Here is a 72,089-nt window from a genome sequence, read left to right as displayed (position 1 = left end):
ATCCATGAAAAAGAAAAATGAAATAAACAAAAGACAGCTAAAGTTCTGAGCAAGAAATTACTAAAAAATTGTAAAAAAAAAAGAAAAAAACATTAGGTGGTATTAAAATAATAATAATGATAAATATGATCATAAAAGAGTATTCACAGGTAATAAAGAGTGAGAAAATTTCTATATTAGAATATTGAAATATTTGTGGATTGTCTCATACGAAAATCGAAAATTTGGACCCAGACCTCCTCAGTCGCGCTCAATTGCCCCCCTTAAAAATCAAATTGCCCCCCTGTGGGGCGTACGCCCCACGTTGGGAACCACTGCTCTAAATCTATCCTATCTATGTACCTGTCCAATGTCTCTTAAATGTTGTTATAGAAACAGCATTAACTACCACCCATGGCAGCTCGTTCCATGTGCCCCCTACCCTCTGTGTAGAAACTTTACCCCTCAGGTTCCTATTAGATGTTTCCCCTCTCACCTTTAACCTGAGTCCTCTGTTTCTTCATTCCTCTATTTTTGGAAAAAGATATTGTGCACTTACCCTATCTATTCCTCTCATGATCCTATACACCTCTATAAGATCATCCTTCATCCTCCTGCACTCCAAGGAATAAAGTCCTACCCTGATCAACCTCTCCCCATAGCTCAGGCCCTCGCGAACTGGCAACATCCTCGTGAATCTTTTCTCTGCCGTTTCCAGCTTAACAACATTTTTTCTAGAACAGGGTGACCAAAGGGTGTTCGCAAAAGCACCTGGAAGAAAGTGTAACTTCCACTTTGGCAAGCTATAAGAATATTTGGCAATGACCACTCAAATTGTGAAGCCTTTGAGTGTGCATTGAGAAGCTTGCACCCCGACACAGAGGGCACAATCAAGCCCAGCATAAGCGGCGCAAGGAAAGCATCACCTACTTTCATCACTCATTTACCTCCCACCAACCAACCTGTGGTTGTCCAGCATTGACCGCCAGAGTCCGGAAAGCTGGAGTGGTGACTAGCCATCCTTAATTTTAGTTTAGTTGATACAGGGCGGAAATAGGCCCTTCGGGTCCGCACCGACCAGCGATCCCCGCACATTAACACTATCCTACCCACACTAGGGACAATTTACATTTATACCAATTTATATCAACCTAAAAACCTGTATGTCTTTGGAGTGTGGGAGGAAACCGAAGATCTTGGAGAAAACCCACGCCGGTCTCGGGGAGAACGTTCAAACTCCGTACAGATAAGCTCCCGTAGCTGGGATTGAATCCGGCTCTCTGGCGCTGTAAGCCAGCAACACTACCGCTGCGCCATCGTGTCGCCCTTCCAAGGAACTTTCTGAGGAGAAGTAGAAGACAGAGTCTTTGTAGAAAACGGATGATGGGTTAATGTTTAAAGTGGGGATCCTTCTTCAGTGGCTAATGTTTGTTATGCTTTCCCAACATGTTCTATTTTTGTATCAGACATCCATCATTCACTGCATTTGTTTTTTGTTCACCCGTTCAATTGAACTTTCAATGGGATTATTTATTTTTAGCTCATGCATAATATATTTTTTTAAATTCCTCTAGAAGTTTGGATATTTTGCCAACCAATTAGCGATATCTTCGTTACGCCAATGGCAAGTGGAAACATCTGAGAGCACAGCTTTACACATCAGTGGAATTTATATACATCATCTGCGCTAATACTGGAATAACTTTTCCTCTAAGTTCTAATCTTTCAAAAATTAAATTTTAACTTCTAGTTATATTTATAGTCATAGTCGTACAGCATGGAAACAGGCCCTTTGGTCCAATTCGTCCATGCTGATGAAGATGCCCCATCTAAGCTAGTTCCAAGATATTTTGCTCGCATACACCTCTAAACCTTTCCTATCCATGTATCTATCCAAATATCTCTTAAATGTAGCAATAGTGCCTGCTCGTTCCATGTACCTACCACCACTGAAGGACACTTAACTTAAAACCTATGTCCTCAGGTTTTTCATTTGCTACCCTTGGTAAAAGATTCAGTGCATTCATCCTATCAATTCCCTCATGATTTTAAATAGACAATAGACAATCGGTGCAGGAGCAGGCCATTTGGCCCTTCGAGCCAGCACCGCCATTCAATGTGATCATGGCTGATCATCCCCAAACACCTCTTTAAAATCGCCGTTTACGTCCTGAACACGGATGAATAAAGTCACTCTCTAGAGCTCAGGCCATTGACTCCTGGCAATTACATCCTCAAAAAAATATTTTCCTCAAATTCTTACTACAGTACTTATTCTTAATACAGTATTCTTAATGCAGTACTCTAGTACACAGTCAAAAAGGCAGAAACAGAGGATGGACTTCCTGCAGCAGCTGAGGAAGCACAATGTACCACAGGCAATGATGGTCCAATTCTAAACAGCCATCGTAGAGTCTGTCCTCACTTTCTCCATCATGGTCTGGATTGGCTCAGCCACCAAGCACAACATCCGGAGGCTGCAGCGAATCATCCGATTAGCTGAGAAGGTTATTGGCTGCAACCTTTCCTCCATTGACGAACTGTACACTGCAAGGGCCAGGAAGCGAGTGGGTAAGATCATCTCTGACCCCACTCACCCTGGCCACAAACTCTTTGAATCAATTCCCTCTGGAAGGCGACTCCGGACTGTCAAAGCTGCCACAGCCAGACATAAAAACAGTTTTTTCCCACAAGTCTTGCTCTACTCAATAACCAAAAATCAGTAGCCTTCTTTTGCTCTGGTATTTTATTTAATTCACATGTTGAATCGATAATGTTTTATTATTAATGTTTAATGTTTTATGTATCATTCTTAACTGTCACTGTATGTAATGTCACTTGCGAGCGGAGCACCAAGGCAAATTCCTTGTATGTGAATACTTAGCCAATAAACTTATTCATTCATTCATTATCAATGAACTGCTTCTTCATCTCTGTTCTCAGGCTTGTGAATGGTTGTTCCAAACTCTAGTGTACTGTCCAACTTATCCCTATCCCAATGGGGACATTGACTTTGTCTATGGAACTGAGCACTACAATGCTCCACAACGCTGAGAATTAGATTCTGCACTCTGTAACTTTCCCTTTAGATCTGCCTATTCTCCTTGAGTTTGACTTTATTGCGTTTATGTATGGTATATACGATCTGTTTTTTGATAGCATGCAAAACAAAACATTTCATTCAAGCTCAATACACGTGACAATAATACATCTAAACCTAAACCAATGTTTTAAAACTTTAATTGCCAAATTCATGTTTTCAACACGATCAAAGCTGTAGTCCAAACCTCTCTCCCAGGTTGAAATGTTCAACACTAGAGGGCATAGCTATAAGTTGAGAGGAGGAAAGTTTAAATGAGATGTGTCATAGAGTCATAGAGTGTCCAACTTGCCCACACCACCAGCATATCCCAGCTACACTAGTCCCACATGTCCATGTTTGGTCCATATCCCTCCAAACACGTCCTATCCATGTACCGGCCTAACTGTTTCTTAAATGTTGGGATAGTCCCAGCCTCCTCTGGCAGCTTGTTCCATGCATCCACCACCCTTAGTGTGTAAAAGTTACCTCTCAGATTCCTATTAAATCTTTATTGTGGGGCAAGCTTTTTTACAGAGCATAGTGGAGACCTGAACCACACTGCCAGTGGTAGCAGTGTAGGCAGATAAGGTAGTGGCATTTAACAGGCTTTTGGATAGAAACATGGAGACACAGGGAATAGAGGGATATGGATCATGTGCAGACAGATGAGATCAATTCAGCAAGCAACATGTTTGGCAAAAACATTGAGGGCTGAAGGGCCTGCTCCTGTGCTGTAATGTTCTATGTTCTATGTTGCATGCTTTCAGAGATATGCTCATCATCTTTAGTTACAGGTGAGGTTGTGGAAGATTGGAGAATCGCAAGTGTTGAACCATTATTTAAGAAGGACAGCAAGGACAAGCAAGTGAGCATAATGTTGTTGCTGCATTTAATATGCTGTAAAGTGCCTAAAGTTGCAGCAAGTGAGAATTTCAAAGATCTGTTTCATATCTGGTGCATGATAAATAAATGCTCTTGACCCCTGGGGTCAGAAATGAAAACAGTAAATGGAGGAAATGCCCAAAATATCAGGCAGCATCATTGACCTGTAATGCAAATGTTCTTGCGGCATTGTTAAAAATGATCAACTTTATGTGGACTGTTAGCATGGAGGAATTAATTTAATGTTTCGTCATCACATATTTATATCACAAGGCATGCCTAAAAAATTAAAAAACAAAAACCAAACAAACAGGAATCAATGGAACAAAACATGAATAAAAGCACATTCATCAGAAAAAAATTGATATTTTTCCATCTCACTTCTTTTTGAAAAGAGCTATGTAACGCTGAAAGATGTGCTGTTGCAGTGGACTTGATTATCAAGAACTAAGTGTTAATTACTGAGGTCTTCAATTGCAGTTTGCTCATCAAGGTTGGGGTTATCTGGCCCAGTGGATCTGAAAACATAAATTAAAACATAAAACTTTATTTACCACTGTGAACTGTCACAGAATCCCATGGAGAAAATATTTATAATAGGCACTTACATTGAAACATTCCATACTTTCAAACATCAGGCCTTGGACAATTGGATGGCACTAATGTAATCATGTATTGTCTTTCCACTGACTGGTTAGCACGCAACAAAAGCTTTTCACTGTACATCAGTACACGTGACAGTAAACTAAACTCAAACTCAATTCAATTTATTTTATATTTGGATTACTACAATTAATTTCTGGTGTACAATTGGAATTGGATTTTTTTTTTCTTTCACTTAAACCGATTATTTTCCTTATATTTTTGCAATGTAATAAAAATGTGTTTTTTTTTTCTATTTTCTGCCGTGGACTTAAATGTCACATTGCTATGGTTGGTTAGTCCTTCTTTCAAGACTGCACACCTCAGCAGATTGAACAGAGGATCCTGACGTTGATTGATTCTTTCCGTAACGTTTGAACACCAGCTCAAAGCGTTTCTAAGCAACCAGGCAAGACACAAGTGTATGGATAGTTGGGTGATTGAACAATATCTCCCCAAGCAAAGAAAGAGGAAAGCAAGCTAAAACTGTATCGAGCAAAACTGAGGTAACAATTTAAAAAATGTAGTGGTGTGGGCATAAAACTAACCTTGGACCTTGCATTTTGGATGGGAAGGGAATTTGAAATATTTTACACAAACTAAAAAATAGGTCTTGTGGTAACGCTAGGTAGAAGTACACGGAGAACATTGACTATGACAAGTGCGGACGTCAGTCTTCATGTAAAACCATTCTGGAGCTCAGTGCACCACCTGAAAACATTCCTTAAACATCCCCATGGATGTAAACTGATTCTGCTGCTGGGTGCAAACCCCCTGCATCATGACTCCCATCACACACGCGAAAAATCTATTCACTGTACCTCCATACACCTGACAATAAACTTCTTATCGAGTCCACATGACAAGATTAGAAATCGTCCAGCCAGAGCTGAACACACTTCTCGGCATCCGTATACAATGGCGTTGTGTGCTTCATGTGCTTCTTGTACGTGGTGGTGGAAAGATTGGTGGAAACAGGGCCGCAACGAGAACGCTCTTCCCTTGACCCCGACAATAAACTAAACTAAGCTGATGACTGAAAGGCACCAGCAGGTAATTTCAAGGTAGTTGCTGAGTGATTTCACCTGGGTGCCCTTGAATTCCAAGCAGTCCTGAGCTGCCTCATTGGAGACCTTCGGACTATCTTTGATCGGACTTTACTGGACTTTACCTTGCACTAAATGTTATTCATGTTATTTCCTTTGCCACATATCTGTACACTGTGGATGATTGTAATCATGTATAGTCTTTCTGTCAGGATAGAGCACGGGCCTCTGGCACTGTGAGGCAGCCACTGTGCTACCTCAGGGAGCTTGGTCCTTAGAGTAGATTATATAAGGTCACGGTTATGTTTTGTAGTTGTGAGGTCCAAATAAAAAGAAAAAATGAAGACAGCACTTTGTGTCGCAGGTCACATGTAATAACTTCCAAATTATTCCAATTATGTCGCAACAACATAGTTTCAAAAAATGGCAATAGAACAGTCACTCATCTTGTAAACCATAGGTAGGAATCTGTCAACTTAAAAATGATCCATTTATACTCACTCACAATTTTCCATGGTTTATCCAAACCTTGATCCATGCTAATATTTTTCTTCCAAATTTGAGCCCTTATTTTATGCAATAATCTTCTGTGTGTAACATTTTGTAAATCTTTGATTGTGAATATTCAACAACCATGGGTGCCCCGGCATCCTTCCCCCTATCAGTATCCTTATCAGATTTCAAAAAAATGCCATTGAAACCTTCAGGATGTGGGAGATTGCAACCTTCACGTGCTCCACCCTGTTTCAACGAATGCAATCAACCTGGCGTGCACAAACAGAAGATCAAACAGAACAAGTTGTCTTACAACTTTACGCTGTGCACGCCATCCGCAAGAAGAAGAAGAACAAACCTTCAGCGTAGATTAAATAATGGTGCTTTGACAGAGGAGTAGATTTTGACTTTCATCTTGTTGATATTACATCTACTGTCTGAAGAAGGGCCTCGACCCGAAACGTTGCCTATTTCCTTCGCTCCATAGATGCTGCCTCACCCGTTGAGTTGCTCCAGCATTTACTGTAGCAATATTTGACAACCATCTTCACTATCAACAATACCACGGTCCACTTTTGTGTCATGGCTCCATTGTAATCCTGTTTGGTCTTTCCGCTGTCTGGTTAGCATGCAACAAAAGCTTTTCACTGTACTTTGGTACACCTGACAATGAACTGAGTTCAAACTCATTTGTCGCTCTTCAGGTTAGGGATATGGGTTGGAGTAGAGGTTTTCTTTGCACAAATCTGTGGCTTTGAGCATTGGGTGAAGATAGCATTGGGTGACGATACATTCACTCAGCCCACAGATGAATTGCTCTGTCACTTAATTTTGCCGGCAAAACCCAACCCACGGAGACGACATTCCTCTTCCAACTTCCTCCTCTTCCAGAGGCAGCAGTAGAGTTGCTGCCTCACAGCATCAGAGATGCAGGTTCGATCCTGACTATAGGGAGGTTTCACGGCAGTCGGGTCACGACCCATGACCCGTACTGTTGCTACGCTACTCCAAATGGAGTACACGCGATGAGCTGCAGGTAGGCACTGACCATTGTTTCCAGCGTAGCGGGCCCGTTAAAACCCGCTGAAATTGTCAATTTTTGCGCTGTAAATAATTATGGAAATCGGGATAAGCGTGTGAGACATTTAGCATACTTCAGAATTCCAAAAGTGAGGAGAAATGACGGTAGATAGAAGTGAGAGCTGAAGAGACAACAACAGACAGAGTGCTTAGCGAACATTGGCCGTTTGCTCACTGCATTTCATCAAATAAGGCATTATTTGTGTTTTTTCTTGTATCCTTTGGCATCTAAAAAGTTTCAGAAGAGATAAATCTGGTTGTAATTTTTTTAAATCGCCCATGGTTCTCAAGTGGGTATTTACATACAAAATAAAAACGCATCTGAAGAAAACTTTACAGCCAGAATGATCACTTCTGAGACTTTTTAGATACCAAAGGAATCACGAAAAAACGCAAATAATGCCTTACTGTTGATGAAATGCAGTGAGCAAAGGCGATAATTCCCAATATTTTTAATTCCGATATCTGCACAGCCAATGTTTACCAAGCACTTTAGCTGCTGTTGTCCCTTTAGCTCTTGCTTCTCTTTACCTACATTTCACTTCACTTTTGGAATTCTAAAGTTGGGGACATGTCTCTCACGCTTACCCCCCGACTTCCACAATTTTTTTCAGCGCAAAAGTTGAACATTTTGGCGGTTTTTAACAGGTAGGAAAGTGCGCGTTTCTTGCATTAATAACATATACCGGAAGTTACGGATGTCCTCCAGATGGATTCAGCGGCTCCGTGCGTCAAGCCCCATATGACCCAGTGACCTTACGGGTGCAGTCTGTATGAAGTTTGTACATTCTCCCCGCGTCCGCGTGGGCTTTGTCCGATTTCGTCCCACACATATAAAGGTTTGTAGGTTAATTGGTTGCAGTAAAAATTGTAAAATTGTATCGAGTGTGTAGGAAGGCGCAGACTCGATGGGCCGAAGGGCCTGTTTCTGCTCTGTATCTCCAAACAAAACTAAACGGAATAAAGTGTATCCACTGCTCTGCTCTTTGAGTCGTCCATCATGTCTTTACTTGTGGCAACACTAACAATGTTAAATGGTCTGAGTTCCCTGGCAGTGATAATGGAGTAGGCGTCTGGTCTGCTGTTTTGGGGGCAGTCCACAAAATTGCTGGCATTCTAGAAACGGAACTTTGTGTTAAAGACTGGAAGATGCCCCGGGTGATTTAATTTAACTGTCACCACAGGGGCACGGTCTGGTGGGGGAAGGGAGATGATGCAGCACTTTGTGTTTACGAAGGAACTGCAGATGCTGGAAAATCGAAGGTACACAAAAATGCTGGAGAAACTCAGCGGGTGCAGCAGCATCTATGGAGCGAAGGAAATAGGCAACGTTTCGTCCCGAAACGTTGCCCATTTCCTTCGCTCCATAGATGCTGCTGCACCCGCTGAGTTTCTCCAGCATTTTTGATGCAGCACATTGTTCTTTGAGTCGGTAAGTGAGGGAGCATGAAGGGAGATCCTGGGAGGCCGGGATGAAACGAGGCAGGAAAGGTGCAGCAGGAATGGGGCTAGCAGAAAGCTAGAGGGAGAGTGGTGCCTGGGGCAGGGAAGGAGGCAGCCAAGCCACAGGATGCAAGAGAGGGCGTGGTGGATGTGGAGGTCCGTGGTAAACTGACAGGATGTCATGCGGTGGGTCAGGAGATACTGAAAATAAGGCGATCCAGAGACTGGAAGGAACAGGGAAAGCAATGGTATCTCAAAAGTGACAGGAGCACAATTAGGTCATTTGGCCCATCAATTCTACTCTGCCGTTCAATCATGGCTGATCTATTACTCCTTCTCAACCCAATTCTCCTGCCTTCTCCCCATAACCACCCCCCCCCCGACACCCGCACTAATCAAAAATCTATCTATCTATCTCTGCCTTAACAATATCCATTGACTTGGCCTCCACGGCCTTATGTGCATCTCCATGCTATTCTATATGCCGTCTGGTCACCACAGTATGGGAAGGATGTGATAACACTAACAGCTGCTGAAGCACTATCTCCTCCTCCGCATGCATCAGTCAATGCATAAAAGCCGAACGACTCCTTTGAGCAAGCTTGGCATTGATACTCAAGCAGCAGTTTGGATCATCAGTGATCTTGGACCCTCTTGCACCAAGATCATGGCCTCGCCTCACCAATCCAAGACTGCATGCTATTAGTTTTACCAGCCATATTCTGATCCCTCACCTTTCCATGAGATGTCATTGAAGTCTGGAAACCCGCCTGCAGTTGTTTCTCCCTGCCTTATTTGAGTCAACTTGCAATTGCATTCAATGAGCCCGAGTCAAATTGAAAGTATCAGATCTGCACAGATTTACCCTAGAGAGTTTTGTTGACTGCAAGCTCACAAATTTCGACAATCCGCACACACAAACCACTCTTACATAACGTACATACTACTCATATTTTTCAACTCCTGTGTTGGTACAAATCACCATTTGTTTGAAAAAAATTGCCAAAGCAATAGAAAACATTCCAAACACCAACAGTAATTAGCTTGGAACTTTTGAGGATATAAGGCATCCAGTCTGCCTTCCAATTACTTCCCTGCTGAAGTCAATCATTAGATTTAATTGTATTTAATTGTATTGTCCACTGTGTTAAATAACGTTTGAGTTGGGGGACATTTTAGTGATGAAGTCAATCTCAGATCACATGTCAATTAGACAGCTGCCATAATATCTCATTCATAGAACATAGAATATCATAAGTTCATAAGGGATAGGAATAGAATTAGGCCATTCGGCCCATCAAGTCTACGCCATTCAATCATGGCTGATCGAGCTCTCCCTCCTAACCCCATTCTCCTGACTTCTCCCCATAACCTCTGCCACCTGTACTAAACAAGAATCTATCTATCTCTGCCTTGAAAATATCCACTGAAAATATAGACCAGTACAACACAAAAACACACAGGGAGAACATACAGACAGCACCCGTAGTCAGGATTGAACCCGGGTCTTTGGCGCTGTAAGGCATCAACTCTACCCCTGTGCTACAGTGCCACCCATACTGAAATGAATTTATAATGACTGAACAAAGATCGTGCCTAGGCTATGTCTTTATTTGTTTTTGTGAACATTTTTTTGTATGTGAACAAATAACATGCATTTTAACATTGAATCAATAACATGATCAGAACACACTCACACTCCTATAACTCACGTGGGGTATTGAGACTAAGTTACACCACCAAGATTCTCTTTGGGCAAGTTGTCTACAGATGCCATGCGTACATGTGAGTTGACAACTAACTCCTGACTATCCTCAGGCGTTTAGGACTGGGCAAGCACAGGACCACCAGTCTTAGATTTAATATTGACTTCATCACAATTAGTTATTTTATTTGTCCCAAATCAATTTGAAGGCTCTATTAGTTCACAATGCAACTCATTGTCTTTCTAGCAAGTATATTCTAAATAGCCAGATGGCCTCTAGTCATAAGATCATACACCCAAAAAGTGAAAACATTCGTAAAAGGCAAAGGTATTGAAATCATCGAAATACCATGTGACCACAAACACTAAACCGTACCCAAAGAAAAATACTTTGGATGATGAAAATCGGAAATATAAACAGATGGTGGAAAGTCAGGTGGCATCTGCGGAAAGAGAGACCGGGCAAGTGTATCTGGTGTTGATCAGGATTGAGAAAAGTTTGAAATGAAACAGGCTTTATGTTGCAGTTAAAGAAGGCAGGGAAGGTAGGAAGTAGAATTTAAGACACCACAGATGCTGGATTGCACAAATGGAAACAAAACACTGGAGTAACTCAGCGGGTCAGCCAGTAAAGGACACACAGTGCCGGACAGCTACTGACCAGCTGAGTTACTCTAGCACTTTGTGCCCTTTTGTGTAAACCGGCACCTGCACTTCCTTGCTTCAACACAAGGGAAGCTACGCGAGGGGTGAGGCCGGGAGAGACTGACTGACGCAGGTAGTGCTGGCGCTGGCTGGAAGAGTTTGAAGCTCCGTCTCTGGAGGAGATGAATGAAATCTCCTGTGTCGATATCGAACGCTCACAGTTCTCCACATTCTTCAGCTTTGTAGTTCTCCCAGCTATACATGGCCCACTTCCACCTCCTTCTCAAGATCCACAAGCAGCATTGCCATTGTAGACCATTGTTTCAGAGGTTTCAAAAAGTACTTCTTCCTACTTGACAGTATTCTCTCCTGCGGTGTTCACTTAGAATGATAGAAATGTTGACTAGAGATACACGACCTTTTGGCACATCGCATATAATAATAATAATAATAATAATAATAATAATAATAATAATAATAATAATAATAATTTTTTATTGTCATTGCACATAAGTGCAACGAGATTTGGGTATGCAGCTTCCATCCGATGTCATAACTTAAATAACTAATAAAATTTAGAATTAGATACCCCGAGAAACATGGTTTGTAAAAAGAACATTACAACAGTAAAATAGTTCAAGCAGATTAAAGTGCAGATGTGTCTGTGCGACGTGACCATCCGAGGGAGACAGTCCAGGGGGGGGGGGGGGGGATGGGGGGCACTCAGCAGGGCCGGTTCAGAGCCGCTATAGCTCTGGGAATGAAGCTGTTCCTGAGACTGGAGGTTCGGGCGTAGAAGGCCTTGTAACGTATGCCGGAGGGAAGTAGTTCGAACAGTCCATTAGGTGTAAGGAGTCTTTATTAGGTGTGAGAAGTCTTTATGGATGCTGATGGCCTTCCTGAGGCACCGTGTGTGGTAGATGCCCTCCAAGGCTGGTAGCGGTGTCCCAATGATCTCAATATGGTTGTGATACCTTCCTACACCAATCCCACTTGTCCACATCCTCCACGCATTTCCTATCCAAGTACCCGATCAAGTACTTCCCACTTCCTTACTTGATACTTCTGACAAGCTTAACTATTTGATAGTTCTGCAGTGTTTTGGTCTACTGGGTCATATGGACATCAAATCCCTCTGCTTTAAAAGCAGAGATGATAGCAACAGTGATGAGGCATTTGAACTATCGCATAAACAGGCAGGGAATGGAATGATATGGACCATGTACAGGCTGATGAGATTAGTGTGAATTGGCAGCATGGTGGCCACGTACTTTGTGTTCCAAAACGGGCTGTTCTTGTGCTGCATTGTTCTGTGTTGTATGGCACACCAGGATAGTGAGAGAATCGTTTACTTACAATGTAGAACATCGAACAATACTGCTCAAGAACAGACCATTCGGCCCACAATGTCATTCATTATATGTGGCCCAAGCAGCCCTCTTCCAACACCATGCATCTTTGCCAACATAACTCTCATTTTGAATTAGTAAACATGCACCCGACCCCCTCCCTTCCTGCAGTGTAATTAACATTCAGAAGTTCCAGCATTCCAGGCATGCTTAAAGCAACATTTCCAAAACATTGCCTTTAAAATATTTGGTCACCCTTAATAAGATTTGCTATGGAATATTGAAAATGATTACTCATTGCTAAAATGTTCATATTCCCAAAACATGCCAAGTTCCTGATCATTTTAGAATAGCACACAAACCATAAGCTTTCAACTGCTTCCATTAACATATGGCTTCTCCCAATCAGAGATATTCCCAAGTTCTATCTGCCCCTCCTCCTGCTTCTCTCAGATAATGTTGTTCTCTCTTTCTCAGTTCTGATGGGTCCAGGACTAGCAACGGAGTCATAGATTTGTGCAGCAGGGAAGCAGGCTCTTTGGCCCAACTCGCCCATATTATCCAAGATGCTCCCCCTATTTGCCCATGTTTGGCCCATAGCTCGCTAAATCGTTCCCATCCATATATCTGCCCAATGTCCCTTTAAATGCTGTTATAGTACCTGCCTCAACTACCTCTTCTGGCATGTCATTCCACATTCTCTCCACTCTCTGACTGAAAAAGAGTTCCGTCGCAAACCATCACCTATTCTTTTTCTACAGAGATGCTGCCTGACCCGTTGAGTTGCTCCAGCATTTTGTGTCTTTCTTCGGTAAAAGAAATTCCCATCAGATGCCTATTAAAAGCCCTGTCCCACGGTACCAAGAGCTCTCCCGAGTTTACAAAAAATCAAACTCGTGGTAAGCACGGAGAATGAATGTAGCGGGTACGGCGGGGCTCGGGGACGTCTCTTAGCGCTAACGGCAGGTACTTGGGAAGACTCGCTAACGGCAGGTAAGCACGGGAAGACTCGTGAAGATTTTTCAACATGATGAAAAATGTCCACGAGAGCCCCGAGTACCGACGAGTGGCCATTACCGTAAATCTCCGAGTTCAAATCAGGGCAAACCCGGGAGAGCTCTTGGAATGAACTCATACCGTGGGACAGGGCTTTAAATCTTTCAAAACGATTCTCCTTTGATTCTTGATTTGTCTATCTTGGGAAAAAGACTGAGCATTCATCTATCAATGTTTTCATACGCCCATTAACTGTTTCCCACTCCACAGACACTGCCTGACCTGTTGAGTATTTATAACACTTTTTTTTGTTTTCTTGATGTAAAATAGTTGTGTTGTAGCAACTGCTCTTTGTCCATTTTTCTCAGTTATGAACACATTAATTCATGATCGTTAGCTACAGGGCATTAACATTCACATTCACACTAACACCATTCACTTCAACTTTTCTTGCTAGTAAATCAGCAATAATAATTGTGCTTTAGAATGCCGATGACTGTGATAAAATTCCACACTCATTGGAGAGCTTTCAAATAATCTCTTAACTTATTTTCTAAAGCTTGAAACCGCCCGGGGGATAATTTAAAATATTGGCAAATGTTCTCCACAGTTGATCCTTAGACCCTACAAAGAAAGGAACTGAGAAACCTAAAATGTTTTGCCAACCATCTCTTGTCAACCATCCACCCCAGAGTACACAGAACACAGAAAACTGTTGCGCAAGTCCAAAGAGTCATTTGCCTTCCTAACTGCTGGGTGGACAGAAGCGTGTTTGAGATTCACCTCTGAACCACTCAATTGCATTCTCTCATCATTCAGATAATGATCCACCCTGCTTCCAATGTGCATGGCCTCCTTTTATATAGATAACTAGAAGTCAGTGTACAGATTCTGTAAACAATTAGAAAGATGAGCTGAATTTTGGCCTCTACAACATCTGGAAAGTATTTACCAGTCCAATCGGTCCACCTAAAGAAGAATAATCTTGCGATAGAAATGCAGCTAACGTCGACACATTGAAGCATGGGATGGCACAATTTATAGATGAAGAGACTTTACGCTGACCAGGCCTGTACCTCAAATGTCGGAAGGAACTGCAGATGCTGGTTTACCACCAAAGATAGATGTCGGAGTAACTCAGCAGGTCAGGCAGCATCTCTGAAGAAAATAAATAGGTGATGTTTTGGGCTGAAGAAGGGTATCAACCCCAAACATCACCTATTCCTTTGCTCCAGAGATGCTGCCTGACCTGCTGAGTTACTCCCAGCATTTTATATTTATCCAGGTCTGTACCTTCTTGAGTTTAGAAGAATGAAGAGTGATCATTGAAATATACAAAACCGTTAAAGGGCTTGTGGATTTGATGTTTTCTCTGCTTGTGGTGTGTAACAGTAGGGGTCGCAGTCCCAAAAGATTAGTCAGCCATTCAAGAGAAATATAAAAATAAATGTCTGCACCCGGAGACAGGAGAAGCTTCTGAATTGACAACTTGTGTGAGCTGTGGAGATTTGGTGGCTGAGCATAGTGGGTTCCCACTGGATGCTCCAGTTTCCCCGCACGTCACAAATTTTGTGTGAGTTGGAAGGATAATTAGCCAATGTAAATTGTCTCTAGTGGTAAAATCAAAGGGAGTTGATGGTAAAAATTGGAGAGAAATAAAAACATGGGGTTAATGTAAATGTGGCTGGTTGGCCAAAGGACTTGGTTCCATGTCAGATACATTCAATGCAGAGATACTTGAGGAACTTGAGGAACTATGAAATCTGGGACCGGAGCAACAAAATGGTACTGAGCTAAATGAACATCCATTATCTGACTGAGGCAGCAGGAAATAAGCCATGACAATCAGCGACCATAATCAGCCCAGTCATTCTCTCTACTCCACTCTCACAAAGGGTAGAAGATATAAAAAGCTTGAAAGCACATACCACCAAATTCAGGGACAGCTTCACCCCTGCTGTTATCAGACTAAGGTATAGTCCTGATCTTCAAACCTCATAGTTGACCTTGGATTTTATTTCAGAGGTAGACAAAAATGCTAGAGAAACTCAGCGGGTGAGGCAGCATCTATGGAGCGAAGGAATAGGTGACGTTTCGGGTTGAGACACTTCTTCAGTTTGGATATTATTTCTGTAACTTTAACGCTTGGATACTGTAATACTATATTCTGTAATCTATATTCTTGCACTAGTGTATGGCTTGATTGTATTCTATATAAAATGATTTGATTTCTCTGTTTAGTTTAGAGATACAGCGCGGAAACAGACCCTTTGGCCCACTGAGTCCACACCGACCAGTGATCCCCGCACATTAACACTATCCTACACACACTGGGGACAATTTACACGTACCGTGCCAACCATCGATCACCCATTCTCACTAGTTCTATATTATCCCACTTCAGCATCCACTCTCTACACACTGGGGGCAATTTACAGCAGACAATTACCCTACAAACCTGCACGTTTTTGGGATGTGGGAGGAAACTCATGCGGTCACAGGGAGAACATGCAAACTCCACACAATTAGCGCCCGAGGTCATAATTGAATGCGAGTCTCTGACACTGTGAAGCTGTAACTCTACCAGCTGCACCACTGTGCTGCCAGTTAACAGATGCACCAATGCATGGAAGACCCAAGGTATCTGTATTAGTATTCAGCATTGCGAACAGCTTAATTTGGGATATTTAATAACCCAGAATATGTGTTACTTCACATGGTGCCCAGGCCATGAATACACAGTTACCCCAATGCCCTCTGACCCTGCCCCGGAAAGCCTAAATTAAGACCTGACTAAGTGGTTCTAATGAAAAATCTGAGGCTTGAAGTGTTAACTGTTTCTCTTATCATAGACACGACTTGACCTGCTGGCTGAACCCTGCATTTTCTATATTTATCTTAGATTTCTAGCATCTGCAGATTGCTTTGATTTCCTTTCACTGCCCGATCAGGTCCCAGCCTGGTCACCCTTTGCAACCAACCCCTTTCTGTCAACTCCATCACCAACCCCTGAAGATGCCTGAAGCAAGTTTCAGGCAGACATGTGTACAAGTCCAGGACTTACAAGGATGAACACTGGCAGCTCTATTCAGAACAGCTGGCCTGGCGAGCAGAATCCAGCCCAATTAGTTAATTGGTCCACAATGAATATGATCAAAGCACTGGAGCTCATTTCTAAAGCTCTGGTTATGCTACCAGTGCCAGAGACCCGGGTTGAATCCTGACCTCGGGTGCTGTCTATGTGAAGTTTGCACATTCTCCCTGTGACATCGCGGATTTCTTCTGGGTGCTGCGGTTTCCTCTAAGATCCCAAAGACGTGCGTGTTCGCAGGTTAATTTGCCTCTGTAGATTGCCACGAGTGTGTAGGGAGTGGATAAGAAAGTGGGATAACATAGAACTAGAGAGAACTGGCAATCCCTGGTTGGCATGGACTGTGGGCAAAAGGGTCTGCTTCCTTACTGTATCTCTGGACAAAAATGGTTCCATCTCGTGCCTACAAAGTTCATTTAGTGTCAGTCATTGTTTGTGCACTGAATTTGTTCTGCATGCTGTCAGTTGATAAACACTTCAGCCAACTAAACATCATTGACATGAATCGATCCACACATGTTGCCAGAACAGAATTTTCTCTTTTGTTTTGGATTTCCATCAGTTGCAACACATTGCTTTTTTTTTTGAACCTGTGATGCTGTCAAAACTAAAAAGCAAGATTTTAATGTTTTAAAATATAATATTGAATATTCCAAAGGGGGGGGGGGGGACAGCAGTAAAATTGTTTCCTTACAGCACCAGGGACCCGGGTTCCTGTTTATACGGAGTTTGTACGTTCTCTCCATGAGCACGTAGGTTTTCTCTGGGTGCTCCGGTTTCTTCCCAGACTCCAAAGACATACAGGTTTGTAGGTTAATTGGCTTGAGGTTGTCCCTAGTGTGTAGGATAGAACTAGGATACGGGTGGTCAGTGCAGACTCGATGGGCTATTCACAAATCTCCCAAACTAAAACGACATTGAATATTCCAAAATTTGCAGTTCTCAACGCTGAATACCATTTGAGATCTGGATGAGTGGGAGACAGAATACCTTGAATTTCAGATAACCTACACCCTGATCCACCATGATCCTCCCACACATACCATTCATTCCCACCGCACACCACCCACTCTCACCCAGACCATTGGCTCATCGCCCACACCCTCCCCTCACCAAGCCACTTTTCTGACCACCCGACTTCCCTTATTTTGCTACAACCCTCCAATTTCAATTTCCATCAGATTCCACCATCCTCAACCCCTCAATGATTCAGCCTCCGTTGTTTTCCCCAACCCTATCCCCTCTACGTGACTCCTTCCACCAATCCACGCTCCCTCACCAAGATCTCCTGATCACCTGCTCTGTCTTGCTCCAATCACGCCCCCCCCCCCCCCCCCCCCCCTTCCACGCCCCCCCCCTTTTAATTGTTTTATCCTCTCCACTCTTCCAATCCAAAGGTAGGATCTTGGCCTGAAACACCAACTATCCATGTCCTACCAAAGATACTGTGGATACAAGGAGCTGCAGATGCGGGTTTACAAGAAGAGAGACAAAGTGCTGGAGTAACTCAGCGGGTCAGGTAGCATCCCTGGTGAGCATGGATTGGTGGGTGATGTTTCAGGTCAGGACCTTTCTTCAGACAGTCTGCCATAAAGGTCTATCTTTCAGGTCCCCAACCCATATTCTGCAGTGATGCTGATTGACATGCTGAGCTACTCCAGCACGTTCTGCCTATTTTCTTTCCAAATATACAGGTAGCACGTTGGCACAAGAGTAGAGTTGCTGCCTTTCAGCGCCAGAGACCCAGGTTCGATCACGACTATGGGTGCTGCCTGTACGGAGTTTGTACATTCTCCCCGTGACCGCGTGGGTTTTCTCCGAGATCTTCGGTTTCCTCGCACACTCCAAAGGTTTGTAAGTTAATTGGCTTGGTATAGATGTAAATAGCCCCCAGTGTGTGTAGGATAATGTTGGCGTGTGGTGATCGGTTGGGCCTGTTTTGCCCTGCATCTCCAAACTAAACTAAAAACTAAATATACTGCCTGACCCGCTGTGTTGCTCCAGCACTTGTATTTTTTCTTCCAAAGATAGTGCCTGACCTGCTGAGCCTCCAATTCATTTGTCTTGCAAGATTCCAGCTTCTGTAGTCCCTCGAGTCTCTACATTCCATGTGATAACTGATTAGATTGATTAATTTCACTTAATTATGGTTCTAGCTGTAACGAACTTGGGCCTCTAGCTGTGTCTAACCTTCTGCTTTTAGACATTGTTTTTAATATTATCCGTGTGTTTTGATACTTAACCTCTCTATGAGTTGGGCCAGCAGTATAAAATAGAAGTTAAAACTGAATTTAGGCAACTTGTATTTTTTCTCCCAAAGATAGTGCCTGACCTGCTGAGCCTCCAATTCATTTGTCTTGCAAGATTCCAGCTTCTGTAGTCCCTCGAGTCTCTACATTCCATGTGATAACTGATTAGATTGATTAATTTCACTTAATTATGGTTCTTGCTGTAACGAACTTGGGCCTCTAGCTGTGTCTAACCTTCTGCTTTTAGACGTTGTTTTTAATTTTGGAGTGTGGGAGGAAACCAAAGATCTTGGAGAAAACTCATGTGGTCACAGGGAGAAGGTACAAACTCCATACACCCAAGGTCGGGATCGAACCCGGGTCTCTGGCGCTGTAAGGCAGCAACACTATTGCTGTGTCATGTGCCACCTTTTGTATACTGTTTCCATGTTCTATTGCTATACACTTAACTAAAATTGAACTTATGCATGGTATTATTTTTATTGAACGGTATGCAAAACAGGAATTTCACTATGTCTCAGTACTCGTGTACTCAGTACATTGAACCATTGGGCTCCGGTCAACTGTTGCTTTGGCAACTCCCCTGCCAAAGACCACAAGATATTGCAGAGAGTTATGAATGCAGCCCAGTCCATCACAAAACCAACTTTATCATTGTATCTCGGTACAAGCGACAATAATAAGCCAATACTGTACCAGAGTAAATATCTCTGCAAATGAGTTGAATTAAAAATGTTAATTTTTTTATTTTCACACAGAGAACATAAATCACAGGGGCAAGAGTGGACGTGGTGCACAGAAGGAAAAATACATTAGAAATATCCATGTAGGTAATTTTGAATGCAAGAATCTAACTAGTTTTAAGCTATTTTATCTCAGCTAATTGGTTAATTTGATAATCCTCGACGATCAATTGTCAATGATTACTTCAACACATCTGAATTTGCTTTATTCTCGTTCTCCAATTTTGATTAATTGAAAGATACAGCGTGGAAACAGGCCCTACATGTCGACCATCTGTCACCCATGCACACTCGTTCTATGTTACCCCACTTTCACAGACATGCACACACACACTCCCCACATATTAGGGGTAATTCACAGAGGCCAATTAATCTACAAACCGACACGTCTTTGGAAGCTGGAACACCCAGAGGAAACTCAGAATTTCACAGTTCTGGTTCAAATCCAGTCCAAATGACAAATAAAATGCATTGATTCTTATTAAATTATAAATTTAGTATTAAAACTATATTAATAGTCTTGAAAATATGTTTTTTTGGAGTCATGAACCAACAATGCATGACATTATCATTTCTGTTAGTAGAAGACCACGAGATCCCTTAATTGATTCCACACAGTGTGGCTTCGGAGAAGGACACAGGGTTCAGCAGTGACCACACTGGCACGCACAGTAGAGTTAGAGTGCTACAGTGTGGAACCAGGCCCTTCAGCCCAACCTTCCCAAACCGGCCAACATGCCCCAGCTACAAGAGTCCACCCTGCCAGCATTTGGTCCATATCCCTCCAAACCTGTTCTACCCATGTACCTGACTAACTGCTTCTTAAATGTTGGGATAGTCTCTGCCTCAACTACCTCCTCTAGCAGCTCGTTCCATACTCCCACCATCATTTGCGTGAAAAAGTCACCTCCCAGATTTCGATAAATCTTTTTCCCTTCACCTTAAACCTATGTCCTCTGGTCCTCAATTCACCTACTCTGGGCAAGAGACTCTATGCACCTAAGTATGTGAGGTGGGGTGAACTTACATGATAGATTTTATTTATAGAGATAAGAAAGTCCAGAACTGGCCAGGGGTTCAGTTCTCGCCACCAGTGCATGTGCGATGACCCTGGTGACCCCAGGTGTGTGTGTGTGTGTCTGTGTGTGTGTCTGTGTGTCCGTCTGTGTGTCCGTGGTGTGTGTGTGTCTCTATGTCTGTGGGTGGGTGGAAGTTCTGGCATCTCAGGCTTGCCCCAGCCACTCAGTCTTAGCCTCAGGTAGAGGCGCTGGCTGTGTAGAGTTTCTTACCTTGCAGTACAGTCTTGACCACACGGTGGCGGTGGTGGTCTCGGGTTTGTCCCAATGGCCCAATCTTCTTTGAACAAGCAACAGCGGAAACACAACTAGCAGGGAAACACTCCCCCTTCCTACTCCCTCTCACTTTCCCTTTCATCTCTCACCCCTTCCTTCTCTCTCTCCCTCCCCCCCCCTCCCCCCCTTCCTTCTTCCCTCTAGCTCGAATACCTGGGTTTTAAAGGTAACAGGCTGACAACATTCAAGTGGCCTAGCAATATCATCTAACTGAACCCAACTTTTACTAATGATGCTGGGGATTTGCTTCTGCTGGCCTGTCAAGGGATAGAAACATAGAACATTTTTTTTAAAATGGATGCAAGAGTAGGCCATTCGGCCCTTTGAGCCAGCACCGCCATTCAATATGATCATGGCTAATCATCTGAAATTAGTATCCCGTTCCTGCTTTTTCCCCATATCCCTTGATTCCTTTTACCTAAGAGCTAAATCTAACTCTCTCTTGAAAACATCCAGTGAATTGACCTCCACAGACTTCTGTGGCAAAGAATTCCACAGATTCACAATTCTCTGGGCGAAGAGGTTGTTCCTCATCTCAGTCCTAAATGGCCTATCCCTTATTCTTAAACTGTGACCCCTGGTTCTGGAAACCTCCTAACAATGGGAACATTTTTCCTGCATCTATCCTGTCCAATCCTTTAATAATTGTATATGTTTCTATAAGATCCCTTCTCATCATTCTAAATTCCAGTGAATACAAGCCCAGTCAACCCATTCCTGCATCGTATGTCAGGGTGACATTCAAGTCAGAGGACACTATCACAACATACACACATACATTTAAAGGCAGTGCGAGCAGCAGAAAATGTAAAAAGCAATGAACCAGTATAAGACTTATTAAGTTGAAAATGAGAGTAGTACGAATCAATTAATTGACTAGGAACTCGATGAGCAGAACTGAAGCTTATTAGAGGCAGATTCCAGTATTGTAGGAATAAACATCTTACAGACTGGGGTAAGACTCCAGGGCCACTTGATAGGTTGGTGCTGTGAGGTTGTTTTCCATTTTGAGGGAATTTAGAACTAAATTAGATTGCTAATTTGAAACAGAGACGAAGAGAAAATTGTTTTCTCGGCAGTTGTCGAAAGTTTGTAATTTTGACCAAGGAAACCATGGAGACTTAGTCACCTAATACATTCAAAATCATAATAGATTTTTGGGGCTCTAATGAAGGTGTATGGAGATCGAGCTAGGAAAGCGAAGTTAAGACTCAAATCAAGGAAGCCATCACCTTACTGAGTAATGACAGTCTTTGGTGGGGGGGGGGGCACTTAACTAATTCCTGCCCTTATCTAATTTAGTTAGGTTAGAGATAGAGCGCAGAAACAGGCCCTTCGGCCCACCGAGTCCGTGCTGACCAGCGATCCCCGTACACTATCACTGTTTTACACACACCAGGGACAGTTTACAAATTTACCAAGCCATTTAACCTACAAATCTGTCCATCTTTGGAGTGTGGGAGGAAACCAGAGCACCTGGAAGAAAACCCACACAGGTCACGGGGAGAACACACAAACACCGGACAGACAGCACTTGAGGTCAGGATCGAACCCGGGTCTCTGGAGCTGTAAGGTAACAACTCTCTGGTGTGCCATCATGCCCCTAATGTTGGTTCAGTTGTACCATGCAACATTTAGACAGGGGTGTGCTACTGCCCATATGTGAACATACTTTAAGAGTATGTGTAGAGCCAAGAAGACCAGCGACTTAACAATGTAGGTGAGTAAATAAGCAAATATGACATTGTTAGAAAATCAGGCAATAATTTCTGTCTAATTCCACTAGGGTGGAAGGAGATTGTGAAATTAATTTTGTGCGGAAGTGAAAAATTGCAAAATGTATTTCGTCATGAAAAATGGGGGCGATGTTGAATGTGTTTAGCTTGTATTTCTTTGAGGAGAAGTATCATCAATATCTTTAACATGAAAACCAGAAACAACAAGATTAAAACAAGAACTCCGTCCTCAAGAGAAAATCATAGAAACATAGAAATTAGGTGCAGGAGTAGGCCATTCGGCCCTTCGAGCCTGCACCGCCATTCAATATGATCATGGCTGATCATCCAACTCAGTATCCCGTACCTGCCTCCTCTCTCCATACCCTCTGATCCCCTTGGCCACAAGGGCCACATCTAACTCCCTCTTAAATATAGCCAATGAACTGGCCTCAACTACCCTCTGTGGCAGAGAGTTCCAGAGATTCACCACTCTCTGTGTGAAATAAGTTCTCCTCATCTCGGTTTTAAATCATAGGCAAGAGAGTGCAATTGAGTGACAACAATTGTTAAGGAATGAAATCATTAATCATCCTTTTATATGAAGGACAATGGACATTTTCCCCATAGGTCTGTGTACATTGGATCAAATTACATTTTCAAAGATTATATAAACAGGTTGCATCGAGTTTGATTTAAGATGCGAAGCAGAAGAGTACAGATTTGGTCATCTAATTGGTCTCCAGGATTGGGTTAATGGGCTGAATGGCCAATTCTTTGTCTATATTCTGGATGCTATTATAGTAATTGTGGTGCTTCAATTATGAGTTGGGGTGGAAAATTGCAACCTTCACGTGGTCCGCCCTGTTTCGACGAATGCAATCAACCCAGCGTGCACAATCAAATAAGATCAAATAGAACAAGTTGTCCTACAACTTTAGGCAGTGCACGCCATATGCACGAAGAAGATTTATTTGTTTTTGTGAACATTCCTCATCTCTCCTTTACATAAAGCTATCAATGACAAAATGGTAATTCTTACGTAATTTTTAAAATAAATTCTTGGTTTAGATATAAAACTCTCACCAACAGCTGGTAATATTTAACGAGATGTTAAAGGCACAACATTTTAAACCTATTGGGGCATCTCCCACAGCGTCCTTCATGTTAAGACGGAGGAGTATTGCATTCCAAATGACACACCAACTATTGACTGAAAGTTTCTGGCCATCTTAAAGCAAATCAGTTGACACAAAAAGCTGGAGTAACCCGAAAAGCATCTCTGGAAAAAAGGAATAGGTGACGTATTGGGTCGTGACCCTTCTTCAGTCTCTCCCCGAAACGTCACCCATTCCTTCTCTCCAGAGATGCTGTCTGACCCGCTGAGTTACTCCAGCATTTTGTGTCTATTAAACCAGCATCGGCAGTTCCTTCCTACACTTAAAGTAAATCAGCATTGCAATGTTGTGAAAAACTCAACAAAGGGGTTTCTTTTTTTCTCAGCTTCCCCTGGCAAGTTCCGTCTCTTTCTGCCCTCAATGTGTTTGGCTCATGGTTATGACCCCAGGAGTGAAAGCAGTAAAATTATACTTGTGTTGGTGATTTTCCTTTGGATACACAGTGGCTTTCTAAATATAACTTAGTTTGAAAAATAACTTTGTTACTTTAGAGATATAGCGTGGAAGCAGGCCCTTTGGCCCATTGGGTCCGTGCCAACTAAAACTGTTAAAAAAGTTGGATCCATTTAAAATTAACGCATGATTTTCCGTTACATAGGCCCCTGATACAGTTCAAGAACATGTGTGTTGAAGCGGTGATGTGTGCGGTACGCAGATCAATTCTGAACAGAGCTTGATGAAGATCCCCACACTAATACAGATGATGTGTAGTCAGTTGTATATAGACTCAGTTAGCTTAAGCTATGATCAAGTAATTATACATAAAATGCACAATAGGTACAAATTAACTTGTGAAGCACAACCTTGCTCAGACAAGGCCAGAGTTCTAGTAAGGGCCTGTCCCACTTACGCGACCATTACAGGCGACTGCCGGCACCCGTCTTAGGTCGCCAAAATTTTCAACATGTTGAAAATTCAGCGGTGACCAGAAAGACACAACGACTCTTTGGAAACCTCTCACGACCATACAGGCGACCCCTGGCCACATGTCGCGGGTGACCTTTCACGACCCTACAGCCTGTATGGTCGTGGGAGGTCTCCTATGGTTGTGAGAGGTCTCCAAAGAGTCGTAGCGTCTTTCTGGTCGTCACTTAATTTTCAACATGTTGAAAATTTCGGCGACCTATGGCGGTTGCCGGCAGTCGCCTTTAAACACCGCGTAAGTGGGACAGGCCCTTAAGTCAAATCAGCAGAGGTAATTGATAATTGATTTGTCCTTGATTGGTATGTGTATAATAATACAACTGCCAGCAGCATGCTGCTACGATGATCAATGGCGGTTGCCAGAGCAAGGAATGTATTGATTAGAGAAAGTATTTATTACCTTTTATACACACCGTGCTGCTATGATGATCAATAGCTGTGGGAACACACAGAAGGTGGCATATTCAGTTCCGGACACCCAGCAGAGGTTCATGTAGGGACAGGACTCTTTGATGTTACAATGAAGCTAAGAAAATAGGAAGAGGAGCTTCCTATGATAAGACACAAATTGCTGGAGTAACTCAGCAGGTCAGGCAGCATCTCTGGATAAAATGGATAGGTTGCGTTTCAGGTCAAAACCCTTCTACCTTCCTCAGACTGGGGGGGGGGGGGGGGGGGGGGGGGGGGGGGGGGGGAGCGTGAAATAAACTGGTGGCGAGAAAAAGCCAGAAGAAATCAGGGCTGGTAACAGATGACCCAAAACATCACCTATTCCTTCTCTCCAGAGAAGCTGCCTGATCCGCTGAGTTTACTCCATCATTTTATGTCTATCTTCTGATCTCTACAGTATCTCTGCTAGTCCTTGCCTGCCACCCCCTGTTTCCTGTCAATCAACCAATTCTCAATCCAAGCCAGTATACTATCACCGATCAAATGTGCTATAATTTTGCACATTAACTTCTTTCGTGGAACCTTATCAAAAAGTCTCTGAAAGTCCATATATCTACTGGATCCCCTTATCAATTCTACTCATTGCACTCTAACATCACACTGCAACTGTGCAACATCCCAAGTGCCAGCCACCTGATCTACCATAGATACATGGACAATAGGTGCAGGGGTAGGCCATTTGGCCCTTCGAGCCAGCACCGCCATTCAGTGTGATCATGGCTGATCATCCACAATCAGTACCCCATTCCTGCCTTCTCCCCATAGATTCAGCTAGCCCCAAGAGCTCTATCTAACTCTCTTTTCAATGCATCCAGTGAATCGGCCTCCACTGCCTTCTGAGGCAGAGAATTCCACAAATTCACAACTGTGTGAAATAGCTTTTCCTCATCTCAGTTCTAAATGGCTTACCCCTTATTCTTAAACTCTGGCCCCTGGTCCTGGACTCCCCTAACATCGGGAACATATTTCCTGCATCCAGAGTGTCCAATCCCTTAATAATTTCATATATTGCATCAGCGCATGGGCGGAAATCCTGGGGGGTGGAGGGTGGGGACGTGGGACCTGCTCCCCCCCCCCCCCCCCCATGTTTTGAGAGGTGGGGGACAATCCCCACCATGTTTTGTGAACCATGTTGCAGCAAAAGCGAAGCCTCCGAAGTCGAGTCGCAGCCGCAAACCCACCTCAGCCTCCATCAGCCAGCTCCGTGATGGTAAATCCACATGCTCTGTGACCGGAGCCCTCAAGGTCGATTCCAGTTGGAGGCCGCCAGCTCCTAGAATCCAGCAGCCCAGGACTAGCTGCAGTTCCCAGGTCAGCTCGCCTGCCCCGGGACTGGCTGCAGTTCCCACGTGGCGAAAACGAATTGAAAAAAAAATACGCCGACCCCTGCCGGATGTAGGTTGCCGACCCCTGCCCTAGATGTTAGGCCTCATTGTGTCCCCCCCCACCCCATGTTTTAAAAAGCGATTTCCGTCCGTCTTCCCACTCACCCAGCCTGTCCAAGTCACCCTGCATCCTCATAGCATCCTCTTCACACTTCAACCCAGCTTTGTATCATCTGCAAATTTGCTAATGTTACTATTAATTCCTTCATCTCAATCACTAATGTATGTTGTAAATAGCTGCAATCACAGCACCGAGCCTTGCGGCACCCTACCAGTCACTGCCTGCCATTCTTAAAATATTGCAGCTGAGTTTGAGGGGAGACTGAAGGAAGTGTATAAAATTATGAGAGGTATAGATAAGGTAGAGAGTCAGAATCTTTTTTCTCCAGGGTAGAAATGTCATGGACTAGAGGGCATAGCTTTAAAAGCAAGAGGCAAAGTTTAAAGGACAAGCCCAGAGGAAGGTTTGTTCTTATACACAGAGGCTGGTGGGTGGCTGGATGGTGCAGCAAGGGACAACGGTGGAGGAAGATATGATTGAGGTATTTCAGATGCCTTTAGATATGCAGATAACACATGGACACGCAGGAAGGAGAGATATGGATCATGTGCAGGCTGAGATTAGTTTAATTTAGCATCATGTTTGGGGGTTGAAGATTGTAAACTTCACGTGGTCCGCCCTGTTTCGACTAATGCAATTAACTCGACGTGCACAAATGGAAGATCATATAGAACAAGTTGTCCAACAACTTTAGGCTGTGCACGCCACAGGAAAGACGAAGAAGCATCATGTTTGGCACATAGTGGGCCGAAGGGCCTGTTGTGCTGTCTACATGCTATGATTGCTTAGAGAGTGCTTACATTAAATGTACAGAAGACTAGTCTAGAACCTTAGAAATGCATTGTGTTCACTGAGAACATGTGATCGAATTTCATTATGAAGTACTTAAGAGTCTTGCACCAAGGCGGATTTTTCAGGTCCTGTGAGCTGCTGTTCTATAAATGCCACATTTATATGTGTTACTTCATTTCCAAAATAAAAATATAATTAGTTCCAAGAAAATAAACTACTTCCATGCAAAATAAAATAATTTAGTGTGCTCTCATTTTAATCCCTTTGTCAAGGTAAGAACATAATGCCATTTGAAATTACAATACCCACTACTAAAGCATTCAGTCATTGTAGATAACAAAGGTTTGACAACCTATATATCTAAGGGACATGTTATGATTAATAGATATTGTCTATTGCTCATTGTGCAAATGTATTTCCATGGCAACCAATATAATAAAGTTATAGTGAAAACAGGTGGCTGATGATGCACTTGTGCAGATTTGGAAATCAAAGATTCAATGGTAATAACTGAGGTGATTAAAATTCATTCTCCCGGTACCTGCAGCTATAGTGATAGATTGTTTTCTTTGATGCTTAGTGAATCTGGATGCACTCAGAGTGAAACTGGAGCTTAATTTGATTTTCTATTTCCAAACTGACGGATGACTGGACTGAAATTATGTGATATGGAATGCCCATAATGTGATCACTTCACACATAACTGCATTCAACCTGTTGGGAAGCCAAATCTTTAAAGAACCATGTGGTATTTTAACACTGCAAATTCATTTGGAAAACTGTAATGAAAGATAAGGAGGAAAAAAAATTAGTTATTGCATTGTCTCCGAAATGAAAGTATTTAAAATTTGTTTCTCGTAGAAATATGGATCTACTGCGCCATCTATCTGTAAAGAAGGGTCCTGGCATAATTGAACAAATCCATCTATTCAATGCTGTTGGTCATGGAGTCATCGACTCACAGCATGGAAACAGGCCCTCTGGCCCAACTTGCCCACACCGACCAAAACGTCCCATCTACGCTAGTCCCACCTGCCTGCGTTTGGCTCATATCCCTCTAAACCTGTCTAATCCATGCATCTGTATAAATGCTTCTTAAACGTTATGATATCACCTGTCTCAACTACCTCCTCAGGCAGCACATTTCATACACATACCACCCCGTGTTACCCCTCAGGTTCCTATTAAATCTTTCCTCCCTCAGCTTAAACTTATGTCCTCCAGTTCACAATTCCCCTACTCTGGGCAACAAAATCTGAGCACTGCAAGACTAACTTGAGATTGTAGTTCAAACTAGTTTGACTTTGCACCTTTTGCACAACGCAACTGTTATTAAATATTCTCAGTCACCCAAAGATGCTTTAAATGCGAAATGATAAGCAGCAGCAGCAATATAAGTTACCATTTGCAGATAAAGGCTGCTAAATCCCCAGGGCCTGATGGTCTGCACCCCAGGATACTTAAGGAAGTGGCTCTAGAAATTGTGGAAGCATTGGTGATCATTTTCCATTGTTCTATAGATTCAGGATCAGTTCCTGTGCATTGAAGGGTAGCTAATGTTATCCCACTTTTTTAAGAAAGGCGGGAGAGAAAACAGGGAATTATAGACCAGTTAGCCTGACATCAGTGGTGGGAAAGATGCTGGCGTCAATTATAAATGATGAAATAGCGGTACATTTGGATAGCAGTAACAGGATCAGTCCGAGTCAGCATGGATTTACGAAGGGGACATCATGCTTGACTAATCTTCTGCTTATACACTCTGGAGTTTAGAAGGATGAGAGGATATCGCATTGAAACATATAAGATTGTTAAGGGCTTGGACATGCTAGAGGCAGGAAACATGTTCCCGATGTTTGGGGGTGGGGGGGTCCAGAACCAGGGGCCACAGTTTAAGAATAAGGAGTAAGCCATTTAGAACAGAGATGAGGAAACACTTTTTCTCACAAGAGAGTGGTGGGTCTGTGGAATTCTCTGCCTCAGAGGGCGGTGGAGGATGCTTTTCTGGATACTTTCAAGAGAGATACCCCTTCCCCCCACTCATAACATGGAGAGTCCCCCTTGTCCTCATCTTCCATCCCACCAACCATCACATACAACAGATAATCCTTCAACAATTTTACCACCTCCAATGGGATCCCACCACTGGCCACATCGTCCCATCAATTCCCCTTTCAGCTTTCCGCAGAGACCACTCCCTCCATAACTCCCTGGTCAATTTGTCTCTTCCCACCCAAACCACCCCCTCCCCTGGTACTTTTCCCTTGCAACCATAGGAAATGCTACACTCGCTTTACCTCCCCCCTTGACTCCATCCAAGGACCAAGCAGTCTTTCCAAGTGAGGCAGACCTCCGCTCGGTTCGCACTAACCAACCTGATCTCCCGGTGGCTCAGCACTTGAACTCCCCCTCCCATTCTGAATCCGACCTTTCTGTCCTGGGCCATGGACAACGGAAAAAAAGCTCTACGTCATTGTTGAAGTGGGGTGGAAGTGGGTGCAAAGGTGAGGCAGTCTCTCAAGGATAGACAGTTCTGTGTCGGAAAGGGTGAGGTGAAAACACGACAAGGGCGAGTATCTAAGGGGGCAGGGGGTTGGATGGAGGATGAGGCTGGAGTGGAAGGAGGTTTAGTCGCACAGTGGTTGCTACTGGACTAAAGGCCACATCCTGGACTCTGAACTGCGTTAAAATCCAAAGGTGCTCACTAAAGAATTTAATTCTGGGTTATTAACTAACTATAATTTAAATAAAATATACTAATCTCAGTAAAACAACCTTGAAGATGTCTGTGTTTCTTACATACTAAATAACATGAGCGAGGGACTTACCTGCAAGCCAACCAGGAAACACGTTCGACTGGATTCCTTAATGACCTGACCCGTTTAAATCTGATACTCATTTAAATTTTTCTTTCAGGAAAAAAAAATCTGTCATCCTTGTCACGTTTGGTCTGCATGCGACTCCACATTCACGAATATTATTGATTTTGAACTGTCTCCTCAGTTCAGTGAAATGCATGAACAGTCAAGGAATGCAAAGTGTACCAGCGATGTCTACATCCCCAGAATACATGCATTATTAAAGAACTGCTCACAAGATGGGCATAGCTTTAGCAGGGATAAATAATTGGTTATCGAACAGAACATGGGATTATAATGGAAGATATAGAGTGCTGAAGCAGTTCAGCAGGTCACGCAGTGTCTCAGCAGAACATGGATAGGCAATATCCCAACCCAAAACATCAACTGTGTATGTTCTCCAGAACTGTTTTCTTTTGTAAACTAGCATCAGAGTGTCTTGTTTACACATATTATTAAAAAATACCCTTTTCAGGTTTCAGGAAGCGTTACACTTGGGGTTGTGAACTTGAGCACTCAAACATTCAAAATTACCTTAATTACTTAGACAAAAAGTATAACAAATTCTAATCTGCACACACCAGGCTGCGAAAACTAACAGAAGGAAGCAAATACAGCTTGCAAAAGGAGAAAGGCAGGTTGGAGGAACGTGAAAGATGATGGCATGTGGAAATAATGTGGAAGAACAAGTTTATTCCCTTTGGCAAGAAGAAACAATTATTCCCTTCGGCAAGAAGAAACAAAAATCAGTGAGAAACTTGTAATTGTTCAATACTTGGGAGATCGTATGATGGTTCGTGAAACGTTATGTAAATAAACATTACAGAATGTAAGAGGCAAAAGCAGGGGCGGAAATCGCTATCAAAACATGGGGGACACAATTTCTTGGCGGTCGCGCACATGCATGCACACTCACACACGCGAGGCTTCAGACGTGGGCCCTGTGGACAGTAACATCTGGAGCTGAACTGGTTGGTGACCGACTCCGAACTCCAGCAACAGCAGCTTCGTCCGCCCTGAATCCTGGGGCTTGAATTGGCCCGTTCGCCGGGCCTTTCATCGCCCAGCGCGGCTTGAAGTCGTCCGGCTGGGGCTTCAACATCGGGAGCTTTGATGCAGTAGTTTGATTTTAAGCCACGCCGGGCGATGAAAAGCCCTGCGAATGGGCCGATTCAGCCCTTAGAAAGCGTCTGACACCCGCTTGAATCTTTCAAAAACTACAAAGTGATAAATAACACTTCAACAAATAAAACTGAAGCAAATAAAGGCAAACAGAAGAACCAACTTTGGAGGGGGAAGAGGGAGATGGGGAAAAACATACTAAATAACGTGAGTGAGGGACTTACCTGCAAGCCAGCCAGATTGCCCCCCCCCCCCAGGATTTCCGCCCATGGGCAAAAGCTACATTGGGAAAAATATGCTAAGGGAAAGAAGGCAGGACTAAACAAGGAAGGAAGTCGCGCTACTCCGAAAGAGAGCTTTGCCGCAATGACACCTGGGGTCTTATGTGCAATTTGGTCCCCTACCGCTGTTTACTGCTCAAAACAAACATTTTACGTTGGAAATGCAGGCTCCAACCGAGTTCCCAAGAGGCAGAAGATGCCAGCAAATCCATCCCGGCGGTCTCCCAAACGCTTTCCTTTAACGGGCTGCACGCAAATCAGACATCCATAAGCTGGGACTGCGCCCTACTCGTGAACTGACATATTTAGCGCTGCAGAGCTTATGAAGTAATTTATTCGACGAGGAATTGAAAATAAAGAGGTAGGTTGAACAGGATTGTTTAATGAAAGAACTGCAGATGCTGGTTTAAATCGAAGGTAGACACAAAATGCAGGAGCAACTCAGTGGGACAGGCAGCTTCTCTGGAGAGGCAGGATTGCCTTTGTTTATTGGAAATTAGAGTAATGATTTCACTAAAAATGCACGATTCTGAAGAGGATTGATTCTGAAGAGATTGTCTCCTCAGCCAAGAACTCGAGACACTATCACAGAGGGAGATCAGATTATTAGCAGTGAGATGGGAAGAAATTGGTTTAATCAGAGTGTTATACTTCTTTACACTTACCCCTGGAGGCCGAGAACAATTGATTTAATAGACATTAAGAAAATTGATGGTTATGGGCAAGAAAATAGAGATGCAAAATTACAACCCAGGGCTCATTAAATCTTTACAGCCCAACAACCCATTGAAAATATTTTGCCCCTTTAGTTCTGGCCTTGGTGACATCCCCACTCATGTGTCTATCATTGACAGGCATATCTGAGGCAATATAGGTTCTAACTTCTGGAACTCCCTTCCTAAACCTTTTCTATCTTTTCTCAAAAAATGTTGTACTTCAGGTATCCTCTGGCTAATCAAAATAACCAACCAAACAATATTTATTTGCATTTTCTATCTTTCCTCAAGCAACTCTACCTGCATAACCATACATCATGTTTCCCGCACTTAATATTTCTATCAAATCACCTCAGCCTTTTCATTTCAGAGGTTTAGGCCAATCCACCTATCGTACTCCCTCAATCCAAGAAGCATTTTCATAAATCTCTGACCCCTCTCATATCCTTCCTATAAGGTGGCAACCAGAATTGAGCACAATCCTCTTGTTGCGATCCCACCAGTGTTTTCTAATAGAATCAACATTACTTCATTGGCTTTGTGCTTTATACCTCTATTAACAAAACCCAGAATTGTGAATGTCCTATTATTATTTTTTCCAATCAGCAGTGCCTCTTATGATTTGTGCACATGCATCTTCCTCTGTTCCTGCACTACTTCATCACTTTTCTGCATTCTGTAGTGCCTCATCTCATTCTTCCGATCAAAATCCATTACCTAATTTTTCTACTTTAAGTTTCATCTGGGCTACCTGCACATTCCACCAAACAGATTATATTCTGCTGGAATCTATCAATGTCCTCTTTGCAGTGCTGTAAATTTGCAAATTTAGACACTGGCTTGGCCCATAAGTGTGGGTCATTAATCCAAATATCCAAGTTGATGAAATGTAAAACCATCTTTTCTGAAAAACTAATCGAGTGTTTTGTAAATAGATTTTTTTTTTTTTAAACAAAGAACTATGCAGGAACAGAAAATTAGGAATCCCCGCACATAAATCACAAAAGGTACAAGTATAAAAATCAACTTTTATAAAGTAACTGAATTTTATTAGTCTAGAAACACGTGAACTTCTCCTTTCCTTTCAACTGCTTTCCGGATTGGCCATAACAAAACGCTGGCTACAAATCACAAACATGAACTACATTAAACAATGGTTCTAAATATAGATCCAGGTCTGGTTAAAATTTGCAGAAAAGTTGAGATTGTGCATTGAAATTAATTGAATTCAGTTAAATGTCGCAACATTTAGATAGGTACATGGCTAGGACATGTTTAGAGGGATATGGGCCAAGTACAGGCACGTGTGTTGACATGTAGCCATGTTGGTTGGTGCGGGCAAGTTGGACCAGAGGGCCTGTTTCCATGCTGTTGACTCTAAATAGGAATTTTAGAAAATAGGATGACTGTCATAGTCATACAACGGTTGGTTCGAGACACAAGGAGCTGCAGATGCTGAAATCTTAAGTATTGCACAAATACTACACATTCCCTCCAGTGATGCTGCCTGATCTACTCCAGCATTGTTTTACTCAAAGCTCTGGTTGGTGTGCCTTTAGAAAATTGCAAATTGTTTGGCACAAGATCTCAAAGAATACAGTTATTGGCAAGTTGGGTAGCATATTTACGTATAGGCCTAGGGCGGTTAATTATGAAAACAATTCACACTAAGCTGTCCAATGCAGAAATAAGTGCTTAAGCAATGAAGCATATTTTAGTTCTCACCAATTCTAAGCAAGTCCAATCCAGTTAGTCTTGTTGCCTAGCTTTCTTCCATCGTCAATTTTTCTCCCCTCCCCCCGCAAAATCTCTTTCGAGAACTTCATTTGAAGCTGCGCCGGGAAACTGAACATTAAGTTGGACAATTCAAATGTCACAAAGACTGCAAATTTCAGTCTCTCCTCCAATTAGTTTGAGTTGTGGTCAGAGATAAATTGAAAAATGCTCAAGACATATCTTGTCAGGCAAGGTAAAAATACTTTAGAATCAAGACCAATGGTTGGAGCCAAGACACTGAGCAGCTATGACGTTTATTACAGACAAGAACAACAAAATGGACTGCTCCTATTTGTTTCAACTGCTTTCCTGATTACCAAGAATAGACTTGTGACACTGGTGACAAATATGAACCTCATAAAACCATGTACCACTGTATTGAACCCAGATATGCGAATAATAACATTCTGCAGTAAGGTTCAGACTGTGTATGGAAACACGCTGCGATCACTTACAGAAAAAGTATAAGATATTAAGCATTAACTCAGATGGTAGCACGTCAAGTTACGGATCAAGTCACACCCCAGACAGAAGAACACAAAGTTCTATGCTTGCACTCCACAGTTGGAGATAAACTGATGCCATATCTGCTCTTCTGGGATGCATACTTTTTCAGCTTAGCTGTACATGTTCACATTTCTGTTTGTAGCAGCTAGCTTCTGACTGCCACATTTCCTTAGCGACAGTTTAGTATGTTGTTCATTAGGTGTAAAGCAGCTCAGAAGATTATGAAAAGCTTCAATACAAATGCGAGGGTATCTTCACTACCTGATATAATAACATGCCATGCACCACATAATCAGGTTGAGCATATAATTGTTGGAATGAGTTGAGTCTGATCATTCCAACAAAACAATGATAGGATCAGTGAATGTGATCTCATTCATCTAGGCAAAATGTGGAAATTACTTGTCTCAACAGTAATCTTCCGATCCTAGTTGGAAAGTGCACATTAGGAATAAAATATCAAGGTAAAAGCAATCTGATAAACTCTTACTAATGGCCTCTCTACAGCATAAATGTACACCCAAGATGAGTCAGTGGTTTTGTAAGCAGAACAAGTGGAAAAAAGTTGTAACAATTTACAATTGGCTTAACATCAGGTGGCACATACAATCTTAAACTGAGACGGTGAAGAATTGACCTGGCACTCAAGTAACAGAGGACAAAAGTAAAAAAACGAAATGGCAAATTTGATATATATATATATATATATATATATTGCATTTAGCTCATTGCCACAAGACTGTTGTACATTGTATTCTAGCTTATGACCAAGGGGGGGTTTTTATGAACTTCACTATTTGTCTTAAAAAAAGCACTGTGTTGTAAATACACAAAATAATAATTCAGTGTATGCGTGTAGTCTAAGTTCAGAACAATTTAACCGTAGGCCAAAATAAATCCCCAGAATTTAGCATTTACAGGTGCAGTGTTTTATTCATACAAGCAATCATAAAATTATTTTAAGTCATCAACAAAAAAAAAATTGCATGGATAAGTCAAAAGCGATTGGAGTTTCCTTCACACACTTGCTCACCTATTGTAAGTAAAAAATAATTATGAAACACAATCACATTAGAAAAAGGCGAGAGGAAAATTGCACATCAATACCAAGGCTAGTTTATATAAACATTTGACAACTTTACGTTAAATCCTCCTTTAACTGTTGCAAACCGTCCCATTTACTTGTAGTTACAAATATGGTTGCTCAAAGTTTTGAAAGCACCTGTATCTCTGGTATGAATTATAGATCAAAGCAGCTTTTAATGTGCTTACACCAGCCCTTGAAAAATATAGCAGCAATTTAAATACCTCAAGGTGCATATTGTAGTACAACAGATCACAGTGAGCAATTGTATGAGAATTTTCTTTCTACAATCTGCTAGCTTTCAAAAAATTCCTCGCTCAGATTTTTCTAGGGCTGATTATGCATCATTATTCCACATTATACAATCTATCTGTATACAGTATAATTTTTACTAGATTTGAAATTGAGCTGGTTGTTTGGAAAGAAATTATGCGACTTATTCTTGCCACAGAAATCCAAATGATAATCACTTTTACAATCGCCGCAGGAGACCTTAGAACAGTTCACACAGGTGAACTTTGCACCAGGTTTATCACAGAATCCACAGCGCATTATGTTGGTGCTCTTGGAACTGGGCAAGTACTCTTGATACTGTGGTGCGGTAGTGTATGCACATTTCTCTTTCGGAGATGAACTTGCAGACAGATCATTTTGAACAGATGAAGAACGTGTTAAGATACTCACTGCTCTTGGATATTCATGTCTACAAGGGCATTGGTTGCAAAGAACATTGTCACATTTTTGGCAACTTGACGTTCCACTTGATATTCCACACACTTGGCACTTCACTGCACTGAAACCTGACACACTTTCTTTGGTAGTACGTGGAGTTTCATGGTACATAACTCTTACTTCATTACTTTTTGTCAATCTTGTACTGTGACTGTTTGGTGCTTCTGTCCATCTTTGTGATAAAGTGCTTCGAGGAACTTCAGCTGTGTAAAGATCCAAATCATCATCAACTGCATGGAAAGAAGTGTTGAGGTTGCTTTCTGCTCTCCAGCTACCATTGGGAGACTGCAAGTATTTCTCTGACCCTCCACGCGGGGAACTTGACATGGCAAGAAGTGATGGTGTAGGACGAAAAATCTCATCATTTAAGTCCTCATAAGAGCCATAAACTGCTTCCCTTTTATGATGTGCAGGAGTTAGATGAACTTTATTCAACTGCTTTTCTAAGTAAGTGTCATCACTCTCTCCAGCTGAAGGTTTGTACATCAAGTGTTTCACAAAACTATTTGCTAACCGGTCACTGTCTGATCGGCGGAAGTCCATTTGAGCCACTGACGTATGCAAGCCTTCTGTTGATCTTCGCTGTCTTTTCATGGCATCGATGCAACCTTTCACATCTGTGCTCTTCTTTCGTTCTTGCACTACGTTAAACTCCGAATAACCCTTAACTTTAATTTGCGAATAGATTTCAAGTAAATTCTCACACTCAATTCCAGCCAAGAAAAGCTCAAAAGAAATGAATTTCACATGATTAGTGTTTACTTTGTTTTTCAGTTCATAGGTTTCCTTTTCATAGTGATACCCGATGAAAGATAAGATATTCCAGACATCATCTTCACACATTGCAGATTTGATATAGTAGACAAAATGCCCTGTAAAAGTCTAAAATAGAAAGAAAAGTTGATGAATCTTACTTCTATCACTTTGTAAATGTTACCTACGTTAATTTCATTTTCTTACAGATTTATTCAATTGAGAGGAGAAATTGTTAAAAACTTATATACACACATTAGGTAAATATGAGATTCTAACTGGAACTCATCTACAAACCTGGAGGTTTGGAAAGACAGTAACAATTTATGTTTCATAAAAACAAAGCAGGAAATGCCTTTTCTACATTTAGGACATCTTGTCCCAAATTGTAAATTTTCAGATGAACATTTCCTCTAAAAATGACAAATGCCTGCAATTTGTATATACTCCTGTGACTGCATAGGCTACCCGACTGCTCCTATTGTCTCCATTATCACAGATCTGCTGATTTTAATAGTTAATAGCCAAAACTTTTATTTCCCTTCTTACATTTTCATCATTTAGATTAGCTGCAAAAATATTAGAAAGGCATTATAATAAAGACTTAAGGAAAAAAAATCAAGCGATGTTGTTGAGGTACAGAACTGGAACTCATCAGCCTCTGCATGGAAACTAACCACATGCTTGCAGAATATTAAATCTTAAAAGTATTGTGTAAATAAGAAAGAAGCTAAAGATGAATCTGGATAACTTTTCAGGTAACATCCCTGTGTGAAGGTTTGTGGATAAGCTATTACTTGGAACATTCTGTTATGGGAAGGGAGCGAAGATGTACAACAGCAATCCCATAAACCTAGACGGTTTAGTAGGGGATAATTTTACCAGCCATGCTAAACTCCTTTAAAACTTTTAGTAACATAAGGAATGTTTTACAGTTACAACAGATTTAATAAAATCATCATGGCAAATCCTTAAATAAGTTGATGTACACCATTGAAATAGGAACAAGCTAGTTGGTTTGAATACTCATTATTGTTCTATGCATCTCATCTTAAAATGATCTGCTTTCATTGTTTAATCAGTGGCATTCTATATCTTTTCTTTTGAATAAATAGTAGAGGTGCTATCATCAGTTTAATTAGAAAATGGTTGCGGGGGAGACAGCAAGCGATGAAGAAGAAAACAAGTCTAAATTCCCATTTCCAAACAAAATTCAGTTCATAACATTGCTTGATGATAACAGTGCCCATAAATGTCCAAGAGGAGTATTAATTTAAATGTTTTAACTCAGTTTGTGAGTTCTGGAACTCTGCCTAAATGATAGTTGGCATGAAGATATTTTTTTAAGAAAGGGAATAGACAAGTGAATTTTGTAAAGTTGCAAAATATATTTAAGGTTAACCGGGGCCAAATACCCACTCTTCCTCTCAACTCACCTGGACCCCATCCCACACTCCTTTTCAATTTTCCAGTGAAGCAGAGGAAAGGCCACAGACAAATTGAGGGAAGGAATGCACTGTGCTCATATGTGATCTTTCATGACTGAATGGATATAATTCCAGTCCATTTCCCGAGATTAGAGCGCGCCAGAAGTTTTAACTAAGGCTCACTAAAAGATTGTCATGAGTGTTGGAGGCTGCATTAGGCATAAAGTGGCTGGGGAAAAGGCCAATATTAAGGCAATAGTTCACAGTGAACAGCATTGAGCATGGGTTGTTCTGTGGAGAGATATGATGCCTCAGGAATGGTAGATCAACATTTTAAAAATGTTTTTAAATTTATTGACAGACTGACTTTATAATTGCCCCGATGCCAGTGGCTCTGCAGAGATTTCAAGAGGGCTGTTTAAGAGTCAGCCATTGTGGTAGAGGCTAGAAGCTTGTACTGTAAAGGACGGAAGCTTGGCTTCCCCGAAGAACAAGTAATTAATGCTTTTGTACAGTTCCATAGCTTAATGGTCAGCATTTCTTAGATTAGTTTTTATTCAAGATGTATTGAATTGCTGCAATTTAAATTCCAAAATCACCATGGTGGAATTTAAACATTTTATTTATAATTTGCAAATAGTTATGGTTACGTGTCACATTATTTCACAGCATTAATTTTTATACTGTACCTTTATTGTTTTAAATTCCTTTTTCCAGGGATAGAGAAAGAGGTTAACGCAGAAAGTCTCCAGAATTCCAAAGGCAGTAAGAATTGCACTTAAACTTGATGTTCTGAGCGTCTTCAAGGAATTCTCCACAATATCATAAAATCTGAATGACTTAAATATTTCAAACGGTTCTTGGCGATATGAATCAAGTAAGGACGTAGCCATCTTCTTAAGGCTTGCATCGTCCAACAAGGGATCTTTTTCACTCAATTTCAATTCACAAATCTGTACATATTTCCGAAACAATGTCTCTCTGATTTTGCTTGTATCCATTAGGAACTTGTAGTGCAGGGTGAGGTTTTCTATAATTCGTCCATGTTGTTTTCAGACGAGAGTGGGTTCAAAATTCTAATCACAATGCGAAGAATGGCGATAGATATACCTGCAACATGAAAGAATGATGAATTTAGTCAAGAGTCAAGAGTCAATTTAATTGTCATTTGGACCCCTGGAGGTCCAAACGAAATGCCGTTTCTGCAGCCATACATTACACACAAATAGACCCCAGACACAACATAATTACATTTTACATAAACATCCATCACATAGCTGTGATGGAAGGCCAAAAAAACTTAACTGACATAGTATCACAGCAGACTGTCTAATTATAAAAGTTAGTTGCATTTTAATCAATCAAGACTGATGCAAAATCTAACTCTTAAAAATTGTGTTCATGGATTTGTGTATAACCAGAAAGTTAACCAGCACAGATTAAAATTAAATTATCTATTGCAAAAATTCCATTGCTTCATTGTCAGTACATATGACAATAAAACACTCTTGACTTGGGGCATGGCTTTATAAAAGATAAATTAACAAATGAAATGGAAATTAATATATTTTGAATTAAAAAAAACAAACAAATATACAAAGAGATTTCCATTATACTCGAGGACAGAAGAGTGCTCAAATTACTCCTTGAAGCCTCACTGATAATGTTTTAAATGACCTTATTGGTAAACATCAAAGTCGCATACCATTACCATTTACAAATGTCAGGATTTCACAGAAAATATTGGGAATATTAACATAATGGTTGCTAAAAACAGCACAAATCTGCCGAACTATATTTATTTTATAAACAAAACCGAACTTTTGATCAAACCCATTTCTTACTGCAGTCTTTATTTCCAAAACAGTGCTCATGGAATACACATCAAGAACTGCAAATTATCACACAAATCTTATGTCAAAATATTCTATTTTATCCCAAAGTTTAACAGGTATTCCAAGATTACAAATCAAACGTTTTTTTGTGTGTCCATTATACTGTTTTTGTAATTTAATATTTTCTCAATATAACATTTTTTAACTTTATATTTTAAAGAACTTCAATAAAAAGTAAACCAATGATCAACAGCCATCGGTCTCCAATGCCCTACATTTGCACTTAATTTCTACAGGCTAGGTTAACACTTCCAACTACACTTTGGACTATTGGAATACCAGAATATCTATCAGAACTATAGAAGGCTCAGTCCTCAGTTGAGTTTATTGTCACATGTACCAAGATACAGCTCTTTAGGAATAAACACAATTAGTAACAGCTGCATTTTTTTTTCTAAAACAATGCAGTTTTACAAATTTATTGCTGAAAACTCAATGTTGTAACTACCCAAAAGAAAATGGTATTGAACTTGCTTAGAACATATTAACAAATTGAAATTTTAAAAAAACAGAAAGGAATGAGAATTTAAAAGGACAATCGACTGATATTTTAAAATACAAAACTCCTCACATTGTGCAACAAAATAGAATATAGCCATGAAAGTCATGAGCACTAATGAAACAAAATAGGTCATTTTAAATTCCAATTCTTATCCAGATGATGTATGTAATATCAGTTATGAACCACATACTTTTTGGGTTCCAATTTAAGCCTTTAAAGAAATGTTTCTTGCTTTGCATTTTGCATTTACCATCCATTATGTAAACAACTTGTATTCAAGGGTCCCAGATTTAGACTAATGAAGATGATTGAACTGGCTGACAATATAATATTACCAAATTGAAGTGTTAAAAAAAAACGGAATGAGAACTTACATAGAACATCTTCTGGTATTTTAGAAACATAGATAGAAAATAGGTACAGGAGGAGGCCATTCGGCCCTTCGAGCCACCACCATTCATTGTGATCACGGCTGATCGTCCCCTATCAATAACCCGTGCCTGCCTTCTCCCCATATCCCTTGATTCCACTAGCCCCTAGAGCTCAATCCAACTCTCTCTTAAATCCATCCAGTGACTTGGCCTCCACTGCCCTTTGTGGCAGGGAATTCCATAAATTCACAACTCTCTGAGTGAAAAAGCTTTTTCTCACCTCAGTCTTAAATGACCCCCCCTTTATTCTAAGACCGTGGCCCCTGGTTCTGGACTCGCCCAACATTGGGAACATTTTTCCTGCATCTAGCTTGTCTAGTCCTTTTATAATTTTATACGTTTCTATAAGATCCCCCCTGATCCTTCTAAACTCCAGTGAATACAAGCCTAGTCTTTTTACTATATTCTCAAAAGTATGTCTTGCCTTGAGCAAATATTAAAAGGACAAAAACAATATTATAACGGACAAAAAAAGCTTTGATTTGTAATTGAAATAAAATAGTACAGCAGAGTTTTACAACACATCGATATCTTACATTCATTTCAATTACTACGGCTCAAGGGGATGTAACTATCTCCTTTCTATGGAAAATCTCATAATTTATCATTCTTCAAAATTTAAAGATGTTAATATAACAAAAACAAGCTATTTACTGTTGGTTTTGGGATGCTCTTAATGATGCTCCTACTTAGACCATATCCCCACATAAAGTGTTTAGAAGTGACATTTTTTTTTTAAAACGGGATCACCTTAATTACAACAGCACTGCATTAAGGACTAAACATAACAAACGTGTTCCAGATCATCATCTGAGTGCTACCAAATGCAGAGATTAATATAAAATAGAAGCTAAATTGTGAGGTACCGCAATATCACAACGCAATAGAGTCATTTACTCCAGCCTTTGGAGACCATTAGTCACCAAAACTAGATGTGTGCACCTGCTGAAAGCAGCACCATACTGACATGTTGAACAGGTTAAACCCGAGATGTTCCCCAACACGTAATATACTCGTCAAACAGAAGGACTCGCTGGCTCAACAGAGATTGTATACCCCTATCCATTTACACCCATCAAGATTAACACGATTTCATTTTGAAGGACTAAATGGTTTATCGGTGTCATATTACATACATGACCGACTTCCTGATTGCATCGTTACTTTTTTGTCTTTACATCTTTAATGTATTTGTTCTATATCTCTAAAATCACCGTCTATAGTCGTTTTAGTCCATTTTAGTCGTTTCCCTTTGCCCTGACTCTCAGTCTGAAGAAGGGTCTCGACCCGAAACATCACTTATTCCTTTACCCCAAAGCTGCTGCCTGACCCACTGAGTTACTCCAGCATTTTTGCGTCTATCTTCCCGATTGCTCGGTTCAGCTCTGTACGTTGGGAGCACTTTTAACATTAAAACACTAAAGGGAGGAATTCTCTTTATCCGGAGAGATCAATATAACGTGTAGGAAGGAACTGCAGCTGCTGGTTTACACCGAAGATGGACACAAAATGTAGGAGTAACTCAGCGGGACGGGCAGCATCTCTGGAGAGAAGGAATGGGAAGAAGCAAAGATCCTATAGCAGAGATAAGATCTTTGGGAAGAAGGGTCTCGACCCGAAGGGTCACTCATTCCATTCCTTCTCTCTATAGATGCTGCCTGCCCAGCTGAGTTAGTTACTCCAGCATTTTGTGTCCGTCTTCGAGATAAATATACCAGCGGCTAGTGGAAGACAGCGAGCTCGCATTGAGTCACAGCAAAGCGATGCGGGCCCAGTGCCACTTGAACGCTGCCCTCCAACGTGACGGCGCCATCTTAGCCCCTACAAACATCACCAACTCGCTCCTCCACTGGATTTCGTGCTGCTTTACGTTACGAATTGGAGTCGTTCGTTCTACCTGTATCTGTGCAGGGGTGATAAGGGTGCGGGTGGTGAGGCGCAGTGCATCTCCGGCCGGGGCTCTCACCGTTCAGTCACCTCAGTCGGGCCGCCATCGTCGCAGCCGGCAGATCGCTGAAGGCGATGCCCGGCGCGCCTGCGCAGGTTGCCGTCTTCTCGCACATATCCGCCGGCGCGCCTGCGCAGGGTGCCGTCTCCTCGCACATATCCGCCAGTGCGCCTGCGCAGGGTGCCTTCTCCTCGCACATATCCGCCAGTGCGCCTGCGCAGGGTGCCGTCTTCTCGCACATATCCGCCAGTGCGCCTGCGCAGGGTGCCGTCATTTGCACATACCATCAGTGCGTTTGCGCAGTAAACCGTCTCCCCCCCCGCGCACACTGCCGCTGGTGCGCCGGCGCAGGGTGCCGTCATCTTGCACATACCGATCAGTGCGCCTGCGCGAGGGTGCCGTCACCTCACGCACACACACACTCCGGCCGGTGCGCCTGCGTAGGGAGCCGTCAGCGGACGTCAGAGAGGGGACGCTGCGCCTGCGCACTTCGTTGGCCGGCGACCACTGGAGCTGGGATCTGACGCGTTCTGTCACCGGTGAGTTTAGTTGGCCTGACGGAGGCTCCAATGTATTAATTTTATTTCACTGCACAATCTGCAACTCTTTCCGTCCGCAACCAGCAGATAGCATGTGATTAAAAAAACCCCAATTAATTTGAACAAGCTGGATGCCCTACTCCAAACAAATAGCAGGGCAAACTGTTCAACAAAATACCCTTTTCCCCTAAAATATATATATATTATTAATCTAATGTGCAGTAAATACAATAGGAGATGTAATTATCTTCATTCACTGTAGCGAGCAATGTGCAGTAAATCAAATAAGACATGCCTTTAGTTTTGTTATTATTGTCACGTATACCAAGGTAGAGTGAAAGGCTTTTGGTTGCTTTATCTTTATTCACTGTAGCAAACAATTGTAACATTTCTTTACAATCTATCAATGTCACAGTTTTTTTCCCCTTAAAACATTGCATAAATGAAACATTTGGTTGCCTTTTCCAAGGGGCACGACTTCTCTTGTCCAGTTGCAGTAGGATCAGAGAATCAAGGGCGTTTAATTGACAATGGTATACTGAAATTCTTACATGGAGCAGCGTAACAGGCCTGTAAAAACATTATACAGAAACAAGGAACTGCAGTTGCTGGGTAATACACAAAAGGAATCAGAGTGCTGGAGTATTGGTGACAAAACGGAATATTTTGAAACTTTGTTGGTGCCTTATTTGTGCCGACTCTTTGTACGGGGAGAAGGCAGGAGAATGGGGTTAGGAGGGAGAGATCGATCAGCGATGATTGAATGGCGGAGTAGACTTGATGGGCTGAATGGCCGAATTCTGCTCCTATCACATGAATTTATGAACATACCTGTGCATGGAAATCAAAGAATATCACTGTGACATGTCACATGTGATAATGAAACATCATTCAGTAACTCAGCAAGTCAGGCAGCATTTCTGGAGAAAATGGATAGGTGACATTTTGGATCAAGACCTTTCTGACTGATTGCAGGGGGGTTGAGAAGAAAGCTGGATGAGGGGAGAGGCAGGACAAAATGTTGCCAGTAATGGATCATTGTGGGCTCCATCTTTCCTTGATCATTGTTGCTGGCTTTGATTTGTCCTTTTGCATTCATCCCATTCTTTCATTCATTAGTTCTATGTACCTTTTCATATCTCTCGTTTCCCTCCCCGATTCTCAATCTGAAGAAGGGTCTCGACCCGAAAAGTCACCTATTCCTTTTCTCCATTGATGCTGCATGACCCGCTGAGTTACTTCAGCTGTTTGGTCTATCTTTGGTGACAGGTAATAGGTGGGTTGACAGGCAGATGGTTGGGAGCCCAGAGAAGAGAGCAGAAGGTGGGAGACAGGATTGAAGAGTTGCGAATTGATGCATCTGCTTAAAGAGCCCTTCTCACCAACCAAGCTTTTAAAATTCTGTTTATGAGGCATTCTGCAAAATGATTTTGACTATCTACTTAGGGAACCATTCCACAACATGCTCTATCTTCTCTGGCAGGATTTCCGGGTCCTTCTATATGCCAAAGAACAAGAATGCCTAGAATGCCTATGCCTAGAATAGAAAGCGTCATCTTGGGTGCAGATGGTAAATATGGGGGAATTGAGAGTAGAGGATAGCATCTTTCCAAGAGGCAAGGTGGGAGGAGGAGTAGGCCAGATAACTGTGGGAGTTGGTAGGTTTGTAGTAGATGCCAGTCGATATTCTGTCCCCTGTGATGGAGACCGAGAAAGGGAAGAGAGGCGTCAGAGATAGATGAGAGCTATGTTGGATATGTCTTTACTGCTTTTCTTTACATATCTGTGCACCATGTATTGATGGATGCAATCAATTTTGGAACTCCAACTGTAATGGAGCATGGTTTGCATGACTGCTGTAGTGCAGGAGCAGGGTATGATCCACGCACGTGGCATAAGCAGCAATACTGAGAGCACTTCATAATTGAAGATTGTCATCGAGAAAAAGCAATGTTCTCACGTTCCAACTTCAGCTTCAACTTGACTAACCAATTCTTGTTGCAATGCATAGCTCAGTGGAACCAGATTACGCAACATCTTCCAATAATTGGACTTGATGGTGGAGGGAACAGATAAACTGTGGGACCATTTGCCAAAGAACTTGGGCTTGATTTCGCTGAATTTGACTGGCTTTTGGGGCCTGTTCAAACTGGTTGAAGCTGCTTTTTAATGTGTGTCGACTGAACAGAAGACAGCAGTTTGCCCATATACAGGGAGGGATTGTCTTGCGTGCACTGATTTTGAAAGCCCATTTTGAAGAGAATGCCGTGTGATATTCTGTTGAAGACTTTCTCCTGGTTCAAGTTGACCAAGCAAGTGTCTACCCTGCATCCCACATCTCGGTGACTGGATCCCGTAACAGCACAAGAAATCTTATTGCTAGATGTTTAAATATGTACGATTCTTTGTTACGTCTTCTCTATCAATCTCATAAGTTCATAACTTATAGGAGGAGAATTAGGCCATTCGGCCCATCAAGTCTACTCCGCCATTCAATCATGGCTGATCTATATTTCCCTCGTATCTCCACTCTCCTGCCTTCCCCCATAACCCCTGACACCCAATCTATTTCTTGCTCTGTTATATCCAATTGAATTTAGTTTAGAGATACAGCATGGAAACAAGCTTTCCGGCCCACCAAGTCCACACCGACCATCAATCACCCGTTCGCACCAATTCTATGTTATCCTGCTTTCTCGTCCACTCCCTGCACACTAGAGGCAATTTTGCCAAGGCTAATTAACCTACAAACTTGTTTGTCTTTGTGATGTGGGAGGAAACCGGAAGAAAGCGACAGGTTCACAAGAACAACATGCAAACTCCACGGAGACAGCACCCGAGGTGAATCTGGGTCTCTGACGCTGAGAGGCAGCAGCTCTACCAGCTGCACCACCGTGACGTCTATCTGCCACCTCGTTTTTTTTAAATGTCAATTCTTCAAAGCATTCACTTAGAATTTTGCACATCTATTGTCTCCTACCTCCCCATTCAAGCAAGCGTTTTAGCCCCTGATGGGTAATATCTCTTTAAATCTTATCGTTCCTATTATGCATTTATGAACCATCTTGATATTTTTCAAGAATTCACCTTTAATACTTTCTCACAACATTCACATTTACTGTAAAACAACCTTAATTATATAGAACAAATGGACATATTGCGTTGTCATTATTTTTTGCAAATTTACGAGCGTCTACTATCATTACATCGTGAAATTGAGAGCAACATTTTTAGCCGATTCATAAGTTAACCTAAATATGCCAAAGTTGTTGTAATTTACATTCTCCAGTAGCTGTGTTGTAGTTGCCCAACATAAATAATCAGAGTCCAAGAGCCATACAGTATGGAAACAGCCCCTTCCGTCTGAATTAAAAATATTTTCCATTTGAAAATATTTTAAATTTCCCTTCCCTCCCACACCACCCCTTCCCCGGGCACTTTCCCTTGCAACCACAAGAGATGCTACACTTGTCGCTTTACCTCCCCCCTCGACTCCATTCAAGGACCCAAGCAGTCGTTCCAGGTGCGACAGAGGTTCACCTGCATCTCCTCCAACCTCATCTATTGCATCCGCTGTTCTAGATGTCAGCTGATCTACATCGGTGAGACCTAGCGTAGACTTGGCGATCGTTTTGCCGAACACCTCCGCTCGGTCCGCATTAACCAACCTGACCTTCCGGTGGCTCAGCACTTCAACTCCCACTCCCATTCCGTATCCGACCTCTCTGTCCTGGGCCTCCTCCATGGCCAGAGTGAGCAACACCGGAAATTGGAGGAACAGCACCTCATATTCCACTTGGGGAGTCTGCATCCTGGTGGCATGAACATTGAATTCTCCCAATTCTGTTAGCCCTTGCTGTCTCCTCCCCTTCCTACCTCTCTCTCCCTCAGCCCTCGGGATCCTCCTCGTCCTGTTTCCTTTCTTCTCCCCGCCTCTCCCCACCCCCCTTCAGTCTGAAGAAGGGTTTCGGCCCGAAACGTTGCCTATCTCCTTCGCTCCATAGATGCTGCTGCACCCGCTGAGTTTCTCCAGCATTTTTGTGTACCTTATATTATTTTAAAGTTCATTCCATCTAGCTTCTACTTTTATCATAAATTCCAATCTTCATTTTTCACTGTGAAACTTGATTGAATCATTGGGTAAGGATTCTTTCTGATATTGGCCGATTTTCCGTGTTTTTGACCATCTTAAAGGCAGCAAAATTGCTGAATGCCGGGGATCCCCTAAGACTAACCAAAAATAGAAATTACCCAGTAGATGCAATTGCTGGGATAATTCAAATGACGCTGTTGCTCCGAAGATGGCATTGGCTGATCTTATTGCCATGCCAAACCTTAGCCTATAGAACACCCAACGCAAGTCAGAGGGACGGGGCCGCTAACATCTAATAATCTCACAGCCAAAGTCTGCTTCGTGCTTCACCTACAAACTTGAACAGGGGCTGGAATTCACTTGCGATTTATATCCGTGACGTACATCAAAAGGCCGCCGGCTGTAAAGCGTGCAACAAAATCATATTTCACAAACAGGCTTCCAGATTGCTTCTAATGAAACACCTCGTAGGGTCCAGGTTGCGTTTTACGAAACGCCGCATTGATTTCTTGAATAGAAATAGCAAATACTCTGCAGTTTAGGTCGCATCTGTGGGAAAAGAAACAGTTCACGTTTCAAATCCAGCATTTTCTGCTTTTGTTTTTAGATTTCCAACATTTGCAGTATTGAAAAAATTCTTTCTTTGCCGTGGTTATAGACGATGTAAACCAGCATCTGCAGTTCCTTCTCTCCAGAGATGCTGCCTGGCCCGCTGCATCTGTTTTGTGTCCGTCCGCATGCAGTTTCATTGTGTCTTCCTAAAAACGATGTCAGTTGCAATCGGGAAAGGAAGCATAAGTTCCCCCTTTAAATTGATACAGGAAATAAATACAGAAGACGTCTGTCCCCAGGGACTGCAGGAATTATCATGTAAGAAAGCCCGTGAGCGGCTGGAGCAGCCGTGACCAGCGTTGTCCCCTCCAGCTCGGCCGGTTGCAATGTTCAGTGTTGTTTCTCTACCTCATGTGTTGCAGATCAGCTCCGCCTCCATTTGACGTTTGCCATTTGCGGAAACAGAGGCAGCAGCAGAAATGGCGATGAACTTCGAGGAGGACACCTCACGACGTAAAGATACAGTAGTGGATGACAAAGAAGCTTTAACCTGCGCCGTTTGCTTAGAAATCTACGAAAATCCAATGCGCATCGAATGTAACCATGTGTAAGAAACAATATTTGCGTTGTTTTTTTTTTAATTTTGGGTTAACTACGTCAGGATGCGTAGCCGGATTTGGAGGTCTGTTTAAAAAAACTTGCCGAATTGTATTTATTATCGAGAAAATTCACATGACAGACCATCGGCTTCTAGTAAAAGTAAATATGATATTAATTGCGCCGCAGTGAATGCGCTAATAATTGCAGTGTCGGTTTCATGACCTGTTGGGTTTACAAACGATATGGGATCTGTATCTGCATTTTTTTTAATGGTTTCTATTCTGCAATTCATACGATGACATTGTGGTCACTGGATTACTAAATAGATAAAATGCACTGCAACCTGATCAATCAACTTGTGCATTTTGGTCGAGGCGGATAAGAAACTATCATGGAGCACTTAATTCGCCTTTTCTTTTTAGCACCGGTCTTGCCAAAAACTGCCGACGAACATTTTCATTATTTACTGTATTTGATAAGGTTATATGTGTGATTTGAATTTATGAGGTTTTATTTTTTTTTTTGTTAGTTCAGTTCCGGATTGTTTTGTGCTATTTTTTGGACAAAATCTGATATATTTTTAGTTATTTGAAAAGGCTTTCACTTTCTATATTGGACCTAAACTGGCAATGATAAGAATGGGTGGAGTTATGCCGGATGCATCTTACTATTTGTAAATGACCATGTTATTCCCTAGGTAGACAGAAATGCTGGAGAAACTCCGCGAATGAGGCAGCATCTATGGAGCGAAGGAATAGGTGACGTTTAGTGTCGAGACCCTTCTTCAGACTGATGTGGAGGTTGGGGGGAGAAGAAAGGAAGAGGCAGAGACAGTGGGCTGTGGGAGAGCTGCGAAGGGGAGGGGAAGGAGGGAGAAAGCAAGGACTACCTGAAATTGGAGGTCAATTGGAGAACTAAACTCGCTTGATTGAAAGATGCAGTATTGAAACGGGCCTTTCATCAAGTGGATTGACAGATCTCATATGGTATGCTTAAGATAGACACAAAATGCTGGAGTAACTCAGCAGGATGGAGCATCTCTGGATAGAAGGAAGGGTGATGTTTCGGGTCGAGACCTTGCCTTCATTGCAAGGGACATTGAATATAAGAGTCAGGAAGTCTTGATGCTGATCTATAGGACTTTGGTTAGGCTGCATTTGGAGTATTGTGTGCAGTTCTGGTCACCCCATTACTGGAAATAAGTGGAAGCTGAGGCAGTCAGTTTCCTGGATTAGAGGGATTCGGCTACAGGGAAAGGTTGGACAGATTTGGATTGTTTTGTCTGGTATGTCGGAGGTTGAGGGAAGACTTGATAGAAGTGTATAGAATTATGAGAGGCATAGTAGATAGGTTAGGCAGTCGGAGCCTTTTACCCAGGGGTAGAAGTCAAGTCAAGTCAAGTCAAGTTTATTTGTCACATACACATACGAGATGTGCAGTGAAATGAAAGTGGCAATGCTCGCGGAACAACAAAACAACCAAACAAGTTATAAACACAATCATAACACACATATTATTTTACATAATAAATAATAGAAGGAAAAACGTTCTGTACAGTTAGTCCCTGGTGAGAAAGGCGTTTACAGTCCGAATTGCCTCTGGGAAGAAACTCCTTCTCAACCTCTCCGTTCTCACTGCGTGGCAACGGAGGCGTTTGCCTGACCGTAGCGGCTGGAACAGTCCGTAGCAGGGGTGGAAGAGGTCTCTCATGATTTTGTTTGCTCTGGAGTTGCACCTCCTGTTGTATAGTTCCTGCAGGGGGGTGAGTGAAGTTCCCATAGTGCGTTCGGCCGAACGCACTACTCTCTGCAGAGCCTTCTTGTCCTTGGCAGAGCAATTCCCGAACCAGATGGTAATGTTCCCGGACAAGATGCTTTCCACCGCCGCTGCGTAGAAGCACTGGAGGATCCTCGGAGACACTCTGAATTTCCTCAATTGCCTGAGGTGGTAAAGGCGCTGCCTTGCCTTACTCACCAGTGCTGAGGCGTGTGATGACCATGTCATATCCTCAGAGATGTGGACTCCCAGATATTTAAAACAGTTCACCCTATCCACAGGATCCCCATTTATACTCAATGGAGTGTACGTCCTCGGATGATGTGCCCTCCTAAAGTCCACGATCAGCTCCTTCGTTTTTTTTGATGTTCAAGAGGAGGCTGTTCTCCTGGCACCAGAGTGCTAGATCAGCCACCTCCTCCCGGTAGGCCTTCTCATCATTGTCTGAGATCAGGCCCACCACCACAGTGTCATCAGCAAACTTAATTATTGAATTGGAGCTGAACCTAGCCACACAGTCATGTGTGTACAGGGAGTACAATAGGGGGCTGAGGACGCAACCCTGGGGCGATCCTGTGCTCAGGGTGAGGGACTTTGATGTATTCCCTCCCATCTTGACTACCTGGGGCCTGGCGGTGAGAAAGTCCAGGACCCAGGCACACAGGGAGGTGTTGAGCCCCAATTCCAGTAGCTTCCCGGCCAGTCTGGTGGGGACTATCGTGTCCAATGTCCAACCCTAGACGGCATAGCTATAAGGTGAGAGGGGGAAAGTTTAATGGAGGTGTGCGGGACAAGTTTCTTTACAGAGAGTAAGTGGGGGCCTGGATCACATTGCCAGTGGCTCCAGTGGAGGCAGTTACGATAGTTAAGAGGCTTTAATATTTAAGAGGCTTTTAGATAGGCACACAGGCTGGAAATGGAGGGAAATGGACCATGTACAGGCAGATGAAATCAGTTTAATTTGGCATTATGTTCAGCACAGACTTTGTGGGCCGAAGAGCCTGTTCCTGTGCTGTTCTGTTCTATGTGTTTAAGAAGGAACTGCAGATGCTGGAAAATCGAAGGTACACAAAAAAGCTGGAGAAACTCAGCAGGTGCAGCTGCATCTATGGAGCGAAGGAAATAGGCAACGTTTCGGGCCGAAACGTTGCCTATTTCCTTCGCTCCATAGATGCTGCTGCACCCGCTGAGTTTCTCCAGCTTTTTTGTGTACCTGTGCTGTTCTATGTTCAATGTCACTCAGTATATCCCAGATATGCAGCAAGTCAGCACAACTCCAAGACTTATATTTGTGAGAATGCCACATCAGTATGACTTGGCCCAATAAAACGTAAACAATCAAAGTTATCAATGCCACCCATGCCTTTCCTATTCTGGGTGTTCCCCTACTACCACCCCTCCCTAACAATTGACACCCTACCGCTTCACTGAATAATGTATTTGATTACCCGTCCAAATACATTTGACAAAGTAGTTCATGCACAATGTGCGTTTTGCAAATTCCATTCTGAAAGCGATGTTTTTTAAAGATCCGTGGCCACAGGTACATAGTTCCCCCAAAATGGTGCCAGAGGTAGACAGTGTAGTGAAGAAAGCGTTTGGCACGCTCGCCTTCATTGGCCAGAGAACTGAGTACAGGATTTTTGGAGGTTGTGTAACAACTGTAGAAGTCATTGTATGCCCACAGTGTTTGTAGTTGTGGTTGACCAGCTATACAAAGAGCGTAATTTGCTGGAAATGGGACAAAAGTGATTCACAAGGACCTTACTGGGAGTGGAGAGATTGAGTTACAAGGAGAGGCAAGATACGCTGGAACTATTTTCCCTGCAGCATAGGTGGTTAAGGAGTGACCTTGCACAAGTACATACAATCCTGGGGGCTATAATAAGGTAAAAGTGAATGGTCAAATTATTTTTCATTCATTAAAAGATTTCAAATGGACACAGAGGGACAGGTTTTTCACACAGAGGGTGGTGGGTATGAGGAATTTTCTGCTAGAGGAAGCTATGGAGGTTGGTACAAATACAGTGTTTAAAAGACGGTTAGACTGATACTGTATATGCATAAGAAAGGACTAGAGAGACATGGACCAAACACAAGCAAATGGGACCAGCTTAGATAGACATCATGGTCAGCATGGAGGAGTTGGGCCGATGGGCCTGGATCCAAGTGTATAACTGTATGATAAAGTGCTTTGTTGACATTGTAAAATATATTGCCACAGAGATTTACTGGTGTATATAAAAAAAAAGCATATATTTCACGTTATTATAGATGAAAACCAAAACGTCAAACCATGGGTATAAATAAACTCCACAATCTAAAAATCTGTATTTAATTTTCCCACAGACTCTCTGATCCTCGTGATTATTCATTCTCCTTAATACTATTAAGGAAACTGGCAAGACAGTCCTTGAATGATTTCCCCATAGATGCTTTTTTCCACCATAACGCTTACCTTGATATTTTTGTTAAAGGTGCAAACTGTAAACATTACTGTTGTTATTCTTAAACTATTGCATCACAAATACATCAGTTTTATTTCATAACATTAATATGAATCTGATCTTTCCAGGGCCTACAGATGTCACGGGACTCATCATTGTGATATCAATTCTTTCTATCCACACACAGGCTAAAATACTGTGACCATTGTAAAATTAATTTACACTTTATTGTCAGTTCCTGTTTTTTTTAAACAAGTTCCATTTTTGATGGTTGTCTCATGAGTGTTTAATTTCCCCTGACTTATCCAGTAGTAACTCTTGCACAAGCACTTCTTCCTACACTTCCTATCTTTCTCTCGTCACCACAGTTTCCGAAAGCAATCCTGCGTGATATTCTCACATCTCCTGGCACTTCATTCCTGTATCCCATCACTCATTTCCTAGTTTCTTACTCTCTCAATCTCCTCAATCTTCAATGTAAATCTCAATCCAGCCATCATCTTCATCTCCGCTCTCCTCACTAATCCTTTCCTTTCATCTTTCTTTCCATGTTAGGGATTTGAAAGTACCAGTGTTTACCTCATATCTTGCAGCGATGCCCCCCCCCCGGGCTCTGGATTGAAGCCGCTAATCACGCAGTAATTTGGCTGGGCTTCCAAGTGCTAAAGAGGTCCCGCAAGGTCCAGAGAGCTGCCGAGGCCCGCCGCCCGTTCACAGTCGGCCCGGTCTGCACCGCTCGCTTGCCGACTTCTAGTCTGCCCGCTCCCTCTCTCCCACCCTCCTTTTTATTAATATAATATCAAGGGGGTGGTTAATGTGTGTGTGTGTTGGGGGTGGTTCGTATGTGTGGGAGGGGGGTGGTTAGTGTGTGTGATGCCGCAGACCCCCCCCCCCCCCCACACACCGCGTGTTATTAGTAACTATTAACACAAAGACATCTATATAATTAAAAGTCTAAACTTGACCACTTCCTGTTTGCACTGTATATTGATTTTAGAAAAAACGCGACCACTTGCGGCTGTAACATTTGGCCACTTTACTCAGAGTCCCCCTCCAGCTGTCAGAGCCAGAGGATTTTTCCCATCGATGAAAAATAAAAGACTTATTAATGTTTTAAAAATGTGTAGATTCTCTCTCCTGTCAATCACGCCACAAAGGCCATGCCCCTTCCTGTGGGAGGGGGAGGAGCTATAAAACCCGGAAGTGAGGGCGTGGCTCAGTCTACAAGATGGGGGAGGGAGAGGGTCACGACTCTCAGTATGAGCTGGAAATCTACAGAACACTGAGAATACTGACCTGTGAGTGCCCTTTATGTGTTTTTAAACTGTGCCTTTTGCAACTGTAAAAAAAGATGAAAATGTCTAAAATTGAGTGTCCACGCTCTTCCCCATCTCTCTCACACACTCACCTGTTTTCAGCAGAATTTCTGGCAGTTTCTGAGCTGCCAGCCTGCCAGGCTTGAGTTACTGAGCTGCCTGGCCTGAGTGACTGAGCTGCCAGCCCAAAAATCCATTCGGCCTACAATGTCCATACTAGCCCTCTGGAAACCAGCCCACAACACCCATGCTAGCACTCCAGACCCCACCCCCCACCACACTGGCCAGCAATCTTGGAATTGGTCGAGAGGTGGAATATTGTGTTGGGGGACCAGTCCTCCCGTGTGAAGCTGGGCCCACTTAGTCTAGTTTAACTTATATTCTTCTGTTTTTTTCCATTTTTTAATACTTCTTGGTGCCATTATTGAAGAACTGATTTTAATCTTGCATCAACTTTTAAACTGAAATACAATTTCAACTTGTTTTTGAATAGATTTTGCAGTAGCTGCTTGTTTGCACTACAGAAGCCAAAAAAGCCAATTTGTGCTGTATGTCGCTTTCCTCTGAAGGGTGTAACGAGAGCTTTGGAAATTGAGAGAAAATTAGAAATAACTCCTACAAGCTGCAATGGTTGTGGAACGCAGGTCAGTGGTGACTGCATGGGGGGGTATAAAGAGAAATACTGAATGATTTGATGGTTCTAGTGCACTTTATTGACCTTTGTATGTAACTGTTATGAAGTAAATCTGTATTTGAGTGGATTACGAGATGATTATTAACTATTTTGAATCCAGGATATACTTTCTTTCTCAGCTTAAAGCCGGGGCAGAATTAACAAAGAGCTCGATTTTATTGGGATTTATTTTGTGCAGAGCAGCCCATAACACATGTATCTGAACCCCTCCAATCATTGTATCTCAGAAAGGGTAGCAGCAACCTCTGGAGCTAGCAGATTAAAAAGCAAGGTTGGTGTCTTCTTAAAAGGGTTAGCAAACCTCATAGTTTAGATTTCTGGATACTAGCTTCATCATCCCAAGCTTCAAGCCTGGCTGCAGAAATGCAGATCTGCTTAAATCAGGTGAAGGGTGTCTCAAACTTCAGTGTAGCCATTAAAATGGTTGCACAACCAGTGATAATTGTGCTTGTATTTGCTATAAATTCTCATTTATTATTAGCTTGCAATTTAGCTTTGCAAATAGTGAAAGGTGTGGAACAAAAGTGCTTAAGCAGCAGGATACGTCAGCATGAAAGTAATGCAATTCTTACATGAATTTTGCTGAGTCCAGGTGTTTCACTGTAATTGTTTTTCAATTATTAATATTATAATTTTCCAATTTGATTCAGGTTTATATGAATAAGCTACGGACCCATAACGCAACATGTCCAAAATATCAAGAGTTTATCTCTGAGGGGGTGAAAGCTTCAATGAAGGATCAGCATCCCAGCCTTAGGTCAGTTTTATTTAGGTATTATCCTTTTAAATCACAATTATTAAACTATAATTTAGTTATTCTTAGATCCTGATTTGTTATTTCAGAAATAATATTCTAATGCAGTCCTTATCAGACTGAATTTTACATTTGCTACCTGTTTTTTTTTCCCCAGTGGCCCAAAATCTAGATCTGCCTCTCTAACGCGGTAATTGTCCTTGCACTTTTTAATGGATTTGCAGTTAATTCTATACTATGGCCTTAGGATTTCAGCCAATTTTGTCCATGCTGACCATTTCAGCCTAGTCCCATTTACCTGCATTTGGCCCATATCACTCTAAACCTTTCTTATCCTTCTGAAATTCAGAATTGTATCTGCTTCCTCTGGCAGTGTGATCTAGATACAAATTACCCTCTGAGTGACAATAGACAATAGAAATAGGTGCAGCAGTAGGCCTTCGAGCCAGCACCGCCATTCAATGTGATCATGGCTGATCATCCCCAATCAATATTCAAGAAGGAACTGAAGATGCTGGAAAATCGAAGGTACACAAAAATGCTGGTGAAACTCAGCGGGTGCAGCAGCATCTATGGAACGAAGGAAATAGGCAACGTTTCGGGCCGAACTCTGAGGCTCCATAGATGCTGCTGCACCCGCTGAGTTTCTCCAGCATTTTTGTGTATCCCCAATCAGTACCCCGTTCTTGCCTTCTCCCCATATCCCCTATCTTGAAAACGTGGCCCCTAGGATCCATCTTAAATCTCTCCCCTCTAACCTGCAGCCTATCTATTCTCTCTAGTTTACGGGTCCTCTACCCAGTAGTAAAAGACTGAACGTTCACGTTTTCATTGCCCCTGATGATTTTGCATTCTTCAGTAAGGTCACCCTTCAGTCTCCTACGCTCCAAAGAAAAATAAGTTCCAGCCTCTCCCTTTAACTCAAGCCCGCAAGTCCCGGTAACATCCTGGTGAATCTCTTCTGCACCCTTTCCAACTTAATGACATCCTTTCTATAGCTGGGCAACCCAAACTATGCATGTTATTCCAAGTGTGGTCTCACCAGCATCCTGCACAGCTGTAGCATTATGGCCCAACGTTTATACTCAATATATAATTTAAATAACACCTACCCAAAATAGGTTCCATAACAATTTACAGGGCAGGTACTTACTTACACAGGCAACTTCTCTTTAATCAAATCAGATTTAGCTTGTCATGAAATCATGAACTTTATAAGGGGCCTGCATCTACTGTAGGCTCCAGGAAAGGTAGAAAGCATGGGCTGAAGAAGGGTCTCGACCCGAAACGTCACCCACTCCTTCTCTCCAGAGATGCTGCCTGTCCAACGGAGTTGCACCAGCATTTTGTGTCTATCTTTAGAAAGCATAGAAGTTCCATCCAAGCCTGCATGGAATGCCGCTGCACATAACTGGTACCTCCATGGACTATTGTGTCAGATGCATAGAGGAAACAAACATCGCAGACCTCTATCACTACAGCAAGTAACCTTTACTTTAAGCACAGGTTTTTCATATAAATTGCATTGTGTAGCCCACATGAACATTGATAATGCTTGGGCCACACAGGGTTGTTGAGGATGGAGCATTGTTGTGAAACACAAAGTGCGATTCAATTGAACTGGAGATGATGCCATGGCAAAAAACTAAGATTTTATTAAATGCATAGAGCACATGAGGAATTAGTTAAATATGAAATATGTTTATAATAAACAAAAACTAGGCAGAGTTGAATTGGAGCCAAGTCCATCCATTTTGTTTTTTATTTGAATTCCAGGAATTTACTTTACAGCAGGGATCAGTCAGTGATTGTTAAATAACGTAGAACGATTACCTCACTGCCTGACCCACCCTACACGCCATGAACATTTGTAGCATCCCAATAACTACCTCACTTAGTGTCACTTGCTGGACAAACTACAAATGAAAAGCAACCTTTTTCTTTCGACTTTAGAGATACAGCACTGAAACTGGCCCTTCGGCCCGCCAAGTACACATCAACCAGCGATCCTCCTGTACACTAACACTATGCTACATACTAGGGACAATTTACAATTTTTACCCAAGCCAATTAACCTACAAACTTGTACATCTTTTTGGAGTAAACCGGAGCACCCGGAGAAAACCCATGTGGTCACAGGGCCAACGTACAAACTCTGTACAGACAGCATCCGTAGTCAGGATCGAACCTGGGTCTCTAGCGCTGTAAGGCAGCAACTCCACCACAATGCCACCCCTGAATTTACTTCAGGTGCATTATGCCTCTATTCTGTCAAATGATTTTACAAAATATTATTTTCGAGATACATTCCCTCAAAATTAAAACAAATGTTATATTTTGTCTTTTTTTTGTAGCATGCCCAATCGTTTTACTTTTACTTGCCCATTCTGCAACGCAAAAAACCTGGACCAAGATGGCTTGGTTGAGCATTGTATTTCAAGTCATTCTGGAGAATACGCAAAAAAGGTAAGATTTAACAAAGATACCAATGTTGAGTAAGTTTGGACAAATACTTTACTGGGATACCATTCCTCTTCCCCAAAACACCAATTTATTGCTGGTCATATAGTGTAATTGTCATGCATAAATGTAACATGAAAATATCCTTAGCTTGCAGTGTGTGGTGATATATTTGTGGTGATATATTTGTCCCCCAAGTCACTGTGATATGATAAAGTATGTTTAAATGTGCTTATTTAGTCATTGTTAATTGAGTTCAAATTGTAAAATTGAATTAATGTTAAATTCTAATTGATTCAGTTAATGTTGGGGACTTTTTTGTCAGCTGACAATCATTTCACTCAAAATCCTTTAGAGTTAAGAATACCCGAAACATCTCCAGAGATGCTGACTGACCTGTTCGAGTTACCCCAGCACTTTATGACCTTTTGCTTAAGAATATCTTTCCGGTTCTTGAACTGCCAGCTGAAGATAGAGTATATTATTATACTTTTTTTTTCGATCCATGATCACCAAATACATTTTTCCACTGGGAACATAAGAGGAGATTTAATCTATTTCATGCATTTATTTAATGCTGAATTTGACTCAATCCAAATGTTATGGAATCCAACAGGGAGAGGTTGGACAGATTTGGATTGTTTTTCAGGATTGCCAGAGGGTGCGGAGAAACCTGATAAGTATTAAGTTGTGAGAGGTGTTGATGGGGTAGATAGTCAGAACCTTTTTCCCAGGATGTAAATTTTAAACACTGGAGGGCATATAGCTCTAAGGTGAAAGTGGCAAAGTTTAAAGGACATTTGCAGGGCAAGTTTTGTATACGGAGCATGGTGAATATCTTGAATACAGAGCATTTTTATACGGATCATGGTGAAGCATGGAGCTTGCTGCTGGGGGTGATGGTGGAGGCAGATACCATAGTGGCATTTAAGAGAATTTTAGATACGCACTTGGATATGCAGGAAATAGAGGCACATGGATTATGTGCACAAGATAAGAGTTGGTTTCAGCATCATGTTCAGCACAGACGTTGTAGGCCAAAGGGCCTGTTCCAGTATTGTATTGTTCTTTGCTCTATGATACAATTTACTCGGGTTTTGAGGATTATGGAAACCTGGGGATACATGCGCTTGGGCAGCCTTCAACCCAGCAGCGTAATAGTTTGTTTTTTCTAATTTCAAGTAATCCCTGCCATCCCTCTATCTACCCCAGCCATCAATGGGCCATTAAGGGCTCCCACCCTTCCTTAGTCATCTGTGGCCGGTCCTGATTTGTTCTGACCTTTACCGACCTATAGTTCCTTCACCTCGACTTTCAGTCTGAAGAAAGGTTCCGACCCCAATCCTTTTTCTGCAGAGATGCTGCCTGACCCGCTAAGTTACTCCAGCACTTTGTGTCTATCTTTGGTATAAACCAGCATCTGCAGTTCCTTTCGATACATGTGCATATCCATGTATTTTATTGCAGAGGTTATTTAAAAGGCATATGGAATCGAGAATTTTTCGAGGGTTTCTCTTTTCCATGAAGCATGGAAATCATGAAAAACTGTAACAAAATACCAGTTTGGACCCAGCTGGAGTACTCTGTGCAATTTTTGCTCTTGGTAGAATAACAAGTCCTGAGAGGGATTGGAGAGGAAACCTACTGGACTGATGCCAGGGTCTAAGAAATGTCAGTTATGTGAAAAATAAATCTGAGTAACTGGGATTGTTTTCCTTAAAGCAGAAAAAAATGAGCAAAAAAATGATGGAATTCCATCAAAAATCTTCGGTTTTAAAAGAATAAAGAAGGGGAAACTATTCCGAGAGGCAGTGGGGCGATACTGTAAAACTCATCATTCATTTAATCAGCTCAAAAATGAAAGATAAAATGAAGGGGAGAAAGAAAGAGATTGCCCAACAGGTTGTTATGATCAAAACGTGATGGAAATAAACTCGACGTCAAATTTCAAAATGGATTAGCTTAGTGTTTGAGTGTAAAGATCCCTAGGTATGATGATAGACCAAGGGGTTCATATTAATGAGCTAGCCCTCTCGAAAATGTTGGCAGAGGACCGGGTGAATGGCAGATTACTGCACTGTTTTGCTGTATGAATTCACATTATGTAATCCGTTCGAAATTAGCGTTAGTCCCTTAAGGCTAAATTGTGCAATATCCTAACCCTTTCACTTAACAGATGGTAAACCTGAGGACTAGGAACAGTTCAGGACTCAGTAAAGGGACTGGTTAAGGGGGAGAAAATAGGATGAGCATTGAGTGACAAAAACAGGTAAATTTCCAATGGGGAACAATGAATGACAGACCAGTTAAACAAATACTTTTGTCTTCACAAAGGAGCATACAAATAATCTCCCTAAGATGTTGGGGAGCCCAGAGTCTAGTGAGAGTGAGAAACTAAAGAGAATCAATATTAATAAGGAAGTGGTGTTATATGTGGAATTAAAGGTAGAGAAATCTTAAGGACCCAATTGTTTAATCTCAGAATACTTAAGTATTTGGCCAAGACAATGGAAGAAGTGTTGGACCTTTTCCGGTGTTGTCTGGATCTGATTTTACTGAATGGGGGGTAACTAATGGACCCCATTATTTCATATAGGAGGGAAAATATATCAGTTATCCTAACATCAGTTGTGGGAAAACTGTCCAACACTATTATTAAAGATGCAACAACAGAGCAGTCAGAAAACAGTAACAGGATCAGTCAGTGTCAGCTTGAAACTGTGGTTTAAAATTTTACTGGAATACTTTGAGGATATAACTGGTGGAGAGATTGGGAAGAACCAGTGGACGTGGTGTATTCGGACTTTCAGAGGCTGTCAACGAGGCCCCACATAAGACATTAACATGCTAAGTTGAAGCGGCACAGTGGCACGATGGTAGAGTTGCTGCCTTACAGCACCTGAGACCCGGGTTCGATCCTGACTAAGGATGCTGCCTGTACGGAATTTGTACATTCTCTCTGTGACCATGTTAATTGGTTCGGAAATAAATTAAAAATTGTGAATTGTACCTAGCGTGTAGGATAGTGCTAGTGTAGGGGGTTACTGGTCAGCACGGACTCAGTGGGCTGTAGGGCCTGATTCTACGCTGTATCTCTAAACTAAACATGGGACTGGGGATAATTTATTAACGTGGATAGAGAACTAGTTGACTAAAGTGAAACATGCAGGAATAAACAGGTTCTTTTTTTTTTAAAAGGAAGCCAGTGACAAGTAGACTACCAGAAATGGCAGGGAGTGGACCCACTTTGTAACACTATATATAATTTCGCGGCAGAGGGCCTGAAAACATCGGGTTGGCTGAGGAGGCCACATATAGACCCCGACCTCGGGTGGACTATGAGGGGGAGAACTGGATATTTTTAGTGCCTTCCCTCACAGTGAATTCTGCTGTGGGGGACGTTTCTTGTTGATTTCTATAGTGTACTGTTCTGTGTCTTTTTTTCTTTTTCTTTTTTCTTTTGTATGGATTTATTGACATTTAATCTATAGTTTAATCAATCTCTGTAAAGCACTTTGGTTCAAAGTGATTTTGTTTAAAAGTGCTATATAAATAAATATTATTATTATTATTATTATTAATAATGGTTTAGGTGGGGAAATTAAATTTAATATTTATAAATTTGCTCATGTCACAAAGTGTCAGTAGGAGTGTGAGCTGTGAGGGAGAAGTCGAGATGTCCAGTCTGATTTGGACATGTTGAGCGAGTGGAAATCAGACACAGAACAATATATTACAAATAAAACAAAACGTACTTGTGCTATAACACCAGGTTAAGCGCTCAACTAAGAAAACCTAGCCCAAAGCCAAAGTACTATTTCAACTGATTATACAAACTTATGCTAAGGACAATAACTAACTCCATATGTAATAATCTGCTACCTACATGTTAACAAGCACATAAACTTGCATGTACATGATCAGTTTTTTTTATCATTGGAGACATCAAGTCCCATTAGTGGTGCTTCGTTGAGTTAGGCCCACGACACCTCGGGAAGGCTCCATAGTTAGTTCTGGTGACCCATAACCACCCCCCTCAATACCTGCTCTCACCACCTATGCTACCAGTATCTACTAAATAAAGGAAACTACAGTTGATGAATTCACTCAAACAAATGCTAAACACTCACATCCTGTCTTCCACTTATTCTAACCCATCATTAAACAGATTAGCGTCACTAATATCAACCTCACATAAAACTGGGACACACTTACACAGGATACACTTACAAAGAAATACAGATGCCACATGTTATACATTTCCTTTCTGCCCCCAACTGATACTGCTTCTTTACCAAATCCACCTACTGCCTTGCTCTGCTGCCTCTGATATCTCCTTTACGGCCTGACGCAAACTCTGTGAGAATGCCTAGCTCTCCAAATAGCGACGTGGTCGATTGCGCTATGAAACCTGTACAACCCACCTCTACTGGACATACTCTCGTTGGCCTTTATAGGGTGAAGAATTGAATACAGGTGGGTTTGTTACTGTCGTTGAACAAAAGGCATTGGTGATAACGCAACCTGTGTATTGTGTGCAGTTGACCATGGAAAGATGGAGCCCATAATGGCCCATTGTTGAGGAGTTCTGCGTGGTCCTCTCTCACTGCTCCCCCTCTGTGGTTGCTACTGCGCTCTACGACCACGTTTTAACCTGGACTTGGCAAAGGGCCATTATGGGCTTCACCCTTCCTTGGTCATCTGTTGCCGATCATCTGCCAATATACCAGCAGAGTACGTGTATCTCTGTGTATATCTAATTTTGCAGGAAACTGCTGTTAAGTGTATTGAACCCGATATTTTGTATGATGCACATTTTTGCATTGAACCTTTTGAAAAACAATTAAACAATTTTTGATGAGGTGTTACTCAAATAGGTTTGCATACAGCTCGTGTGATTTTGTTTTTTGAAGTTACCATTGCACTGTGTTTCTTCTCACCAGGTATGCCCAATCTGCTCCTCCATGCCATGGGGTGACTCAAGCTTCAGAAGTGCAGACTTGATACAACATTTGAAAATTCGTCATAAATTTTCATATGATACTTTTGTGGTACGTACTTTCTATTTTCAGGAAATTAGAGTGCAAATAAAATGAATAATAGAATAGAAAAAGCCCTCCTACAGAAGACCACGTCTACATGAACCTCAGCCTCCAACCCTGGTGAAATGTCGTAGAGATGAAGTTCCCTCAAACTGTTCCGGGTGCATCTGGGAAATTGGACATATTGGAGAAACTGTAACCTCCACTGGAAGATTGGAGGCTGGGAAGAAGGCAGGGAAGTGTTGAGATCTTTGAGATCACAGGATGTATTTGCGACGTTCCTTGTACTGAGGTTGCTAGTATCTATTTCTCGTAACCTAGGCTTGTTTTTCATTTGAAACCCATGCCACCAGGTTGCCAGGAATTCCACTTAAGAAAATTCCAATGTGCATTTGAGGCTGGAGGCATGGAAGTTCCTCTAGGAAATTTCAGGCTGTTCCCTTGAGTGGGGTAGGTGTGGAGTATTCTTTTTCCACAACCCCACAACTCTGCTCACTACAAGCTATGCTTCTTTACAGTTATGGGGTGCGACACTCCAGAATGCCATCTTTCAGATGAAATGTTAAACCGAGATTCTGCCTGCCTCTTCAATGCATATTCGAGATGCCATTCACCATTAAGGTAGCTTAGACATTGATATTCTGCCAGCATTTACCCCTACATCAGTAGCCTAAATCTGATCCAGTTATCTTGTTATACGTAGATTGTTCTCTGTATTCCTTCCAAAGTCATAATTACAATTGAGAAGTAATTAGAGAGAGACATGGAGTCGTACAGCATGGAAACATGCCCTTCGGCTCAACTTGCCCACGCCAACTAACATGCCCCATCTACTCTAGTCCTACCTGCCCACATTTGGACCATAACCCTCTAACCCAAACCTATCCTATCCATATCCCTGTGTAAATGTTTTTTAAACGTTGCGATGGTACCTGCAATTAATTATCGGGCATAAACTACTTGGTTTGCTTATGAATGGCATTGTTAAATGTAAGTTTATTTTTTAAGTTACTTCTTTAATTGGGTTTGGATTTCTGGCTTACCACAATGCACATCACATGCTGGATCTGTGCTTATAACCTCTCATTCCACAAATTCCAAATTTGGGATGTAATGTTAAAATTGTACAAGGCATTGGTGAGACCAAATCTGGAGTATGGTGTACAATTTTGGTCGCCCAATTATAGGAAGGATGTCAACAAAATAGAGAGAGTACAGAGGAGATTTACTAGAATGTTGCCTGGGTTTCAACAACTAAGTTACAGAGATAGGTTGAATAAGTTAGGTCTTTATTCTCTGGAGCGCAGAAGGTTAAGGGGGGACCTGATAGAGGTCTTTAAAATGATGAGAGGGATAGACAGAGTTGATGTGGACAAGCTTTTCCCTTTGAGAATAGGGAAGATTCAAACAAGAGGACATGACTTCAGAATTAAGGGACAGAAGTTTAGGGGTAATATGAGGGGGAACTTCTTTACGCAGAGAGTGGTGGCGGTGTGGAATGAGCTCCCAGTGGAAGTGGTGGAGGCAGGTTCATTAGTATCATTTAAAAATAAATTGGATAGGCATATGGATGAGAAGGGAATGGAGGGTTATGGTACGAGTGCAGGCAGGTGGGACTAAGGGGGAAAAAATTGTTCGGCATGGACTTGTAGGGCCGAGATGGCCTGTTTCCGTGCTGTAATTGTTATATGGTTATTTGCCATATAAACCTAACTGTGACTTATAAATGCCTCAAAGTTGAAACACACAGCTGTGTGATCTGTATTTCTCAATCAACATGCTCTAATATCCGAGTTGTTAAGCTAATTATAGTAAATAAATATACACTTTCTTTTATAGGATTATAATGTGGATGAAGATGAAATGCTTCAGGAAGCCATTGAACTTTCACTCCAAGATATGAGATATTAGGATATCAATTTTTTTCTCACATAAAATCAACAGCTGAAGTTCATTGTCTGAATACTGCTACTGTAGAGGTTTTATATGTGCTTAAATCTATCCTGTGCACTTTTGACGATTATTTAGTTACATATACACCGATAAGGAAAAACAAAGCATCATAAAACTAACATACTATGGTAATATTATGAAAACAATATCTATCTGAAGGTTATTACAGCACTTTAATCTTGATGTTTGGTAATGGGTATATTTACTTTTGATTAAATTCCAATTATACTTCCTTGTAATTTGTATTAATGGACAGCTTGAAATAGCTTTTGAAAAGATGAATAAAATATTAGTTGGATTTCAGGTACGCAATGATTTGGCTTCTTAATTTACTGCTAATGAAATGATATTCATCTGGTTTATATGTATGGAAGTTTCCCTTTCCCATGATTTCATCGGAATTACCATAAAAGAGGAAATACGTCCATCTCTGGGGCAATCTCAGCCTCCATAAGTGACAAGAATGTGTCGTTCAATCTTCTTGTACTGAACACGGCCATAGGAATAAACTGATAACTACCAGTCACCCAAACAAACCCTGCAGGTATTTATATATCGCACTTCATTTATACATCAAACTTCCTTCCTCCTATGCACATCTTACATCTGTCAGCACCATCCTTTATTCTCCGCATCCTCAAGTGATAATCTAATGTTTCCCTGAATTAATCTGCATCCATTTTCTCAAATACTCTTTTTAAGTACAGGTCCATCACCGATTTTCCGGCAACTGATAGTCCAGCGCCTCTTGTAATCTGGACAAAATCACAAGAGCAGACTTGAAACCCCCCTCCCCCCAAAAGTCACCCCTGAAAATGTGGCACCTAAGCCGGATAAGGTTTCCGATCTCGACCTGCTCGCGACTTCCGCACCATCACAGGAACTGCGTGGGTTTTCTCCGGGTGCTCCGGTTTTCTCCCATGCTCCAAAGATGTACAGGTTTGTAGATTAATTGGCTTCTGTAAAATTGCAAATTGTCCCTAGTGTGTGGGATAGTACGGGGTGATCGCTGGGGTCAGCGGAGACTTAGTGGGCCTGTTTCCATGCTGTATCTCTAAAGTCAGTTCCTCCACAGATGCTACCTGACCCGCTGAGTACCTCAGCACTTGGTATTTTACTTAAAAACTAAAGGTTGGTTCATTCAGGAATGAATTTTTAAAGCTCGATAATTACTCCCTAAGCAAATGCTCTGTAGACAATGTTTCTTACCCTAAAATAATGATGTGTGGAATTATATGATTAGAAGGGAAAGTCACATTAAAGATATGCTTTTACTGTATTTTATTTTAAACCCTTAATGCCTTTTTAATCCCCAATTCACCAAATAACTCACCGGGTCAGGCACCATCTCTGGAGAACATGGATGGATTACATTTCGGGTCAGGACTCTTCTTCAGATGGATCCAGTCTGAAAAAGATCTTACAAAATGGTCCCCCTCCCTGACTCTCGGACTGATGAAGGGTCTCAACCCAAAGCATCATCTGTTGCTTTTCTCCAGAGATTCTGCCTGACCTGCTGAGTTACTCCTGCATTTTGTGACGATCTTAGAAAATGGTATTGCTCCCAGCTATGGCGAATGACAAGGATTCTCCCAAAACCATCATAAATAACTAACAATGGCCTGCTTCCTTTATCATTGTTACCTTTTTGTATATCTTTCATTCATTGTTCTTTATCTCGCTACATCATCGTCTATATCTCGCGTTTCCCTTAGCCCTAACTAGTCTGAAGAAGGGTCTCAACCCAAAACATCACCCATTCCTTTTCTCCAGGGATGCTGCCCGTCCCGCTGAGTTACTCCAGTTTTTTGTGTCTATCTTCGGTTTAAACCAACATCTGCAGTTCCTTCCTAAACATTCCTTACTTCCTTCCAGCAGCCATGTTTCAAACAGTTGTATTTACCTGAACAACACACTAGAGGGAGCTTTGGAGCTAACGTAGAAAATATTCCTACTCATGCATTGCATCCACTGAGATATCGCTAAACGGATGAGTAACCCTTGCTTATCTGTATTTCATATTCTCCCTATTGGGGAATAACAACTTTGAATTGGTGTGTATTGAGATTAACATGAATAATGTGCAATCAACACTGCATCTTGCATTTAACATTAAGACCCAGAACATTAATTTAATATGTAGGAGGGAACTGCCGATGCTGGTTTAAATCGAAGATAGACACAAAATGCTGGAGTAACTCAGTAGGACAGGCAGCATCTCTGGAGAGAAGGAATGGGTGACGTTTCGGGTCGAGACCCTTCTTCAGACTGATGTTTTGTGTGGGCGTTACAGAGATAAAACTCTCTGTTGTAATAAATTCCACCTCGTTCTTCAAAGTTCAAAGGAGCAAATTCCAATTTTTTTTGCAGAACAACCTCTCCCGAATTTGCAAAATTATCCAATGAAATCCTTCTGAATCACTTCCAGTGAGATAAGATCTTAATTTCAGTAGGGAGACCAAAATTGTTCACAGTACTCTTGAAGTGGTCTCACCAGTGCCATGTACAGTTGCTGTAAGATTTCCCTACTTATTGCATTCCATGCCTCGTGAAATAAGGGCTAACATTTCATACCCATGAAGAAGGACTCAAAGTGCTGGAGTAACTCAGCTGGTCAGGCAGCATCTCTGGAGAACATGGAGAGGTGACGTTTTGGGTCAGGACTCTTCTTCAGACAGATCCCGTCCGAAAAATAGTCCCTGTTCTCCAGAGGTGCTGCCTGACCTGATTTACTCCTGTACATTGTGTCCTTTTTTGCAAACCAGCATCTGCAGTTCCTTGTGTCAATATTTCATTGTCCGTCACTTATACCTGCTGCAGTTGTTTGTTGCCATTCTGTGTTTCATGAATGAAAACCTCACTTTGTGATGTAATTTTTAAATAATTCTTTTTCATTCCAAAATGAACTCCACGTTTTCCCACATTCTTCTCCATTTGCCAACTTCCTGCCCACTCGTCTGATCAGTTCACGGTCTTTTGCAACGAGAGATAAACTGCTGGAAGAACCCAGTAGGTTGAGCAGTGTTTGTGGAGAGGGGGAGGGTTGACATTTCAGAGTGAGATCCTGCATCATGATCTACCTGTGAGTTTGTGTTACTCCTTCCCTCTTGTCTTCCCATTTGTTTTTTTGTTGTCCGCAAATTTAACTACCATAAATTTGCTTCCTTCATCCACATCATTAAATTTATTATAACCAGTTGTGGTCCCAGCACCGATCCCTGTGCTAGCTCCCTGATCAAGGGTTCTAGTCTGAAAATGGCTCGCTTGTTCCCACTTACTTCATCCTGCTCGTTAGTCAATCTTTCATTCATGCCTATATACTTGCTCCAGGTCCATAGTCTTAACTTGTGGCCTAATCTTTAGTGAATGCCTTCTGAAAGTCCAATCCAAATCCATCAACTGATTCCCTTGTCATTGAGACTTGCTCAACAAACTCTAATCAATTAATCTGACACAAATTGAATTCCCATTGATCAGATTTTCCAAATAATTTCCATTTACCTCCTTAATAATTTATTCTAGCATTTTTTTCTAGCAATAAATGTTGAATAAGTAGTAGAATCAAGGATCTGCAGATGCTGGTTTATACCAAAGTTAGACACAAAGTGCTGGAGTAACTCCAGGTTAGGCAGCATCTCTGGAGAAACTTGATGGGTGACGTTTTGGGTCGGGACTTTTCTTCAGACTATTCAGCCTATAGTTACTTCTTTTCACCCACCCTTTTTGAATAGAGGTGTTACTGGCAATTCACGGTTCATCTGGAGTTTATACAGAATCTAATATACTTTGGCCGAGGTTAATTGTTGCATTCATTTGCTTGGTAGCCATTTCTTTTAACCTAATACTAATTAATTGGAGCATGTTGGCTGGTGTGGGCAAGTTGGACCAAGGGGCCTGTTTTTACACTGTATGACTCCATGACTAGAGATTTTCCCTTTCAATTCAATACCCTCCTTAATTTTGTTTATTAGCCATCGTTGGTTCATCCGTTCTCTAGAATATTTCCTCTTTGATCGGATAGGCTTTTGCTGAATCTCCATGCATGTCTGAGCTCAAATGCTTTACGTATTCTGAAGAATGTGCCAGAATTTGCACTTAGAGAGTTATAGAGTGATACAGGGTGGAAACAGGCACTTCAACCCAACTTGTCCACACCGATCAACATATCCCGTCTACACTAGTCCCACTAAACCTGTCCTATCCATGTACCTGTCTAAATGTTTCTTAAACATTGCGCTCTTTAGGTTCTTATACTTGTAATGATGGCACCCAGCAATTGACAAAGTTGGCAGTAACTTCACAGAATTTTAATGCCGAGATGAGAGGTTTGCTGTAATGATTCAGCCTTCCTCTACAGCACTGAGTAACAGAATCGGGGAAATCATTCGAACTTCAGCTTTTTACGAATATAATCTTCTTGTAGATTACACTGGAAATCGTATGCTTTGTAAAGTTTTAAGCGAACCATCATTACTATCTGGCAAATGATGCCTAAACTAATGAATTCTAAGAGTAGAACCAAGGAAAACACTGCAGATGCTGGAAATTGAGAATAAAGAAAATCCTGGAAATACTCAGCAGGTCAGGCAGTATCTGAACAGAAAGAAACAAAATTAACTCACGCCTTTTTATAAGAATTGAAAGAGTACCCTCCCCAACCAGCCCCCTGGCCTTTTTTTGCCCTTCCCCCACTCCACCTGGACTCTGACCTACATCTACCCTCCCCCCACCCCCACCCCCACCCCCACTGCTGCTTTCCTTCCACAATCCACAACCTGTCTCTCACCTTCTGCTCTTATCTCTGGACTTTGGTCCAACCATCTGCCTATCCAAACCTCCTCTCGCCGATGTCCACCTGGTACCTGCCACACTTTGTCCTGCCTCTTCCCTTTTCAGCTTTCTTCTCCCCGCCCCACAATCAGTCTGAAGAAGGTTCTCGATCAAAAGCTTCTCCTATCCATGTTCTCCACAGATGCTGCCTGACCTGCAGAAATACTTCAGCACTCTGTGTCCTTAAGAGTTAAAAGTAGATAGGTTTAAAGAAACGGAGAAATGCAGAAGGGAGGAGAGAACAAAAGACATGGTCTGTGTCAGAGTGAAACACAGAAGGCATCAAGTGACAACAGGGGTGATAGCACAAGATAACAAAAGCTTAGAAGAGGTGATAATGTTAACTAATTATCTGAAATTATCAAAAGAGATTGTAAGGAATATTGGCACATTTAGATAAAAATGTCCATGAATTTCAAACCAGGTTAAAGAATTGTTTTTTGCACCAGCAATATCTTTCTTGATGCTGTCTTGAATGTTTTGCTTTGCTGCAATATGATATAGCAAATGGTCATAATATTGTCACAAAATGTATGATAGGAGAGGGTTTAATGTTACTTATGGGAACATTAACAGCAAGATTTAAGAATAAGGAGTAAACCATTTAGAACGGAGATGAGGAAACATTTTTTCTCACAGAGTGTGGTGAGTCTGTGGAATTCTCTGCCTCAGAGGGCGGTGGAGGCAGGTTCTCTGGATGCTTTCAAGAGAGGGCTAGATAGGGCTCTTAAAAATAGTGGAGTCAGGGGAGAAGGCAGGAACGGGGTACTGATTGGGGATGATCAGCCATGATCACATTGAATGGCGGTGCTGGCTCGAAGGGCCAAATGGCCTACTCCTGCACCTATTGTCTATTGTCTTTGTCTAAGACTTCAATTATTCCCATTCAAACTGAGATTATTAATGGAGTGTGAAAGATACATTTTCTAGATGCGCTGGGATGCATCCTCAGTGATGTGACCTGGGGGTCATCAGGTGTTCCGGGTCTCACAACATCAGACACCCTTGCCCAGTCGACCCAGCCGGGGTTGATCAAGCCCCGACTTGCGTCCCAGCAGCAACCGCCCACGGATCAGCCCTCTAAATCCAAAGCCACCCGGTGGCTTTCTCTGCAGCTTCACTTGCGGAGTGAATGGCCCTCTTTGCCAGCCCTGTAATGTCCAACTGGTTGAGGACCTCGCAGAGTGAGCGCCCTCTGCAAAGCCTCCACAACCCACCTCTATGGGCTCAAGGAGAGGTGTTATACCAAATATAACCAGCAGATGCCACCATTGGCAGAGTTTGAAATACATCCACACAAATTGGAACAATCCACAATAGATTCTGCAAATTTTATTTTAAATGACCATTGTTAATATCTGAAATGTCTTGCACAGCAAACACATCAATTGGTTCATTTTATGAATTTACCAAATATTACAATATAAAGATCTCTGTCACAACCTGGGTACATAGTTACAGAAAAAGCATTTTAGTATTATTTGTTAATCTACAAATGACTTATTTCAGCACCGCATAACTTTACTGTTATATCTTGCCCTAAATGTTGTACCTTTTATCCTTTATCTGTGCACTGTGGACAGCTTGATTGTATTCATGTACAGTCTTTTCTTTGACTGGTCCGCTCACAAACAGAAGCTTTTCACTGTACCTCAGTATACATGACAATAATATATCAAACTGAACTATTTCATTGTTTCAGTGGGAATCATTTTCA

At 42.0% G+C, this 72,089-nt stretch overlaps 2 protein-coding genes across 4 annotated transcripts; one reads left to right on the top strand and one right to left on the bottom strand.

The window, feature by feature from the left end:
• Nucleotides 1-35,450: 35,450 nt before the first annotated feature.
• Nucleotides 35,451-43,414, bottom strand: spata2 (spermatogenesis associated 2). Its single transcript, XM_055652488.1, has 3 exons — nt 43,266-43,414; nt 39,230-39,650; nt 35,451-37,242 (listed from the first exon to the last, which is right to left on the bottom strand). The coding sequence occupies exons 2-3, from the start codon at nt 39,539-39,541 to the stop codon at nt 35,995-35,997; spliced, it is 1,560 nt and encodes a 519-aa protein (XP_055508463.1). The 5' UTR covers nt 39,542-39,650; nt 43,266-43,414; the 3' UTR covers nt 35,451-35,994.
• Nucleotides 43,415-43,709: 295 nt separating this feature from the next.
• Nucleotides 43,710-65,849, top strand: LOC129707451 (E3 ubiquitin-protein ligase RNF114-like). Of its 3 annotated transcripts, XR_008725189.1 has the most exons (8): nt 43,710-43,855; nt 48,923-49,107; nt 55,133-55,283; nt 55,984-56,090; nt 58,442-58,553; nt 63,491-63,598; nt 64,108-64,210; nt 65,429-65,849. XR_008725189.1 is itself a non-coding variant. In XM_055652486.1 (7 exons), the coding sequence occupies exons 2-7, from the start codon at nt 48,980-48,982 to the stop codon at nt 65,498-65,500; spliced, it is 678 nt and encodes a 225-aa protein (XP_055508461.1). In that variant the 5' UTR covers nt 43,712-43,855; nt 48,923-48,979; the 3' UTR covers nt 65,501-65,849. The 3 variants fall into 3 exon arrangements, 2 of the variants coding, with proteins under 2 accessions (XP_055508461.1, XP_055508462.1); XM_055652486.1 differs by lacking the exon at nt 64,108-64,210 and having other exon boundaries at nt 43,712-43,855; XM_055652487.1 differs by lacking the exons at nt 43,710-43,855; nt 64,108-64,210 and adding an exon at nt 48,150-48,818.
• The last annotated feature ends 6,240 nt before the right edge of the window (nt 65,850-72,089 follow it).

Source organism: Leucoraja erinacea, chromosome 21 (assembly GCF_028641065.1).
Source record: "Leucoraja erinacea ecotype New England chromosome 21, Leri_hhj_1, whole genome shotgun sequence".
Classification (NCBI taxonomy): domain Eukaryota; kingdom Metazoa; phylum Chordata; class Chondrichthyes; order Rajiformes; family Rajidae; genus Leucoraja; species Leucoraja erinaceus.
This window is presented reverse-complemented; position numbering and strand designations above follow the sequence as displayed.

Excerpts from the sequence above, each read along its gene's own strand:
- spata2 (XM_055652488.1), bottom strand. The coding sequence starts at position 39,541 with ATGGATACAAGCAAAATCAGAGAGACATTGTTTCGGAAATATGTACAG. Across the intron at positions 37,243-39,229 it reads AGGAATTTAAAACAATAAAG|ACTTTTACAGGGCATTTTGT; the intron begins GTACAGTATAAA and ends TTTCTATTTTAG.
- LOC129707451 (XM_055652486.1), top strand. The coding sequence starts at position 48,980 with ATGGCGATGAACTTCGAGGAGGACACCTCACGACGTAAAGATACAGTA. Across the intron at positions 58,554-63,490 it reads CTGGAGAATACGCAAAAAAG|GTATGCCCAATCTGCTCCTC; the intron begins GTAAGATTTAAC and ends TCTTCTCACCAG. Across the intron at positions 63,599-65,428 it reads TTTCATATGATACTTTTGTG|GATTATAATGTGGATGAAGA; the intron begins GTACGTACTTTC and ends TTTCTTTTATAG.